This window comes from Hyperoodon ampullatus (assembly GCF_949752795.1).
Source record: "Hyperoodon ampullatus genome assembly, chromosome: 17".
In the NCBI taxonomy this organism is placed as follows: Eukaryota; Metazoa; Chordata; class Mammalia; order Artiodactyla; family Ziphiidae; genus Hyperoodon; species Hyperoodon ampullatus.
In genome coordinates, this window is record NC_136930.1 from 45,504,216 (window position 1) to 45,576,304 (window position 72,089).

General features: G+C 44.4%; 1 protein-coding gene across 2 annotated transcripts; it reads right to left on the reverse strand.

Moving 5' to 3' along the window:
- Nucleotides 1-29,954: 29,954 nt before the first annotated feature.
- On the reverse strand, nt 29,955-40,890 carry AZIN1 (antizyme inhibitor 1; the record flags this gene model as incomplete). Of its 2 annotated transcripts, none has more annotated exons than XM_079722646.1 (10): nt 29,955-30,066; nt 30,669-30,883; nt 31,207-31,319; nt 32,495-32,654; nt 33,258-33,332; nt 33,691-33,772; nt 35,481-35,615; nt 37,266-37,438; nt 38,614-38,787; nt 40,789-40,890. In XM_079722646.1, 10 exons carry the CDS (start codon nt 40,888-40,890, stop codon nt 29,955-29,957), a joined length of 1,341 nt encoding a protein of 446 aa, XP_079578772.1. The 2 variants fall into 2 exon arrangements, with proteins under 2 accessions (XP_079578772.1, XP_079578771.1); XM_079722645.1 differs by having other exon boundaries at nt 31,207-31,322.
- Nucleotides 40,891-72,089: the final 31,199 nt, after the last annotated feature.

A 72,089-nucleotide genomic window follows, 5' to 3' on the forward strand; every position in this document is an offset into this window, starting at 1 on the left:
AAAATTAAATTAAAAAAAAGTAAGTTCATGATCAGAAGAAACAGAGCTCTCTCCCTTCCCTCTCAGCCTCCACTCTCTCCCTACCACACACAGACGTTTCTTTTCATCCTACTGTGAGGTGTTGAGGGGGAGGAATGGTGACCCAAGGTGGCGGGAGTGCCAGAGACTTGAGAAATGCCCAAGATAAGGAAGGCTTGAGCCCTCTGTGGGAGACATCTGAGGAGGGCTAAGGGGGCAGGGACAACTCAGAGTAACCCCTGGGGATGAGGGTGGGAGCATCATGGGGGCCTATATGTTCCAGTTTCACCAGACTCAACCAAGCACACAGGCTGGGTTTAAGAGGCTGGTTTTCAGCCTGTCAGGAATTACCAAATGAGCCCCACGAGAGTGGGGACTGGGGGCAATTCCCAACGTGCTGCCGAGAGCACCACAGCCTCGCCCAGCGCGTTCACTCAGCTCTGTGACAGGAGGGTTACGAGCCCAGGAGATGGGGGTCCTGGCGTGTCACAGAGAAGTACAGCTGTTTCCTTTCAGCATTATTTTCTAGTGGAAATTTCACAGTCATGAGCCAAGCTTGGGGGTAGTGGAGGGGGCTGGAACCTGACATAGTAGAATAACAGAGTTGACAGTAGCTATATTTCCTCCTGAGCTAGATCAGGACTCTCCTGGGTAGCAAAGAGCAATAGAATGGGCCCAGGTTTAAGAATCAGAGTGGTCTCGGGACTTCCCTGGTGGTCCAGTGGTTAAGAATCTGCCTTCCAAAGCAGGGAACGCAGGTTCAATCCCCGGTCAGGGAACTAAGATCCCACATGCCGCGGGGCAACTAAGCCTGCGCGCTCTAGATCCCACACACCACAAGTAGAGAGAAGCCGCACTGCTCAACGAAAGATCCCGCGTGCCACAACTAAGACCCGATACAGCCAAATAAATAAATACATAAATATTAAAAAAAAAAAAAAAGAATCAGAGTGGTCTGGCTGTGAGTTCTGAGTCTAGCATTTTCTGTGTGACCTGAGGAAAGTTCCACAAACTCCCTGGGCCTCAGTTTCATCTTCTGTGAAAATGGAACTAAACGCACCTCACAAGAGATGCTTATCAAAGCCATGCTCTGCTCACAGGATGTCCTTCCTTCTTCCTTCCTCAGCACTCCAGTGAGTGCTCCGGTCCAACATTCCAGCTGAAACTTCCCAGGGCAGGCCTGCCCCTTTTTCTCCTTCCTTCTTCCCTCCCTGTTCTCTGGGAAAGGACAGGAGAACAGCTGCCACACAGCCCTGGGAGGAAAGCCATGAGGAGACCTGCCCCTCAGCAGAGCTAGCATAGCAGGGGGCCTGCGAGGCTGGAGGGTCTGCAGCTCGCCCAGAGCCCTCAGGCAGGCAGGCTCCACTCACCTTCTGGGGAGAGACTGCTGGACTCTCTCACCCAGTGATTTCCCAGGGCTCCTGGGCAGCAGGTGCCCACACTTCCCCTCCCTAGGTTACCTGTGGGCAGCACACAAATAACTAGTCACCCAGCTAATGCCCAGGGATTGGCACTTCAGCCTTGCAGGAAAGGCCCGTGGGTATTCGATGATCTCAACCCCAGAGAATGTGGGGAAATTCAGCCAGCGTGAGCAGGGGTGACAGAGGCAGACCTGAAGGAGAGGTCAGTGCAGGCTGGGGCGTTTACAGGGTCAGCTCAGGTGTGGCTCAGTGTTACTATACCCCAGGGGGGCCAGGGTGACCTCTCAAGACTGCGGGAGGTGGCCCGGCGTGTGGTCTGGGAGCCCTGGTGCACTTGTAGATGTGTTGGCAGCTGCCAGAAGGCTGAATTGTTTCCAGGTTGTTTTCAAGGCTTCCTTCTGCAGCTGTTGGGCCCTGCCTGTTCCCTCCAGGGAGATCTCTGAGAAGAGGCTCAGGGCCTTTTCCCAGGGCCCTACACGGCAGCCCTGGAGCTGTAGGCCTGGTCTCCCTGGAGTCCCCGACACGAGGCGTATGCCTGCCAGACTCTTTTCCAGAAGTCACTTCTCTGCCTTCCCCTACTGGGGTGGATAGAGGCCCACATGAGGTTGCCAGATTGAGCCAAAGAAAATACATGATGGCCGGTTCAATTTAAATCTCAGATAAATGACAAATAATTTTTTAGTACAGGCATGTCCCATGCAATATTCAGAACATGGTTTTATACTAACAAAATATTCGTTGTTTTATCTGGAATTCAAATGTAACAGGCCATCTTGTATTTTATCTGGCAACCCTGGCCTCACCTCATTCTTTAAATTTTAAGAATGTCCCTCTTCTCTGCTTCTTATCTATGGGAAGATAACTGAACATCAGGGCACATGCGAGGCATTGGTATTTTTCATGTTATTGTAGATATTAACCTGGTTTTAAAACTCTGGAACACTACTGATGTTTGCATACATTTCTGAAGCTGATCTATCTTATTAACTCTGTATTTCACAGTGACCTACTGTAATGAAAACCTCCAAAAAAATGAAACTAAAAACCTCTAGTGGAAAATTTCTTTTCCTTCACGTTTCTTTCTTATTTTTGTTACCCTTGTATGTTTTGGAAACATCCTGCCAGTATATAGGAAACCACACTATCCTTACCTTATTATCAAAGCTGTTGAGGAAAATACTCTACCTTTGTCTTCTGTTCGTTTTAAGAAAAGCCCAGCTACCTCCTTGTCCCCTATTTCCCTTTGGAAAGGGAAGCTGCTAGGCTGGTCCCAGCCTTCTCGAGAGGAGGGCTGACTGGTGAATGACAAGACACCCCTGGTGTATGGACACTCTTGAAATTATACTCTGGATTGGAGTGTATGAGGCTCAAGGCCCAATCCTAGGGGCCAGGGCCTCAGAAGGCCTCCAGCTGAACATGCTTGGGGCTGCAGAAATATGTCCCATCACTTTTGTCTCCTACTGCCCCCTTTCCCACATTTCCCCCCCAAAGTATTAGAAACAGCAATGTTCCAACAGCCAGAGCTGCAGGAGTAGGGCGTGGCCAAGGCTTCCCCCAGGGCAGGCACAGAGGTCCCAGGTCTCTGCCTCTGGCTATGTGTCAGGGATCTGAACCACTTTCCAAATGCACCTCAACACGGAGGGTCTGCCCTGGCAGCCACCCGGCCCCTCCAAGGCCCAGCTGTTCCTCCAGGTCACTGGGGAAGAACTTTTGGGAACATCTGGCCCTCTCCAGGCAGTACCTTGGCAAGGGCCCAGTTTGGGCTCTCCTTGCCTCTCAGGAGAGCCAGCCCCTGCCCAGCCCCCTGCATCCTGGACGTAGGCCGTCCTCAGCCACGCCAGGCAGGGCCTCCTGGGCCAGTCCTGCAGCACCCCAGCTGCAGGCTCCCCCCTCCCCCTCCTTCCTGCCTCTCCCCACGCCTCTCTCCCAGGATTCCCGAGGACTTTGTCAGGGTGCCTCAGGCCAACATCACACCCACCTTGGCTCAGACAGTGTGAGACAATGTATATGCCATCCAGGGGTGGCTCCAGTGAGCTCCAGGTTGACATCTGGGCAATGGCTTAATAGCACTCACCCACCTGCCCTAAAGCCTGGCTTCCATCTCTCATCATCTTCTTCCATCACTGTGCTCTTACGGAGCACGGTGGCTAAGCTCTCAGTCTCAGATTGAAATGGCTGGGTTCTAATACTGGCCCTCTCACCTAGTAGCTAAGTTACTTAACTTCTCTGTACCTCAGTTCTCTCATCTGTGAAAGGGGCTAATCATCATTGCTATTTCATAAGGTTGTTGTGAGGATTAAATGAGGCAATGCATGTAAGGAGCTTAGAAAATCTCCTGGCACATAGTAAATGCTTACTAAATGTTAGTTGTTTGCTATTATGTAGACTGGCCAGATGTCCTCTGTGGTCACCCACATTTGGTCTCTGCAGTGGGCAGCACACAATACCAGGCATTAAAGGGCAGACGAGACATTGATGCTGTTGTTCTCATTCCATGCTTTTGGGTCCCCTTGGAGAAAATCTGAAAGCACCTGCATAGTAGATTTCTCTTGTGTTTTGTGGCCACCTTTGCATGAATCCTTTGAATGTGCTTCCTGTGTTTGGGTAAGATCCCACATTAGATGTCCATCCTCCCCAAGGTAAGAAGCCAGAAACTCAATTTCCCAGCCTGCCTTGCAGTGGGGCACAGATTCATGACCCAGGTTCCACCCATCAGATGTATTCACGAGAGACCTTGAGGAAGCAGGAGCCTGCAGGCACCTCAAAGGCAAATGACTCTCCTCCATACTTTCCTGCACTTCTCCATAGAGGCTGTTATGGCTTGAATTATGTCCACCCTCAAAAAAAGAAGACATGTCGGAGTCCTAACCCTTAGTAGCTCAGAATGTGACCTTTGTTGAAGATAAAGTCTTTCCAGAGATGATCAAGTTAATGAGGTCATTAGGGTGGGCTCTAATTTAACACCATTGGTGTCTTTATAAAAAGGGGAAATTTGGGGCTTCCCTGGTGGTGCAGTGGTTGAGAGTCAGCCTGCCGATGCAGGGGATACGGGTTCGTGCCCCGGTCCGGGAGGATCCCACATGCGGCAGAGCGGCTGGGCCCGTGAGCCATGGCCGCTGAGCCTGCGCGTCCGGAGCCTGTGCTCCGCAACGGGAGAGGCCGCAGCAGTGAGAGGTCCGCGTACCGCAAAAAAAAAAAAGGGTGGGGGGAAATTTGGATAAAGAGACACAAAGGGAGAACACCATGTGAAGATGCAGGCAGAAGTTGGGGTGCTGCAGCTGTACATCAAGGAACACCAAAGATTGCCAGCACCCACCAGAAGTGAGGGGAAAGGCCTGGAACAGACTTGCCCTTACAGGCCTCACAGCCTCTCAGAGGGAACCAACCCTGCCCAGACCTTGATCCTGGATTTCTAATCTCTAGAACTGTGAGAAAATACATTTCTGTTGCTTAAGCCACCCAATCTGTGGCACTCTGTTACAGCAGCCCTAGGAAACGAATGCAGAGGAGAAGCGCCTATGCTTCTGTGTCAAGCGTAAGCTCTTAAGAGCAGGAAATTTTGTCTGTTTTATTTGCTGGCACCTAGATGGTGCCCAAGAAATATATGTTCAATAAATGAATGTCCTCGGGACTTCCCTGGTGGTGCAATGGTTAAGAATGCAGGGGACATGGGTTCGAGCCCTGGTCCAGGAAGATCCCACATGCCGTGGAGCCACTAAGCCCGTGCGCCACAACTACTGAGCCTGCTCTCTAGAGCCCGCAAGCCACAACTACTGACGCCTGCGCACCTAGAGCCCGTGCTCCGCAACAAGAGAAGCCACCGCAATGAGAAGCCGGCGCACCGCAACGAAGAGTAGCCCCCGCTCGTCCCAACTAGAGAAAGCCCGTGAGCAGCAATGAAGACCCAACAGCAGCCAAAAATAAATAAATACATTTTAAGGAAAAAAAAATAAATGAATGTCCTCTTCATAGTTCACAGCCTCTTTCCCAGAGGAAGAAAAGGCAGTTGCTCAATGTCCTGTGGAGTTAAGCGGCCCCTCTCCATCCTCATGTGCAGACCAGAGCATAATGAGGACTGAAGTCACCCATCCAGATGGGTCACAGGGGCTCTGCCCAGCAGGGTTCAGCCTATAGGCCACACCCAGGACTGTCTGGGAATGGGCCTCCTTTGTGTTAGGAAACGTGAGCCTCCCAGATTGCACACGGGGCTGGGTGTGTCCCGCACAGAGAGCCCTTTGTGTCTGGGAGAACGTTGGCCCCGTTTGTTCTGGCGGACGTCCAGGCACTGCCCACCTGCAGCCATCCCACCCCGGGGCTCCCTGCCTTTCCTCTCCAGCTGCACTTCCTTTCCTCATGGGGTGCAGCCACCCTACTGAGGGCAGGGCACTAGGGAGGAGGCCTGGGCTTTGCCAGAAGGGCGACCCTGGGAGCCCCTGGCTGGAGACCAGGGTGGCTCCAAGGACAGCTGTCACGGAGAAGAGAGGGCTCTGGGACAGACTCACACGCTGGGCAGGCTGACAGAGCAGGGGCTGCTGACAGACCCACCCTGGGGCACCAGGTGCCTGGAGAGAGCTCCAGGCAGAAAAGCCCTTCCTGCTCATCCTGCCTGGGTAGGGTGGCAGACAGCATAAGCTGGCTTGCTGCTGGGGAGACACTATCACTGAAGGTCCACGATTATAATTGCAACTGTTCGTGTTCCTTTAAAAATTAAATTGAAAAAAAAAACAAAACCCCAAGAAATCTCATGCTTGTCAGAGCCTTCCTCCCCCGCTGTCGGCTCCCATTATGAATCCGTGGCATCTTCTGCTGAGAGTTAATTACATGTTGTATGGAAGTTACAGGGCTTCCTTTTACAGTTTTTCCTCCTTGATGGGTCCTAACCCTTTTGGCTGCCTTCCTCTGCTCCCTCCCTCCCCATGCCGCAGGGAAGAAGGCACAACTGGCCTGACCTCCTGCCCTGTGCTGCCCAGAGCCTGACTCTCAGCCCCACTACTCGGGCCTCCGAGTTGGTGAGCTGACGACAGCCCTGCCCATCCAGGTCTCATTTCCCACCGCGGGGCGATCCGGTACTGCCAGAGCGCTGGGGATTATGACACAGCACAAATGGAAGGTGTTATTAAAAGGGGCCACGCACTTCACCCACCTCCTGTGGCCCTCTTCCCGCCCAAACAGCGTGGATCAGGTGCGGGGTCCTGCAGCCTGAAGCCGTCTATTCTACGAGAGGGCGAGAGGGCGCTGAGGGGGGATATGGTCCCTGCCAGGAGGCTAGATGCCCTTGTTTCTTACAGCTCCCACCTGGAGCTGTCTTCATTCTCAGGATGGCTCATCTTTTCTCCTAGGAGGCTGTGACCAACTCCGGAAGCAACAAGTGTGGACTAATACCCTGAATTATTGCCTCTTTGCGGTGTTGAGTTTCACCTACTGACGAGATGGCTGAAATTGCACAGCTGCTGCCCCTCCCCCAACCCAGCAGTTACAGCTCCCCTGAGTCTGGACAAGTCACAGCCCCAGAGGGCTGGGAGGGCTTTCTCAGCCAGCGCCTGCTCTGAGCCAGCACACACCTCAAAGTGGAGAACTTTCTACTGTCCTCTGATAGCGCTCCCCTAAACCAGTCAATAAAGGACACCTCAGGTTGTGAGTTAAAAGTAATCATGTCTATAATTACGATTCTCAACTAACGGCACGTGGAATACCCACTTGTCAATAGGGTAAAGCTTTCCCTGTGGGCTGATGTCCTCCTGCAGCTACTCAATTCCAACCTAGGGTAGAGTCTGGGAATGTTAACTCGTTTTAATTATTAGCCTAATGTAAATTAGGAAACACAGCCTGCTGTTACTGAGTTCCAAAATATAATACAATTATGAATTTTCTATTCTTTTGAATATGTTTTGCAGCTTCCCGTCTTAGGCACAACCAAGAATGAACTTTATAAAGAGAATAATTTCTCTTCAAAGCAAAAGTGACTGATGTGAGAAACCATGCTGGATTACTGATGAGTGGGTTGTCCACAGCCTCTAAGGCAAGGAGAATTCAAACTCAAGTGTGCAGAGCCTGTAAGAATGCAAATTCCTGGGCCCTGCGCCCAGAGATCCTGATTTAGTAGGCCTAGGGTTGGGCCTAGAATTCTGCATTTTTAAATAAGCATCATGGGTAATTCTGAGGCAAGGAGCCATCCAACTACATGCTGAGAAACTCTAGAGGGTTACGGCTATGGCTTATAAACACAGAACTCAGCTGGACACCCAGCAGCTGCTACTCTCCTCCCAGCCAGAACGTCCCTGGAATGTATATTCCAGGAAACTATTTATATATCTATTTTAAAAATAACATTAGGGTCTTTTCTCCTTGGTTATAAAGCTAATGCAGAGAATATATATGCCATAATAATAATTTTTAAAAATCACTCATAATCTCTCACAAGAAGGGGGGAGACTTCTAACGTTATGTTGATGTTTTTCTTCCTTGTATATTTTTTATAAAGTTGACAAAATATAGAATATATCATTTTATTTCATTTTTTTCCCATGTTACAAATTTTTTTCTGGAAATATCATTTCTAAAGGCTATATAACACCCCCCTCATGTAGATGTGGCTTATTTTAATAACCATCCCTAACTGCTGGACATTGAAGTTGTTTCTAATAATTATTATAAACAACATTGAGATGAATACCTCTGTGCATAAGGTTTTATCAACATTTTTGATGACTTCCTACAGCTGGATTCCTAGTTGTGAATCACTGGATTAAAGGATATGAATGTTTCTGAGGTTCCTGATAGATGGACTGCCAACTTGCTGTCCCAATTTGCCCCCTTGCTGGCACAGGGCAGAATGCCCATGTTGACAACCTTCTCAGCCTGTGCGGCAGCCTGTTTATCAAAGGTATCGCTCTTACCATATGTTATGGGTTGAATTGTTTTCCCTAAAAAAGAGATTGTAAAATCCTAATCCCCCAGTACCTGTGGATGTGACCTTATTTGGAAACAGGGTCTTTGCAGGTGTAACAAGTTAAGAAGAGGCTATTAGGGTGGGCCCTTATCCAGTATGACTGGGGTTCTAATAAAGAGGAGATTGCCATATGAAGACGCACATAGAACACCACAGGCTAACAGAGGCAGAGATTGGAGTGATGTAGCTGCAGGCCAAGGAATGCCAAGGATTGCCAGCTATCTGACGCGAGGAAGCTAGGAAGAGGCAAGGACGGAGTCCACCCAGAGTCTCAGAGGGAGCAGGGCCCTGCTGATACCTTGACTTCAAACCTCCAGCCTCCAGGACTCTGAGCAAATGCATTTCTGTTGTTTCAAGATACCCAGTTTGTGGTGCTTGGTTATGCAGTCCTAGGAGACTAATATACCATATGTTCCCTGGATTGGTGTCAGATGCGCCAGAAAGAGCTGAGGTGAGGTGCAAAGGACAGTTCTTACTCCCTCTCCAAAGGATGTCCAATGCAGCCCAGTAATCTGTCCTTCCTGGGAACATTACCTGCTCCCATTCACAGGAGCAAGAGTCCAGGGCCCGGCATGTGGCTCTGGGACCCATCAAACACTAGAGCAGGGTCTGGTTTATGTTTTCCCTCAGGGTAACATCTAACACGGTCAAGGGGCACACAAAATATAAACTTTGCATTTGTCTTCAAACTCTTGGATTTGACTCAATGAATAAGTATTTATTAGGCTCTTTCAACACCTCCTGCACTAAAGGCTCATTCAGCAGCTCAGACATGCCAGTGTCTGGGCAAAGGTCATCTTTGTCACTGATTAGGCCTCAGAATGATTCATTATCAGGTTTCTCTCGGGCCTGAAACCCACGATTGGTTAGCAGATTGTGCTGTTCTTAAATTCCTTACCTCTCCTAGAGATGTTGGTCTTTGCTTCAGTGGCTTCTGAAAAAGAGCTCAACGCTCTCTCAGTTTGACCTTCTTGACCCTGGACAGAACCTAAACCTAAGGAAGCCCAATGGAGAAGATTACACTTAAGGAAGTTGTTATCCCAACAGTTAGAAAGTCTAAAACATTTTAAGCTACCCTTTACTGAGCAACCACCAAGTGTCAATTACCTCCTCTGGTCCTCACAAGAGCCCTAAGAGGTAGGTATAAGGATCTCTGTTTTACAGGAGAAGAAACCAAGGCACAGACAGATCAGCAGGTGGCCCAAGGTAGCAGAGCTCAGACACGGCAGAGCCAGAGACGGAACCAGATTTTCTGACACACAGTCCCCCGCTCTCTGCTCCATTACGTGGTCAAGGATGGCTGGAGAAGGTCAGCTTTTCAGTGGAGTGATAAACGCTACCAAGGGATGCCAGATGTTTTAAGGAGTTACGCCAAATCTTTTGAGGCAGATATTCCTCGTTCGGCTCAATTTCATCTCCAACTTTTCTGGCATCTGCAGTAATTCAGAACTTTGTTACAGGACCCCTGAAAATAGTCTAATCTCTGCTAATTCATCTAATTTTGTATCTCATTTTCAATATATCTATTCCTCAGAAGTTGCAAGGAAAATGAGCCCTCTAAATACATACCAGGAATCTCATATTTAATGGTATGCTTTGAAAACAGTTTTGTGAAGGGTTGTAGCCCTTATTTTTTGTATGACTGTGGCTTTACCCATGACATGTTAGCTTCAGTTGGGTCCACCTGCATTCCTGGATGTGCAGGCACACGCAACGGGCTGGCTGGCTTTAGTGAAGTACACTTAGGTGCCATCGACCCTTTGCCCTACTTCCAACTGCTAAGGGAAGGTGCAGCTCTTCCTGCTGAACAGCTGCCAGGTGTCAATCAGGGTAACAAGCCAGGGTCCCAAAGGCTGGGCAGAACCGTCAGGCAAAGAGCAGGTTGGGTCAAAACCCAGGATGAAGCTCTCGTGGAAGCAGCAGACACAGCAAACAGGAAGTGCCCTCAGACACAAAGGAGGCTATCAGGCCAAGCGTGGGGCAGAGGAGGGCAGAGTTGACAGCTAATTCACTTCCCCATGAGTTCCACCAAGTGCGAGTTGCAAAGATGAAACTCTGGGCCTCCCAGTAGGCCTCTGGGTAGAGAGGGAAGTTGAAGACGGCAAAACCTCTCAGGCCAAGCAAAGCATGGTAAGGGTTACAGTGCTGGTGTGGAGGGCTACAAGTCCGCAGATTGTGGAATGGCAGAAAAGAGCTTCACCCAGATCGTGATAACTGTCTCTCTGACAGATACATGAGAAATCAGAATTTGAAACAGTGGAGGAAGCAGCCTCTACCAAGAGAGTTCTCAGCATGAAAAAAAAAGTGGAAGTTGGGGGTTGCAGTGTTTGTGGCTTAAGTATCCGGCCACAGACCCCATTCTGCACCTGGCCTTAGCCTCCTAGGATAACCCCCACTGGTCCAGCCCACCAACTTCCCCGAAGGGCAACCACACAGGGCCCAGGACCTCCTGCTACTAACACTTTCCATACCGATCCCCAGCCAGTATTTCTGCCCTTTGACGTCACAGGGCTCTGCATCTTGTCCCACCTCAGCAAATTAGACCCCCTGGCTTCCCAAGAGCTGTTATTTTTAGCTCTTCTACAGAGGCCTGGAATACCGAGCTTCCCAGAAGTCTGGCTCAATGCTATTTCGACCTGGCAGGAATGAGCCACCCATCCACACACTTGGGAGAAGGCTGCCCAAGGAGAAGGGGGCCGGGAGCCCTTGCTCTGCCTGAGTTTGAATGGGGGTCATATGGGGCAAAAGGCAGCTCACGTGGTCCTGTGAGGCCATACTGACAAACAGCTCTGGACAGATCCGGATGGGTTTGGTTCACCCAGCTGTTGTGCTACTTCTGCCTGCAAGATGAGACACAACACCCCCTCCATGGGCTGGCATCACTTGTCGAGCCGTGGCTTTGGAAAGAACAGCAAGTCAAATCCCAGAAACAGACTGAGAATAAATTGCAGCTGGAGGCCCACTAATGGCAGTTGTGTCTTGCTCATCCTGGGGGTCAAGGGAGGGTGGGGTGAGGTGGGATGGAGTGGGAGAGGAGGAAACCCAGGTGCCTGTGGAGCTTTGCTGCCTTTCTGTCTTCCTGGCTCCTCTCCCTTCTGACAAGGGCAGAGAAAACTGTCAGGGTTAAGGAAACTTCTAGGTGCCGCTTAGGCCACTGCAGGTGGGTGCTTTTTAAAGGGTCTTTTGCCCTTCTTGAGCATCCTAGAGCCACAGGAGGCAGCCTCTCAAAGTGGGTGCTCCACACGGCCAGTGGCAGACCAGAGCACCCAGAGGCTCCAGCCTCTTACTCAGAGGAAGAAGCCCAGGCTCCACATTCCTTCCTGCAGCGAATCCATTTTCTTTCCTCTGAGGATTCTGGCCTGATTCCTCAGGTGGTAGGAAACTCACCTTTCCAAGGACTGCAGTTATGTCCTTGGCACGTTCTTAAAATTCTTCCTTCTTTTTACGCCTCCTTCCTTCTTCCTACTACTCCCCCCGCCTTCACTGGGCAGCCACCCACCCTCGACTTACTCAGCCTCTCCAATTCTTTGACCCTTGGACAGACATCCTCTTTGAGGGGTGGGAGGTGGAGGTGCCTCCAGCCCTAACCCCATCCCACCGCGGTCAGCGGAGGCCACTGGGTTAGGCCAGTGCATTTCTTCAGGTCCAACCCTAAGCAGGCAGGGCCAGCCCTCCAGGCTTGGCCAGAGCTGCTCCCATCAAACGGATCTGGGCCGCGTTCTCCAGACACGAACGTTCCCTGGTGGCCTGGGGCCGAGCGTGTCCACCCGCGGTTCTTCTCCTCCCCCAGAAACGTGGCCTGGGGCCTTTCCCAGCAAGGGCCTCTCCCACCCCCACGCCTCCCCAAGCCACCCACCCAGCGCCGGCTCCAGCACGTGGCTCCGGGCGCAGGTTCCCTCCCCGCCCCGGCAGCTCCGCAGGGCGGTTTTCACCCTCTCGGTTCCCCTACCCCCCGTGACTTCTTGTAAAAAGCTCCTCTGGTCCCCACCCACCTCCACCCTCCCGCGGATGCCAGCCCCGGCCAGCCCCGCACCGCCTCCCCCGGAGGCAGCGCTCTCTCCCAGCCCCTGGCAGCGGGCTCAGCTTCGGAAACTGTTGACTCAGAGGGTGGCCGGGCGGCCAGCGTCTGATGTCAGCTTGGATTGGGGCCAGGGGAGCCGAGGGGCCGGGGGAGGAGGGTGCCGGAGGCGGGCGGGAGCGGGAGGCGCGGGAGGCGGGAGGCGGGAGGCGGGAGAGGCGGGAGGCAGGAGGCGCTGGGCGCGCGGGAGGAGCCAGACGCGGGGCGCGGGGCGCGGAGCCGGGCCCTCCTGGGGGCCGCTCGGCCGCGGCGGGGGCTTGCGCTCGGCGTCCCGGCTCCGCGCTGCGCGCTCGGCGGCTGCGGCTGCCCAGGCGCCCGTGAGTCACGGTGCGTCACCGGAGCAGATGCCCGGGGAGGCTGGAGGCTCCCCGGCTCCCGCTGACTCATCAGAAAGCCCTGCCCCGCGACCAGGGAGGCGGGGGGCGGGGCGGGGGAGCGGCCCGGGCCGGCGGCTGCCGAGGTCGTTTGAGGCGCTCCGAGCCGGAAAACCCCAAGAAGGCGGCTGCGGCGGGGGCGCTGGGGGTGCTCGGCGGGGAGCGGGGACGACTGGCAGCGACCGGGGTCACCTGCGGCGCGGGCCGGCGGACGCCCCGCTGTCGGGAGGAGGCGGTTCCGTGGCACCAGCACTGGCCTCGGCGGCGCCCGAGGTCGCGGGGTCCTACCCCTCCCTTTAAGACTTTGGGTCTGTCAGTGGGAAGAGACTGCGCCAGCATCCAGGGCCTCGACGCTCTCATCCCCCGCCTCAGTCTTTCTACCCGTCCCTCCCCAGGGGAAGCTACTCTGGTGCTGCGGACACCACGTGCTGGGTCAAGGCCTGGCCTCAGCTCTTTCCTGTCGCTGCCGGCTAACCACAAGGCCCCCTGACACTCCGGAAATGGAGCGGACGGGCCAGAGAACTATCAGGAAGGGGCATGAGCAGAGAGGATTTATCTTTGTGGCTGTCCACCCTGTCCTGGAACAGGGACAAATTCTGTAGCATTCAGGAAAAGCGTGGGGCTCCTCCACGCAAGGCGCCTCCACCCCACCCCCAGAGAGAGGCGGGGGAGGAAGAGGCACAGAGGGGTGTGATCGTCCCTGCCCTTCCTGCATCCACAGCCTGGCCAGGGAGACAACCCTGCGCACAACCGGGCAGTGACAGTCTGGGAAGGGGGTACAGGCGCTTCCAGAAGGCGCTTCCAGAAGGTGGAGGCTTCCTGGTGGAGCTGGCATTAGGGCAGGGACCTTGAAGAGGAAGGATTTGAACAGATGGGGAAAGGACATTCCAGATGGAATCAAATGCCGGGAACCAAAACCTAGAAGGGGAAAGATCAGGGGGAGTTCTGGGAACGGCAAGCAATCCAGTTGGACTGGAAGACCTGAGGCGCACAGGAGCATCAGGGGCCTCTCCCAGCAGCACGAACGTGGACCTCAGAAGCAGGCACAGTGGCCCAGAGGGACCTGGAGTCACTCTGGGTTCCTCCCTCTGTCCCTGGGCACCGAGTCATGCCAGTTCCCAGACGGGTGGACTCTTTCCAAGTATTCCACAGCCCTGCTCAGCCACAGCTGAAGGAGCCTTCCTGCCTCGGACAGCTTTTATTAGTTGGTCTCTAACGCAAATCCTCCTTTGTTCAGATATCAAATGCTTTCCTGTTCTGTCCTTTGACCACTGTCTGTTTGTATTGATCTCCCTCAGTGTTTCTCAACCGCGACAGCACACTGGAATTACCTGGGGGTGCTTTAGAAATCACAAATGTTGACACATGGGCCCCCTCCCAGAAAGGTGATTTCACTGGTCTGGGGTGGAGCCCAGGCATCAGCATTCTTTCACTGGGCAGCCAGGGATGAGAACCACTGATGCAGATGGTCACCGTCAAGACTGTCCAGATGAGGCCCACACTCCCAGAGCGGGGGGGCCCCCTGGCCTTCAGACTTCTCCACTCCCAACAACCCCCTGACTCCCAACAACCCCCCACCTCCCCCGAGAGCTGCCTTGGCAGAGCTCCAGGAGCAGTTGGGCTCCCCAAGGCTGGAGTTGAAACGTGTTTCCCAGGCATCCACTCTGCAGCTGAGGCCAAAGTTTCCAACAGGAAGGGAGGGTGAGGCTTCTGTTTGTTTCCCAAGAGCCAACTGCCCTTTCAAGCCAGTGATAACGACCATGAACCTCACTGGCAGGAGAAGCAGGCATCAGTAGGAACTGCAGCCATTTCCTGTCGACAAGGCATACCTGGAAGGGGCCCTAGGTAGAGGTGGCACCACCTGTAACACTCTGTCCTCAGAGGTTGAGGAGGACCCAGCTAAGGACAGACTGGGGACCTGGGCAACAGGTCCTCTGCTTTCTTACGGGCAAAAAGGAGGTGATGCTTCCTGCCTCAAAGCTTCTTGTGAGGGCCCTGAGATTAACCACCCAGCATGGAGGTAATTTTCAGTAAGCATTCTTTTCTTCCTGTTTTGCTAGTAACTCACAAATTTAGGGAAAATGTCTATGTCTGGGCCTCTCAGCTCTCTCAGCATTGGTCCACCCGCACCTCCCCAATCTACAGGATTTGGGGAGGACCCCGAAACCATATCTGAAGCCAGGGGTAAAGGAAGGTCAGGCTGAGGAACTTGGCAGTGGCCTGTCTGCTGCAAGGGAAATGACCTTAACAAGGGGGGGGAACCAACGGTCCTCTCCCAGGACTGAGAAGCAGACATATGGCCTTGAGCCTGGGGAGGATCTACAACTAGGAAGAATTTCCTGACAAATGGCAATGCTGCCCAAAGGACTCATGAGAGTTTGTGAAAGTCAGAGATCCATCCTGGATACCTGAGCCTGTCACCACCAAGCAGTGTTGTGTTCCCATTTGACAGCTGAGAAAACTGAGACTGACCGACATTCAGTACCTTGGTGAAGCAGCCACAGCCAGCAAGTGGCAGTGCAGTAACTGAAATGTGAAAGACGAGCAGTTAAGCATAGTGGGGCAAGACCTCCCCCCCACCTCGCCTTTTGACTCTAAGATCTTGGGATTTTGAGCTTTTCATCTCAAGCCTTGTTTGCAATCAGAGCCAAACTTAAGCCAAGCCTAGAAAGGCCAAACTTAATCCTAGGGCTGACGCATGTAACCCAAAGAGAAAGTGTGTCATGGAAATGCTTGTGCACTCCTCTCCCTTTGAATCCCCATCACGGAGGAGGAAACTCTATGAAGGGTAACTAGGGTGTATTGGAAGGTCTTTCCTGGGCAAAATGAGGGCGAACAAGAGACTGTCGAAGGCCTTGGGAAATGCAGTAGAGACGCCACGAGATGGCCCCTTCTTGGATTTAGTAACGGATAATTCTTCCCTCCCTCAGAATTCTCCCCCGCACATCTCATGGCGTCACAAGGTTCCTGGTGTGAAAACCTGCGGGCCTACTGGGAGGTTAGGTATTCCTTTTCCCATTTCACAGATTAGGAAACTAAGCTGGACCGAGGCTGGGATTCAATGTTGGTTGGATCTGACTGCATAAATCCTTCCCTCGTTCCTGAGGGAGGACTGACCACCTACAGCGGACACGACTGGTAACCTGGCCGCCCTCCCAGGCCAGACTCTCCCCGCTGCAGGGCGGCCCGGGGCGCGGCGGAGCAGAGGAGCAGAAGGAACGGAACCGGCGCGACGCGCACACGCCGAGGCCCAGGGCGGGGGCCCCGAGCGCCAGGGAGGAGCGCATTTCCCTTCCCGCTCCCCTGGGAACCCGGAGCAGGGGGGGGGGGCAGCCTCTGCCCTCCCCATCCGCTCCGGCCGCCAGGTGCCCAGAAACTCGGCCTCCCCCCTCTCCCCCCGTGCCTGTTCCCGGCGCAGCCCGTATCTCGGCGGTCACGTCTCCCCATCCGGCTCCAAAGTACGAGTCAGCCACGGCCCGGCCAACCCCGCGGAAGGGCGGAGGCAGGGAGGGGGAGGGCGGCGCCGGGGGCGGAGGGGGGGGCAGACGGCCCGGGCGGGCGGGGCCGCGCGCTGCACCCTCTCCTCCCTCCCGCGCGGCGCGGGCGGGTCTGCGAGGAGCCGGGTACCGCCCGCCGCGCCAGGGTCGGCCCGGACCTAGGGGCGAGGCGCTGGCTAGGTCGGAGCAGCGCGGCCGCCGCCCCTGCTGGGTGCTCTGCGGGCGGGGGGCGGGGCGGGTGGGGAGGCCCGGCGGGGAAAGCCGGGAGGCCGCGCCTCCGGAGCGGCGCGCGGGCGGGTGTTGCTGGGGAGAAAAGCGCGGCCGCGGCCCCGCCCCGAGCCCCGAGCCCCGTGGGCGCGGCGCCCTCTGCTGGTGCAGCCTCAGAAGTGCGCGGAGACTCCCCCCGCATCTACAGCGACTACCCGACTGCGGGCGGAGGAGGGCTCCGGTCCTGCTGTAGGTTCGTAGAAATTCCTGGTTAATTAAAGATCTCCATTCTCTTTAAATAATAATAATAATAATTCCAAAACGAGTACTGAGCATTGGAGGAAAATTTGGAAATGTGGAGAAGAAAAAAAGAAAACAAATTACGCATAATGCCTGTTTTCGAATTTTACTGTCTGCCCTTCAGTACTTCATATCTGCAAATCTGTGTGTGCATCTTTTATAGAATTTTAAAAGTACAATTTTGTCAGCTTTGTGAACTCATAGCCCTTGTTTTGTTCACTGCACCATCCTCAGTGTCTAGAACACTGTGCAGCAGTGTTCTGGGTGCTCAAAAACCAATTGTTTCTACCAACATGGGATCATGCTTTTCACACGTTCAAGATCATCATTTTTAGCATGCTTAAATTTTCTTGTATGTTCCCCTGAGTAGTAAAAGATTGATGGTAAAATGGTCCACTAGCCCCCTTCTAGAATTTGAAGGAATGTGTTTGGAATTTAGAATTATTCACAGTATATGTATAAGGTGACCACCCCACACACGCCACCACCACCAGCTGCGGGCTCTGGAACAGCACAACACCCTGTAATCAAACACACCACATTCCTGCAGCAAAATGTGTGACTATTCGTACCAACTAGGATAAATAAACACTATAAACAGCTTCATGTCCCTTCAGTAAGGTTTTGAGGCCAAATGAGTTTTTTGAGGCCAAACTCAAAAAGCTTTTGAGTTTCCAGAACATTCTGAATTTGAAGAGACTGCACTAACCTCAGGTACAAGGGTCTGAAGACGTGAGTGAGTCTCTGCTGTGCGCGCTTGTTTTCCCATTTGCCTCAGTCTGTGCTCGGTAATCGCAGGTAATTGAGGTGCCAGCTGATGAGATGTGAGTGAATGTGGGGTGCCATGTGAAAGGGTAGGATATGGTTGGATTAGACTTTTGGATGTGGTCACACCTCCTTCTCTACTCCAGGCTGCCACCTTCAAACCAATGGACGTCACCACTTGTGTGGTTGCCTTTGTTCCTTCCTGGATTCACTTCTAGGGCTACGCTTGTCCCAGTGGACCCCACCTGGGGATTTTGGAAGAGAGCCGAAGTCCCCCAAAACACCCACCTATGACCAAAGGGGCACGACAGTAACTTCTCCAAAAGGGCATGTCATTCGGCTGACATTCTTTGGTTGTGCTGTTACCACATGCACAGAACCATACGCAGCCTCTGGGCTGGGCCTCTCTCTGAACTCCAGACTGAGTACCCAGCCTCCCACTGACATCCCCACCCCAAAGTCACCTCAAATGCAACATGTCCAAGACCACACTCACAAGCCTCCCCTCAAAACCTGGTCCTCTTCTCTTGTGACCAACGTGTCAGTGACCGAGCCCATTATCTAGTTACACAAGCTAGAAACTCAGAGGCATCCTCCCCCTCCGTCTCCTCCATCCTTATCCAACTCATCACGTCTTGCCCATTTACCTCTGAAGCAGCCCTTCACTGCACCACCACCATCTGGTCCCAATGCCAGAGCCTAACCAGGCTGCCACGCCCAATTCTTGCCCTCCTCAGGTCCTTTCTCCACAATGAAGCCAGACAAATCCCTTTGAACACAAGCTCAATTACTTCACATACACTGCAGGACCACCAGGAGAGGCTCCAAGGTTCATGGCTTCACCTAGGATTTCTGCAGAATCGTTCGACAGCTCTGAAACACAGACCACCTCGAGCTATAAAAAGAGTAACGGCCACCCCCATCTTTCTTAGGATAAAAATAGAAATCCATCAAAAGGCCGGTAGAGCCCTGCCTGGGCTGGCGCATCCTACACGATGCTTGTGCTGTGAGTCTCCATCCTCCAGGTGCACTGACCTTCTTCCTCAGGCCCTTGAATTTCCATCTCCTGGCCTTTGCACTTGCCGTACTCCTTGCCTGGAACATTCTCCCTCCATCTCTTCACCTACCTAACTCCACTCTTCATTCACATCTCAGTGCAACTATCATTTCACCAGGAAATCTTCCTGACCAAGCCAAGTGCCCCATCATCTGCTCTTTAGCACCAGTGCTGTTCCTTCAAAGCTGAGACTCTGTTGTAGTCTTGCATGTATTTGTTGATTCCCTCAGGACATGGTCCTGTCTGGTTTGCCCATCATGGTGTTCCCAGCACCTGGCCCAGTGCCTGGCATAAAGTCAGTACTTCTTGAATATGTATTCCATGAATCCGCTACCTTGTCTGCACACCCACGCATCTTGGGACAACCCCGGAAAGGAGGCTGTGTTTGTGAGTTCATTCACCCACCCAACAAAGAGCATCTGTTATGTGCTGGGCTTCGGGGATATGAAAAAGATACAGCCATGACCTCAAGAGCTACTGGAAGATGGCAGACTGAGAAACCAGTTGACTGACTGCCTTCAAGATCTTAACTTCTAAATCACAAAAACTCATTCATGGATCTAGCAAAGCCATAGTCACACAGAGAACATTCCCCACAGATAAAAAGATCCCTTCTTCGAACCTGAACCAATCAGCAGAAGTCCCTTTTCTCCCAACCCACCAGCCCTAATCATTCCCTGCTTTTCGAGCTGGCCTCAACCACTTGATGCTACAAAAAGCCCAACCTGACCTTCAAAGACTGAGAGGGTCCAAAGGCTTGCCTGGTGTGTGGGTTCCTTGGATGCATCAAGCTATGTAAACTTGGTTTTGTGTGGCCATAGGTATGTCATTGGTGGACCTGACATCCCAACTTGGAGTTCAAAATGCACCTGGAAAAAGCCACAAAGTTTTACCACCACATTCCTTGAGTGTCCAGGTCTTCTAGCCTTTGGTTATATTGTCTCACACCCAGGAACAAGGGTCCCCCTTGGGCTCAGAATTGTCACGGTAACTTGTCAGTGGGCTCAGCTCCAGCAGTTGTCATGGTCACTGCAAACCTGTACTGTTTGGGATTTGCAGTGGCAAAAGCTGTTGCTGATGGGGGTGGGTGAATGCAGGAGGGGAAGGAAGGTGAGGCAGAATCCCCTCTTCCTCCTGGCTCCGCCCCACCTCGAAACCCACTGTAACAGTGGATTGGGACGGAGAGGCGGAGGCTTGTGTGACGTTCAGAAACATGCTAGAACATAAGAATTTAATACTACGTGAAATCAACTAAGAAAACTTAAAAACAATTGCTTGCTGCAACTTGGAGGAGGCACTATGAGCAAAGGTAATCCACGAGCGCCATCTAGTGGGCAGATCAGCCATTGCCGCCCAACCCCTGAGCCCTTCTTGAGTGGCAGCGATGTCTTCTCTGTTTCCACCAACAGGGAAGGCCACCCATCTGCATCTGGGCCCTTGCTAGAAAGAGCATTTTGAGCTTAATTGCCCCTGGCACTGTGCTCTGCACTGTAGCAAGAAAGCTTCACTCATATCCTATGGATGCTTTGAATTTTGTTAACATTTTTAAAATTTGAATTTAAAGTGTTTCCCTTTTAACTCTGGCTGCTAGGAACCTCAGAGACAAAGCATGGTCAGACTTTAGCAGCACCTTGTGATGATCACTTTTGGACTAACCTTGCCTCAGTTTTATCTAATATTTAAAGTTGTTTTCCACTTTACTGCCATATTCTTATCTAGTGGGCAGATCAGCCATTGCCGCCCAATAGAAAAGCCATCTGCCGCCCAGATAGAAAAGATAGTTTCATCTTTTTTGGGGGGGGGGGCTGCATTGGGTCTTAGTTGCAGCACATGGGATCTTTCCTTGTGGTTCACGGGCTTCTCTCTGGTTGTGGTGCACGGGCTCTAGAACACACAGGCTCAGTAGTTGTGGGCTTAGTTGCTCGGTGGCATGTGGGATCTTAGCTCCCCCACCAGGGATCGAATCTGTGTCCCCTGCATTACAAGGCAGATTCTTAACCACTGGACTACCAGGGAAGTCCCCTCTAGTTTCTATCTTATATGAAGGATATTTCAAAGAATTTTTGGAAGAAGGTGGAGTCACCAGGAATTCCACACAGTCTCCATTACCAAAGCATCTTATTCAGGAGTCATCAGGAGCAAGAGGGTTCCAAGCCCCAGGGAGATTCAATGAGCAGGAACCCAGGAGATATAATGGCAAACACATACTGAAATTTTACTACACGCTGAGCAGTTTTCTAAGCACTTTAAATGTAAAAACTCATTGAATTCTTACAATCCTATTTTTTATAGATGAAGAAATGAAGCTCAAAGTTTGGAGGCAATTTGTTATACCTCAATACATGGAAGAGGTAACCGAGGATCAGAGAAGTTAAATAACTTGTCTAAGGTCACACAGCTAGTAAGTGGTAGAAATGGAGTTATGATGCCCCAAGTCCACGTTCTTAACCACTAGGCTCTACTGCTGCTTCATGAACTCTGAGTCAGGCAACAGCCAAGGCCAGAATGGGGAAAAGAGGCTTTGTTTCAGGGTCGCAGACTGAAAGAGGAACTCACAAGCTGAGCTGTGTGGCACAGAACCACCTGCAGTTGTTGGTGTGTAATTGAGGTTGTGTGGACATTACACAGTTGCTGACTCTTGTCCAGCCCAGCATCCTGGATGAGGGATGCGGGGGACCCTGAAGGGTCAGACCACTTACTGTAGCAGGCCTAAAGATAAAGTGGGGGCTGGTCCATCCTCAGAAGTGAGCTGCAAGCCTCTAGGAGGTCTCCTGAGATGGAAGTGCCACGTGGGCTGGGATTTAGGGGTATTTTGTTTACTGCTGTCCCAGTGCTAGAATAGTCCCTGGCCTGGAAATATCAAAAGATATTTGTTGGTGAATAAATGAACGACCAAAGGAATGAATGAATGAATGAATGATAAGGTTGAACTCACCTCGGGCATTGCTGTGAAGGAGCCACGCTGTCTGAGAGGTGCTGCGGGATCTCACGGGATGAGTAGCAAGATGGCACCTTTGGGGGTTTTAAAAATATTTATTTATTATTTATTTGGGTTGCGCTAGGTCTTAGTTGCAGCATGCGGGCTCCTTAGTTGTGGTATGCGGGCTCTTAATTGCGGCATGCATGCGGGATCTAGTTCCCTGACCAGGGATCAAACCCCAGCCCCCTGCATTGGGAGCACACAGTCTTAACCACTGCGCCACCAAGGAAGTCCCTGCACCTTCAGCTTGAAGGCTGACCAGGACCTAGAAAGCACAGATCGCAGACGGGACTGCAGAGGGAGACTTCAAAGCAGATTAGTGATTTCATCAGACCCGTTTCAGGAGCTCACTCTGCAGCCATAAGGATGGTGGCTCGAGGGGAGACCCTAGTAGCAGAGAGACTAGTTAGAAACCATTGAAATAGTCCAGGTCAGAGAGAGGAGGCAAGGCTCTAGAACCAGGTCTCTAGCCTGACTCTGGCCCCGCTGTGGCGTTGGGGTAGTTTGGGGCTGCAGATCTTCGGGGTCATGTGGTGTGGGTGGTCTGTCAGCAGGCAGAAGCCGGGAGAGGTAAGTGAGCTACAGCAAAGTGGGTGATGGCCTTCTGAGCCGCTGGTCTGGGGGCTGAATGGTGGGAAGAGAGAGGTTAAAGTGTTGACAATAAAAAGGGGCCACTCAGGTTGAGGAAATTAGTTCTTGGACATGCTGTCACACCTCCAGCTGCCCTCTGAGCTGGGCCGAGGCCTGAACTCAGGCTCACCTTCCCCTAGAGAACCATCTGGAGGGTGGCAGAGTCGCCACATCCCTTTGAATTTACCCTTCCCAGGCACTGCAGGCGTACCTGAGGGCTCGCCTGAGGGGTGAACTGACTTCAGATGGTCTCCCGAGACGTTCCTCTCCTGCAGGTTCCTGCACTATTCAAGATAAAAGGTTGAAAATGATTGGACGTGGCAGAAGTAAAATGCTGGGTAGTGTCCTTTATGGTCAGACTTTTTCCAGAAGGAGAAAGAGGGTTGGAATATTGGAATAAAAACAGTTATCTAGAAGGTAGTGCCACAACCTATGAAAAGCCGTTGTCTCTGTTGGAGAGTTTCATGATTTTTTTGGTCAGAGTTTTTCTAATTTATAAGAATTTTATAATAATAGGAAAAAACAAAGATCCTTTAACCTTGTAGGAAAAAGGGAAGATAAAGAAAAGATAAAAAGCAGGAAGCTTGAAAATGTGCTGAGGAAAGGAAGGCAGCAGAAGAAAGGAGCAGCTACTCAGGGAAGGGAGTGGGCAGGCAGGGGCCACCAGGGCAGCTACAAACATATCTGTGTTTATAGGTTGTGTCCCCCTAAATTCACATGTTGAAGTCCTAACCCCCCAGTACCAAGGACTGTGAACTTATTTGGAAATAGGGTCATTGAAGACATGATTAAAGTTAATATGAAGTCATCAGGGAGTGACCTAATCCAGTATGACTGGTGTCCCTGTAAAAAGGGGAAGTTTGGAGACAGACATATATACAGGGAGAATGCCATGTCAACATGAAGACAGCTGTCTACATGCCAAGGAGAGAGCTTAGAAGAGATCTTTTCCTCACAGCCGGCTTAGTTAACCCTTAACCACACCTTGATCTGGGACTTCTGGCCTCCAGAACTATGAGACAATAAATTTCTGTTGTTTAAGCCCCCCAGTTTGTGGTACTTTATTACAGCAGCCGTAGCAAACTGACACACATCCTAGCAGAAATTGCGGTTCTGACCTTCTTAAATAGACATTGAACATGATATAGTCTTTTTCTTTTAATGACTGAGTACAGAGCGCTCTGACAAGCTGCTCTGTAGGGCTGATGGATGCATCCCCCAGCTACTAGCCAGCAGCCGCTGAACGCTCACAGCTGCATTCTTCACTGGGAATTGGCTCACAACTTTGTTCATCTCTGACAATTGCCCTCTGCCACAGGGAACTGCTTGCCCAAGGTTATGTCTCTTCACAAGGTGCAGCTTGTAGCCAACGGCTGGCTACTACTGCGATACAAAGTCCCAGACCCCCCTTCTCAGTTTGGTCCAACTCTGCAGGGCCGGCCCAGCTCCAGAACCCCCCACTGGCTCAGCTAAGGACTCGGCTGGAAATACATTATGGCTCAGCTTCTCCCGCTGCCCCCTCCTGCCTCCCAGCTCCTACGAGCACTCAACCCTCTGCGTGCAGCTGTCTTCACCTGTGTTCAGGAAACCCAGTCTAAAACAATGACACAGGTTTATCAAGGCTTAGGTTCAAATCCCTGCTCTGATACATCTTAGCTGTAAAAGTTGGGGGCAAATTCCTTTACCGATCTGAGTCTCCATTTCTTCAAGTGTAAAACAAAGAAATTAGATAATATCCCTAGGATACTTTGAGCTCCATATTTGTGTGTCACACAGAGGTATCATGAGGCTGTGGAGATGCTTGTCCTTGACGAAATGGCTTAGGCTAGGCTTTTAGTTCCACTGTGTCCTGTTTTTGCTCTTCTTTTCTCAATTGCCATCAAACTGCTGTCATTTGAGGGTGGGGTTGAAGACTTGAGTGTAATCATTTATTACTGATACACTCTTCAAATCTACTCCCAACAGGGTGAAGAGTAAGTCAGTTTTGAAACCGTTTGTTCCAGGGTCGTTGGTTCACTAGGGGTCAACGTTAAGATAACCTGAAATTCGTGGTTCTTAACATATGAATATGCAAAATACACACTCCTCAAATAGCTACCAGCTACCTCAGTTCATCAAGAGTGTAACAAGCCACACCCACCCATAAACTGATGTTACCTTCCACTTTCAGATAACCCCCTTCCACCACTTCACAACTTACAAGCTGCAACACTTCCACAAACCGTGGGTCTTTTTCAAGGTGAAGTGCTACAGTGGCTGTAGTATCTATGTATTTGTTTAACATGTGTACAACTGTACAGCCATTTTAAATTGGTTACCATCAATATTGTAATGTCGTACTGACAGCATGAGTGCTCGCAACCTCATAGTCCCCATCAGCACATGGTGCGGTTTCACATAGTGTAATGATTTTTAGGAAAGCGTATGCCAAGTTCTAGCAAAACTGACTGTACATAAAAGGGAGGGGGCAGTAGCACTGTGCCACTTGGGTAGTTATTTTCCTCAACGTGAACTTCTTGTATGTTCACATAGGTTCTCATATGAAGCTTTACACGCCCTCCCCTGACATCAATCTAAAATACTCTAGGGCTTCCCTGGTGGCGCAGTGGTTAAGAGTCCGCCTGCCGATGCAGGGGACATGGGTTCGTGCCCCGGTCTGGGAGGATCCCACATGCCGCGGAGCGGCTGAGCCTGTGCGTCCGGAGCCTGTGCGCCGCAAGGGGAGAGGCCACAACAGTGAGAGGACCGCGTAACGCAAAAAAAATAAATAAAATAAAATAAAATAAAATACTCTAAACCCAGTTCCTGCTGGGGCAACATGAAGGTAACATTAACTAAACCCATTTAAAAAAATACTTTTGGCTGCGTTGGGTCTTCGTTGCTGCGCACGGGTTTTACCTAGTTGTGGTGAGCGGGGGCTACCCTTCGGTGCAGTGCACGGGCTTCTCATTGCGGTGGCTTCTCTTGTTACGGAGCACGGGCTCTAGGTGAGTGGGCTTCAGTAGTTGTAGCACGTGGGCTCAGCAGTTGTGGCTCACGAGGTCTAGAGCACAGGCTCAGTAGTTGTGGCGCACGGGCTTAGTTGCTCCGCGGCATGTGGGATCTTCCTGGACCAGGGATCGAACCTGTGTTCCCTGCATTGGCAGGCGGATTCTTAACCACTGCGCCACTGGGGAAGTCCCTAAACCTCTTTTTTTTTTTTTTTTTTTGCGGTACGCGGGCCTCTCACTGTTGTGGCCTCTCCCGTTGCGGAGCACAGGCTCCGGACGCGCAGGCTCAGCAGCCATGGCTCACGGGCCCAGCCGCTCCACGGCATGTGGGATCTTCCCGGACTGGGGCACGAACCCGTGTCCCCTGCATCGGCAGGCGGACTCTCAACCACTGCGCCACCGGGGAAGCCCCCTGAACCCATTTTTAAAACACATTTTAAGATGATGCCTTTCTTTTGGGAAACACTAAAGTTCTCCTCCCTCTCCCAGCAAGCTCTTTACGTGTCTCTCGTAGAATCAGAAAAGGAGGAAACCAAACTTCAAAAATGCCCTCGCTTCCTTTATTTCTGTTGCGAATTTAACAGTAAGAGAGACTATTAAGAGGGTAGGTTTAAGTCACAGAAGTAACTAAAGCTGAGGGGCATTACTGAACAGTAAAACAAAATTGCCTAAGTGCATTAAGACTGGTTTGAAGCAACAAAAGCTCAGAGTATGTGACTGTGTTGCATAAACTACAACTTAAGAGCACCCCACTAAGCTTAAAAAAGAACAGTTGTAGATAAATGCAGAAATTAAAATTCTATTTCCGTATATCCTTATGGTATAGGGATTGTTGGTATACCCAAAATTATAAAACTTTAAAAACCCCCCCAAATTAAGCTCAGCGAGCAGATGGAGATAGTCTGAGTGGTCTCCCCAAATTTAAAAGTTCTCTTAATTTGACTGTTCATGCACGTAGTATATATTGAGAGGCATGCTTACAATTGGTGGACTGGAAACACGTTTCTTCCTGAACTACGGCGAAAACTCACAAGGATGGAGACATCAGATGAAAAAATGAAGCTGGAAAGTGGACTAGTAAATTATTTAGAAACTGCAGGAAACAGAATCCCAAGTTGGCAGGGGGTACCAAAAACCCCTCAAATTCTAAAACGTTGCAGAGAAATTGGCAGCAGTCCCATCTGGAGGTGGGGCAAAGTAAGGATTGTCTGGAAGTCTAAGCATTCAGTTCCCAAATCCTTTCTCCTACCCCGCATAGCTGGGCAAGAGCCCAGTCTCATTCGTTATGACTGGAGATTCCTTCTCTCAAGTGGGTAAACGGGCCTCTGGAATAATGGACATGGAGCACTGCTGTGGGCAGGGGTACCCTACTTACTGCACACTGAATACAGAAGCTCAACCCCTCTGACCCCACTTGTCTTCTAGAATGCTAGCAGATGGCCCATTACCCTTCAGGAAGGAGACACGAAGTGTTCACTGAGAATGAGCAAAGACTTCAAAATTATGACACGGGTTTCCCCCACCGACCCACTAGGACAGAGCACATTCAGTTGACAAATTGCACCCACAGCTCCCTATTCGCTCTTTAGCCCCCCACTCAGACAGAAGGGTTACCACACATCCGAAGAATGCCTCTAGCATAAGCGGTATTATAGTAGAATCAGGATTTCAAAGATTAAAATGGAACTGCTTTTGAAACTGAAGCCAATATAAATATAGATCATGGAATTCAGGAGTAAGAAAGATGGTGCTTACCTGCTCCAAGACAACACACAAAAGCTGGTAGCTTATCCCTTTAAGTAGGTAGAGATCAGCCTCCAGCAAAAGCTAGACTAGAACTAGTTTTTGTTTCTTACCCCTAGGCCAGGTTTATTCCCCTGAAAGCCTGCATCTGCAAACACTTTATACCATACTTCTATCCCTACTTCAGGATGGATGAGGCAGGAATTAAAGTATTTGTAAGATTTATTCACAACTTGAATATGCAAGAATATTAAGATTTTTTTTCTGATTTCATACTTTCAAGCCAATTAAGCAAGCATCCTTTACTACATTACTGCTCAAGTTGCTAATAACTACTGCGAGGAAATCAAGAGTAACTCCCCAAAGAGACCAAAAAAAAAAAAAACTGGTGTGGCTTTTTCAACCCAAATTTGCATTCAATATCAGTGTCCACATTTACTTGGAAGGAATATCTAGCTTAATTTATACAGAACTATTTAAGTCTAAGTTTAAAACTGTTAGGAAGCTGGTGAATATGTGACCCAAAGAAAAATCTTTGGGCTCACATATATATAGGACTTTATCAAAGCCTTCAGTATTCCATATGTAATATCCAGAATCATTTTACCAGATTCAATTTGTTACTATGTGATAAAGCAAGTTAAGAGTCTGAAAGAATGCTTACAAGTTAACACACAAAACTGATACGTAAAATTACAACTCTTTCACAACAGAAGCCAAAGCAAAGCAAAACTAAAATGTAAGGAGGAATAAAAACATTTTATCTGTGTATTCAGAATCACACACAAGTTACCTTTACAGTTCAATTTACTATATAGAAATCATTTGGGTTTTATAGTTTCAGTTAAATTCTGAACTGAGATTACAATATTGTTTAAAAAAATTGTTACATTAATTCATTATTTTAAGCAAACCAAATTGAAATACATAAGTTCAAACTTCTGATTTATGGCAAACAGTCTTCAAATACAACACAGATATTTCTTAAAGTTACCGTATCATTCATGTCTTACTTGCAACTCTGAGCTGTTATACACAGAATAGCTCTCCTATAAATACGGCAAAATCGACACATCACGAAGCTGAAAGTTGTATAGTCAGGCCAATGACTCAAAGTTGTACCACCTCTCAAAAGATTTGGCATTTCTGGACCAAAAAGCACAAGTAAAGAAGGTTAGGAACAATTCCTCCTCCTTATTACAGTTAAAAAAAAGTTGCATGGTAGCTTGGAATTTTGCATAAAACCCCACATTACATCTTGGAAAAGCCCAAGGGTAGTTAGATGACAACAGATTGGGGTCTTTTTTTTAATTAATAGAACCACAAAATTCAAATGGGAATTAATCAAATCAAAAATATTAAGCACCTACTGGTTTAAGAAATTGAAATTTATTGGAGATTCATGATCAATTTCCTTCCACCTTGAAATCAAGGTGTAAAAACCAGCTATTAAGTGCATTCCAAACTTCTCCTATGTAGCACAGGTAGAATTTTCTGTCCATTGGCACCAAAGTGAAGTCGTATTTCCTCTTGGTAGACAGAAATTCCACATCTGAACATAGAGTAAGTTAGGAAAAAATGACCCCTGTTGCTTATTACTATTGTGATTCTGAGATCTAGGATTACTAATATACTAGCAGTGAACAACACAAATTCCTGGCAACAACTGTCATGTTAGTGACTCTAACTCACTTCCCCCAATCACCATAAAATTTTAGTATGAAAAGAATTAAAACTACACTAAGCTGAACAAATGGGAAATAACAAGAAGCTAAGTGAATAGCTAAAACAAAACAAACCCTAAGTCTGAAATCACTGCAATTGAGGAACTGAAAATAGGTGTGCTTCTCCCCACCCCACCTCACAAGTTTCAATTTAAATAATATTCCGTGCAAAGGAGCATCAGGTTTCTGGATATAGATGTAGCCCTTCTTTAAGATTTAGTGCGCTGCAGAGTTTTCTGCAATTTTACTTCCCTCCCCCAAAGTTTTTTCAAGGTACTTAAGAGAATCTCCCATTTCAGCCAAAAGATTTGTGATTCAAAGATTTACTAAGGTACTCTATGCATTCTATCTGTACAGAAACACCTATTATTACAATTGGTTTATGCAGGATTAACATTTTTGGTGTTAAAATTGTTAAACATCATGCTTACTGCACATCAACTCTCCATAATGAATCTCAACTTCACAATGATTTACCAAACATTTTACTTAAATTACTAATTAAATAACTGAAAAATATACTGAGCCAAACTAAACTTAAATGGGCTATAAAGGAAAATAACCTTCTAAACAGTCCATATACACATCTATTTCGAAACTACCTTTGCTAGCTAGCCCCTTTCCCAAAGTTTTAGCCTGAAAAAACAGTAAAATCTACACAAGATTTTATTGCAATCATACAATGGTTACATTAGGTCAAATACAACAAATACTATGATGCAATTGTACATTTATTAAACTACAGTTCAAAGCACAAATTTACACATTCTAAATACACTAAACGTATCTAATGAAATCACACTGGTCTTCCACTGACATTTGATATATCTGGGTGAAAGACATTAACTTTACAAGACTTTTTAAACACGAATCCTTAGTATAAAAACTGTGTACTTGTATGTAAACGGTTTAATGGGGAACCCAATTAATGGGCTTCCATCTCCACTAAGTCATCCATTTTGTTGCATATTTTATTTTAAACGCTTAAGGGGTAGGGCAAACTGGTAAGTTTAAATGTGGATACGTTATCTTAATCTCCCAATTACCCCCAGTGAATTATAGATGAGAGCTAATTTTGTCTGGTCCCAAATAGCTATTACTAATAGTTTTTGTTTCCAAGAGAATTAACAGAATAAGATTGTTCAAATTTTTTCCACACTGGAATGTAGACCAGACAAGCTTAACCTGCAACTTCATATCTAAAAAAGCGTTAATGCCTGCTTAAGCTTCAGTGGAAAAGTTGTCTTCCTGGCTCAACTGAATGCAAGAAGGCACAAAGAAGAAGTTCTTCATCATTGTGTCTGAAGTAATTCCAGCATCTTGCATCTCATACCTACATAAGAAAAAAGTAGAAAATTTGAATTTAAGGATAAAGACCACATAACAAATGGACAATGAAATAGGACTGTAAAATAAATGATCTTCCAATTACTCTTTTTTTTTAAAATTTTTCATTTATTTATTTGGTTGTGTTGGGTCTTCATTGCCGCACGGGGGCTTTCTCTAATTACATCGAGCAGGGGCTACTCTTCGTTGTGGTGCGCGGGCTTCTCATTGCAGTGGTTTCTCTTGTTGCGGAGCTCAGGCTTTAGGCGTGCGGGCTTCAGTAGTTGTGGCACATGGGCTCAGTAGTTGTGGCTCACAGGCTCAGTAGTTGTGGCTCGCGGGCTCTAGAGCACAGGCTCAGTAGTTGTGGCGCACGGGCTTAGTTGCTCCACAGCATGTGGGATCTTCCTGGACCAGGGCTTGAACCCGTGTCCCCTGCATTGGCAGGCGGATTCTTAACCACTGCGTCACCAGGCAAGTCCCCCAATTACTCTTAAAAGATCATTTTGCTATTATTTTTAAGTTGTGCGTTCATTACAGAATTAAAATTAGCAAACGTTCTGTCACCTCAAATACCCAGTCTGCTTTAAAACAAAAACACCATCTTACCAATCACTGTATGACATCATATAATAAATAGCTGGCCTCTGAAAATCATTAAAAGCAGATGGTTCATGGAAAGAATCTGCTCCCATGTTATCAAAGATAAGCCAATCTCCCACATTCAGCTCAGGAAGAAGACAATTTTCCACAATTTGATCAAGCTCATCACAGGATGGACCCCAAAGGCTGCTTGTAAACAGAGGCTCATCTTCCTTGTATTTCTGCAGGAAAACAAAGGTTGTTGTTTTGTTGGGTTTTTACTCAGGCAGGCACTGAATTTGAAGGTGGATAAGAGCATTTTTACTATCTCAGATCAAATGTGCCCCTGGAAGAAAGGCCTAGAAGCAGCGGCAGTGATGCTCCTTAATTCCATCTAAGGAAGCAACTAAAGGAACTCAGCCAGAGATATGCAAATCCTCATAAAAGGGGCAACCTTCCCGCATCCTAAAATATTTCTCCAAAAATTGGGATGTAACTTAAAAATAACAGCTCGTTCATAAACTGCCACATAAGCAGTTTTTATATTATTTGTAATAAAACTTGCCTTGTGAACCTCTGGAATGGTATTTAAGTCCTCAGACAGTTTACTTGCGAAAGAACCATAAACACCATCGTTCATATAATACATGAAGGTTGGTTCATCACTTCCGGTTTTTCCTACTGAAATGAAACAGGAAAAGGAAAGATGAGTTTATAGTAGAACATCTGAAAGGTGTATTAAAGTCTGAATTAGTATTTACAGAACTGACTCGTAGGTTTCACATTCCTCAAAACATAAACACCGATACATATATACTGACATACCTTAAAACTGTTGGCCTAAACTACTGAACACACTTCACAGAGGAGGATAACCAATGAAGACGTGAAAACAGTGCTCTACATCACTGGTCACCAGGTAAATGCAAATGAAAAACTACAGTGAGACACCACCACCACAGGCCTACTGAATGGATGAAATTTAGAACACTGACACCCCCACCCCAAAAAGTCAGTAAAGGTTGGGAGCAACCAGCACTTGCATATATACATTGTCATTGGAGGGGCAAAATAGTAACGCCATTCTGAAATCTTTGCAGACACCTACTCTGTGACCCAGCAATTCTATTCTTAATCATTTACCTAAGAGAAATGAAAAATGTCCACAATACCAGTAGTACAAGAATGTAGTAATAGTTTCATTCTTAATAGCCAAAAACTGGGAACAATCAAATAATCATCAGCAAGAGAATGGATACAATGAATATACAATGTATATTCATTCAGAAAATGGAATACTAATTGGCAATAAATGTAAAACAAAATGGTTCAGACATTATACTGAGCTGTCTTAAACAGAAGAATATATGTTATATGACCTCATTTATATGAAGTTCAAGAGCAGCCCAAACTAATCTATGGTGGAAAAATAATCAGAGTGATTATCTGGCAAAGGAACAAAGCTGAGAAAAAACTTTATGAAAATTATTTGTAGCTTGATAGAGATGACAGTGTAAGCCTTCATTAACTTGTCAAATCATACATTTAAGACTGTACTGGTTCTTAAGGGGAATCAATCACCTGGGTAAGTTTATCTAAAATAAGCCTATCTCAACATCAGTATCAAGAAGAGCTGGATTCAGAAAGTCTTATTATGGAATGGGGCCTTGGCTAGGGCATTTTGAAAAGCTCCCTAGCTGCTGCCTACTGATGGATGAAGACCACCCACAACTTTATAATCCATGAAATGTCCTACAGTAAATTTATACCTGATTAGTATCTGATAAACTCACCTTCGAACTAATTGGAATTACCTACTTAACAGAAACAAAACTATAAACTTTGTAACTTACCTCCAGAGGAAAACTTGTTTTCAACAACTTTCTTTGCAATGATATTAACTGCAAGTGTAAATGCAGAAGACACATAATAGCTTCCGGGTTCAGAAATTATCTTAATGCCGGATCCTTCAGGAAAGTAGACATCCAACAAAGGGCTGATAACATGATTAACCTATGGATTTAAAACCCCACATTATGGTTTTAATATTGGATTAGATCATTCACAATATTAAGAGACTGATAGCTATTAAATTTTCTAGGAGAATTAAGTAGTTGAATTATAGACCATGAAGCTTTGCAATAAAGCAGGCTTTCAAGTCATCAAAGTTTATTTTCTAACTATCAGAATGGCATAAAAAAAAAAAGATATATCGTAATTCCAATGGCAAATGGCTACTGGTGATTGTTTAAAGTCATGTCTCTATATTCAATCACTATCAATGAAGGAGGAAAATTTCAAATCAGTTTCTATATATTAGGAAGGTGAGGAGTGGTGTGTATCTGGATAAAACAGCTCAAGCTCTCCAAGTTATGAATTCATCTGTGCCATCAAGTACTGAAAATAGAAACTTTCTGTGATAAAATTATGCTACAGAGTTTAAACTTTTCAAATTTAAGCTATCTTCTCATTGCCTATTCATTTTCTTAGAATAAAATTTTAAACAATGTTACGCCTTTAGGTGCTGCTGTAAAAACTCACGTCTACAAATCTACCAGGTAAGTAGTAAAGAATGAGAGATTATTCCAGTATGTCCACCCACTGAACAAGGTTTACCTCTTCCAATTGAAATTCGGTTCCTGTGAAGCCTCCACCAATGTCTAACATGCTCATTGTGAAGCCAAATTCTCCCTAGAGATGTGGAGGGGGGAAAATCTTTAAATGCTTTTCCAAATTGTAATGCATATAGGGACATTTCAAAAAAAAAAGGAGGTAAATAATCTCTGTTCTGACCTTTAGTACAGTAAATTTCTTGCTTTCTACTAACAGAAGCAGATTCATTCAATGTTATATATATTGTCTTCCTGGTGTTTCTGTATTATCTTTAGACATATGCAAGTAAATTACTATTTCATCCCTTCACACCCATTTTTAAAAATGTGCATGTCATAAGAAAGAATGAATGAGAGTACTTCAGAGGTAGAAAACCACTGAATCTTAGATAACATCCTGGCTTAAAATATCGAAATAATTTAAGGGAAAAACTTACAGCCATGTCAAATACACATCGAGCATCAGATAAAGCATGTACATATACTTGAGATTCTTTGCAAGCACTTGAAACATGAAATCTGAAAGAAATAAGAGTAATAAATTTGAAGCTGATGCAAGCTTTAGAGGCCTTTCCTGTAAGTCCTTTCTCATTCACCATGCTGACACAAAAAATATTCAAATTAACCTTACCAAATATTTAAAGCATTAGAAGCACGAGCCTCTAATCATCCAAGTTACAATACCAGCCTTTTAGAAAAGTATTATCCAATATTAGGATAATACTATAATTTTATAAACATTTTTAAATAAGTTAGCAGTTATGCTTCATGACTATCAGATAGGGACATGCTTTTTATACATATATGGTAAAGTAACAAGCATCACCCTACAAAACCTTTAATTTGAATGCACAATTTTATCTAAAAATATAAAAATGTATCTATTGTGAAATAAATACAAGTGAACATTAATTCAGCTGAGTAGTACTGATACTTGTTAGTATTCATTAACAGTGATACTTATCAATGATTCAGGCTATTTAAATTTAAATAGGGAATTCCCTAGCGGTCCAGTGGTTAGGACCCCATGCTTCCACTGCAGGCGGCCCGGGTTCAATCCCTGGTTGAGGAACTAAGATCCCACAAACTGCATGGTGCAACCAAATAATAAAATAAAATAAAATGAATTGAAATATGGTTCTTTCTATACCCTGACTGTGGCAGTGGTTACAAAAATATGCTAAAATTCATAGAAGAATATACCCCAAATCAATTTTCCTGTGTGTTAACAATAAAATTTAGCTGAACTATTAAAACTCTCCAATACTGTTAATATTATCAAGTAAGGCAGATTTAAGCTTAACAGTGGTGATTCTTTATCCATCTTTATGAGCAATTTTAAAATTTGGAGCATTAAGCTGCTCCCAATTTGATTCAGATCATGGTTCTGAAACTATGATCAAAATCATTAACTCTCTGGGTCTTAGTTTCCTCACATAAAATTGAGAGGGTAGGGCTTCCTTGGTGGCGCAGTGGTTGAGAATCTGCCTGCCAATGCAGGGGACACGGGTTCGAGCCCTGGTCTGGGAGGATCCCACATGCCGCGGAGCAACTGGGCCCGTGAGCCACAATTACTGAGCCTGCGCATCTGGAGCCTGCGAGCCACAACTACTGAGCACGCCTGCCACGAAGACCGTGCTCCGCAACGAGAGGCCGCGATAGTGAGAGGCCTGCGCGCCGCGATGAAGAGTGGCCCCCGCTTGCCACACCTAGAGAAAGACCTCGCACAGAAACCAAGACCCAACACAGCCATAAATAAATAAATAAAATAAAAAACTCATGACATATGTCAATATTTAAAAAAAATGAGAGGGTAAAATAAAGTTACTGATTTTTTGAAGTGCTCCTGAGGAATTAAAAAGAAGAGAAAAAGTCTTAGGATAGGAAAAAGAAAAAATGAAATGACATCTCCAACAACTTAGAAGCTGAATGCCATTTTGGTATTCATTAGAATCCTAGTAAATCCCTCCATTCAATTTAAAAAGAGGTGATTTACATTACTAACTGAATTGTTATTTACTATTTTCTCTCTTTACTGGGTGAGGGGAAGGTACAGGTACAAAGTAGTATGAGGGATAAGCATATTTAGCTGCTTTCCTGAACTAAGGGAAATGTGCATATTAAACCCAAAGTTGAATCTATTAGAGTTCATGCAAATGAAATTCTAAATCAGTAACAGAAAGACAAAGATTATCACCACAAAATGAAGTTTAGAACAAATACTCACTTAACCCCAATAATTTGGACATCAAGTTCCTTAGCACATTCCAAAAGATGCCTACAGTTCTTCAGGGTAGTGCCAAACTTCATGTTACCCTCTTCACCTCCAATATTATCTTCTGTTGCAATATGTAGTAAGACCCTAAGAGAAGGGGAAGATGATTGGGGCAGAGTTGGTTTACATCATCATCAGCACATGTGAAGCCTGAAGATTGTAGGAAGTGTGTTGATTATGTTGTCAGCGCTCCAAAATCCAGCGTCGGATGAATCAAGTGAACCTAATGAAAAAAATCCTGTATAGAGAAAAAACTAGCAATTAGGGCCTAAAGCATGAAGCTTACAAGGATGGGAATTTGGAAAATGCAGGAAGTTAAGACTCTGTTGTAGCATCAAGAGTCGGTTGGGCTCTGTAATGAAAGACATTACTTTCAAATCAAGTCCATCAGTCCATAAAACCACCTAGAAAGACTAAATTGAATAGCAATGCCATCATTGTCTTTCAGTAAAAACGATCAGGGCTTTAAATGTTCCAAATTTCCTAAATTGTTCTAGTTAGCTAACCTTCTACCACTTATTCTGAACATTCCTCCCATTAATTTTGTACATCTAACAAAAAAATTAGGAAGTCCTAAGTTATTTTACGTATCTCAACAGCAGCCTTTTAGACTGCTGATTCAAATCTATTTGGTATTTCCTTCCAAACCACGACAACCAAGACAAAATGATCACGACTGTCAGGCAATCTCCAAGTAATTACAAACCACTAAAAAATGCAATTATACAAAAATGCTGTTTGTAAAAGCAAAATTATTCTACCTACAAGCAGAACCAGCTCTATCAAGAATATACCATTCCATTTATAATCTAATACAGTAAACACCCCAAATCAGGTCACAGAAAAGGAAGACTCCCCCCAACCGCCCCCAGAAGACTTTTAAGAGAGACAAGCGGTTCCCTAGAACCACTTTATCAAAAAACTGGCCTTTATCAAAACAAAGGTTTTCAGAGTAATAAATCCTGTCAGGATACCTTTCTAAGAATACCATTAAAGTCAGTAAGAAAATTATGAATACAAGGAAAATATGGATATGATACACATTTTCAGCAACATATAACATACACAATAACTTATTAAAAAGGAAACAATTTTGTACTAATATACTTTCAGTATATTGTAAAATCCTCTTGATATACCAATTCATGGCAATATTAATTTTGCCTTAAATTTTTTTGCTTTTAAAAAGTGAAGTTTTTAGTTAAAAAAATAACTCTTGGGATGCATGTAGGTACAAGTAAAAACATTACACTTCCTGTTTGAGAAGGGCCTTAAAGAAATCCCAGGAATCTATGGACTAGGTTCCTAAGACACTGACACAAAGGACAACCATTCAAGAAACCACATCTAAGGGCAGATTAAACCCTCAGCTAACCAGGAAAAAAAAGCCGACCAAAACACACCCTGTTCCCAATATGACAAATAACTAGCATGGTTAATGTAATTGTGAAAATATAGCTGTGGCTCTAATTTGATTATCCTACCAACCAGATTCTCTTCCTTGAATTAAAGATTATAAATTCATATCCCAAAATGCCCTTATCTCATCCCAGCTCCACAGGAAGGATCAGAAGTAGCCAATAAAATGCTAGTAGCATCTTCCATAAAGGAACTTGAAATAAGTCACAGTAATCACAACATATACCACTGCTCTATATAAATGCCCCCTTTTCCCAGGCTAAAGACAACCCCAAACCCTAGGTAATAATATTCCCATGTACTTAGTTTTACACTTACTTGGCATTTGGGTGATTACGTGCAATTTTCTTCAATTCGACTTCATTGTCACATGTCATGATATTCACTCCAACTTTTGCTGCATACTTTATTTGAGACACTTGCTTGCAAGGACTTATGTAAATGATGTTTTCTGGAGATACACCCAATTCTTGCACTAAAGCCATTTCAGTCTAAAAACAGATTTTAAACAGTGTCATCTAAAAGGCAAGCTTTCTATTACTTTTCAATCACTAACACATACCTTTATTTTTTGGTTAAATTCAAATTATATAAGGTTATATTAGGAATATGTATGTCATAATTCCGATTCCGGTAATGCTTACTATACTGTGCTCTGTTAAAAACCTTTTAAAAAGGTATACAGGGACTTCCCTGGTGGTGCAGCAGTTAAGAATCCACCTGCCAATGCAGGGGACACAGGTTTGAACCCTGGTCCGGGAAGATCCCACAAGCTGCGGAGCAACGAAGCCTGTGAGCCACAACTACTGAGCCTGCACTCTAGAGCCCACGAGCCACAACTACAACTACTGAAGCCTGTGCGCCTAGGCCCATGCTCTGCAATGAAGAGAAGCCACCACAATGAGAAGCCTGCACACCACAACAAAGAGCAGCCCCTGCTTGCACTAGAGAAAGCCCACACGCAGCAACAAAGACCCAAAGCAACCAAAAAATAAAATTAAAATTAAAAATAAATACTGATCCTATTTTTTTAAAAAAAGCTCTACAGGTATATCTCATTTTATTGCACTTCGCAGACACTGCATTTTTACAATTGAAGATCTGTGGCAACCCTGTGTTGAGCAAGTCTACTGGCACCATTTTTTCAACAGCATTATTTTATTTGAAGTATGTACATTATATTTTAGACATAATGCTATTGCACACTTAATAGACCACAATATAGTATAAACGTAACTTTTATATGGACTGAGAAACCAAAAAATTCATGTGACTCGCTTTATTGCAGTGGTCTAGAACACAATCTGCAGTACCTCTGAGGTACGCCTGTAATTACCATCAGAGAAATCTCATAGTTTAGGATATTATCTTGCTGTCATAAGAAGTAATTTGGTCAATCTAGCTCTAGGCTAAAAGTGAGGAATAACAGTTTTTGATTAAAGAAAAATAAAGCTTATAAAATCTCATCTCACTAAAACGTTCCTTGCAAGGTACACTTGAAAGTTTGTAAATTTCCAATATTAAACTGCAAATTTAAACCAGAGTTAGGAAACACATTCAAAAGTCAAAACTTCCTTGCAATTGTTCTCCTACTGCTGTGGGTCACCAAAAATTAGTCAATTTTAACACGTTGCAGTTTAGTAATAAAGTAATGAAAATGACTTACTTTACTGGAACAAGCAAATCCAGTTCCAAGAGCTGCCAAAATCTCAAGTACAGCTGGAGTGGAGTTGCACTTTACCGTGTAGAATGGCTTTATCTGAGCCACTATGTTCTGCCACTGACTGTGTTTCTTCACAATCTTTCCAAGATCTCCCACAAAAAATGCATTTTTCCCTGTCTATTATGGTTATGAAAAAGAGAAACATAAAAAAGTATAGAAAACAGAGTATCATAAGTAGGAAAGAACTCCCTTTTCCTCCACAAATGAGCCAAGAATAAACATTTACATAGTACCACACTTAAGGCTTGTTTCTTTTTAAATTTGACTCTATGCTATGCTGGTATAGAAAATATTCTCTTCGATTAAAAAAAAATATCAATTATAGTGACTTTCTACTTCAGAATTGCCTCAATTTTACTTTTGGGGAGTGGAGGGGAAGGAGACTACCTATTTCCTTCCATGCTTTCCTTAACTGTTTAAAATAAACCTACTTTAGCAGTATAGGATCTAATTTCCTAATACGGTGAGTAGAATGAGGAATCCTGAACAAAAAGCTGTATCTCCATTATGAACTTCACTTAAAGACAGTAAAACAAGGAAACAAAAGAAACCCATTTTTAAGGAGATAAAGTTGGTAGTTTGTGTGCATATAGGTGGGAAACTTGAATTTAAAAATACAGAAGTACACTAAATGTCAGATAAGTCTGAGTAAGGATATTCTTCCCTCAAAAGAAAGAAAACTGGGGGATTTCCCTGGAGGTCCAGTGGTTAGGACTTGTGCTTTCACTGTTGTGGCCTGGGTTCAATCCCTGGTTGGAGAACTAAGATCCCACAAGCCTCATAGCATGACACAAACAAACAGAGATGTGTAATGATTTCGAAGTTGGGGCTACTCTAGGAGTAGAGAGATGACTATGCATGTCATCCAGAGCATAAATTACCCAATGTTAGATGGCAGACAAAATAATCTTATTAAAAACATACAACATCCAAATATTGTTTGAAAAGCCATGAAGATATTACTATTTTCTATAACCCACATTATTTGAAGATATACATTACTGGAACATACTAACCAAGAAACAGACACGACTAGAAATTATGGGTTACAGGTGGCACATATAGGACAGTTGTACTGAAGTTACCCCATCCTTAAAAAACATGCTTCCATCCCCAGGAAGTGTGTTGTAAAAGTGACTAAGACTAGTGACATCAGAGAATTAACTGTAGAATGACTTAGCTATAGAACAGACTGAACGGTAAGACAAGCGTCACTCTTCCTCACCCCCCCAAAAAAATTCTGACGGCAGAAGAGAGAAATAACAGGATTTGGCTGGTGTGTGAAAAGACTTAAGCACATTTGTAAAGGTCAAGAGAAGAAGAAAGTTTTTTGGATATCCTATTATTGAACACCAGTAACACAAAAACAATTCTTCAAATTTGGGGAATATGGGAAATTAGCTTCAACAAAAATTCTATCAGTAAGGCAATAAACAAAATTTTTCTATCAGTAAGCATGAAACAAAAATGATCTTAAGTAGCAATAAATATGATTCTATAGAAATTGACACTTGGGCAGTGGAGAGTAAGCATTCAGTATAAATTCTCATTCAACATACACAACCAAGATTATCTGAAATATAAATTAAAATTTATGGAAGTACACAGTTCAGAAAAATGGGTAAGAAGCCATGTACTGATTAAGTGGATAGCTGGCAACATATCAAGAAAATAAAAGAACATACAGGGCTTCCCTGGTGGCGCAGTGGTTGAGAGTCCGCCTGCCGATGCAGGGGACACGGGTTCGTGCCCTGGTCCGGGAAGATCCCACATGCCACGGAGCGGCTGGGCCCGTGAGCCATGGCCACTGAGCCTGCGCGTCCGGAGCCTGTGCTCCGCAACAGGAGAGGCCACAACAGTGAGAGGCCCGTGTACCGCAAAAAAAACACAAAAAAACACCCAAAAAACATACAAAAACAGGTGCTATAAAGCACAGAAGAGAAAGGGCTGTCTAGAAAGAGAATCTCATCACTTCTCAAGGGGAACTGGGGTTGTCATGTCAAGACAACCTGGAACGAAGTACTTTTATCAGATTAAGACCTTGGAAACAAAGCACTGATGCTTCAGATTTCAGAAATTTATAACACTGTTTTCAGAGATGTGAGATGACACACTTACCAGGGTATGTTCATAAACATAGTTATCAATAACATTTCCAAGGTTTGTTCCTTCATCCAACAGGCCAACGGAGTAGTTTGCATCGTCAATAAATCCTTTCATCTCAGCCGTATTCCACAAAGCCGAAAGTCATAAACCAGGAAAAACAAGAGACGGGCCACCAAGCCTTACGTCTGGGTCCTTAGAATATGCAACAAACTGTCAAAATAGAAGTTATTTCCAAGTCTGTATTATTTCTTTAGTCAAACCTAATGTATAAGTTGTCAATGAGAGTGTGTTAATAATAAGAAGTACCCAATTTAGTGAAGAATCTGTGATCACTTAACACTTTCAGAAACACTAGATCACTAATATCCTTTTCTTTAGTGCCCATTTTAAAGCAAATAAATGTGAATTTATACATTAAAAAATAAGCTTAATATGACAATTTCTTGAGAAGGTAATTGACACATATGCACAAAAGATTACAAGTAAACATGGTCACCTTACATACAGAGTTGCAGAGCCAGTCTGTTTTATTCATCTTGTTTCATGATTTCTCCATCACACACACAATTTTACTCATTTTAAGTAAAGAAAGCTAGCAGAATAAATGTCTGCAGCTAAGAAATCAAAATAGTCTAAACTTCAATACACTGCCAGCCACATAACAGTGTGCTACCAGGTAACTGCAGATAAACGTCTTCTAAGTAAAATTCTAGAGTAGGTGATGTGTAAATAACAACAATAGGAATGAGTGAAAGTGGAGGCCAACTTTAGGGGACAATCCGTAGCTTTGATACACACTATCTAGATCCCACCACAAGCTAAAATGGACTAGTTAAATCAAGTTAACAATGTTAAGTCTCTTATGAGGTGAGCTGATTGGTGAAAATGTTACTGGACTAGGAAGTCAGAAGACCTAGTCCTGGCTGTGTCATTTAATAGCTGCGCAATCTGAGGTCAACTTCAGTTAACCACCTTAACTACTTCCTCAAAAGACTATTGTAAAAAACAAAATTAAAATCACTTGTTTAAGTGTTGACTCGGAAGAGCTAAAATTAAGTCGCCAACTGCCAGAAATACAAAAATGCCATCATAATTTGAAACTAGGAATAAGCTAGGGACCTATACATCCTAAACCATTTATTTACTAAGAACTCTGATTTTTAAAAGGGCATCAGACTAAATCCAACCCCTCCCCAATCAAATAAAGTTTTCCCTCTTTCTCCAAATCACCCACTGTCCTCTGGAGCGGCACACACAATAAGTTTATGTTCTTTGCTGAATTCACTGGTCCCTACATTACTTTAGGCAAAGATTTATTTTAATATAAAGTCCATAAACAAAACAAGTCCTCTAGACAGGATGCTACTCATTGCCTGGGACTGATTTCTGGTTGCCACATTAATTATAACGGACATAGACCAGCTCTTGGCAACCTATTTTAAAACCTGCACAGCTTTTCCTACATCCTTGATTGCCCCCTTTCCTTTCCCCTCTCCCCGCTCTATGCAAGAGTTCACCATGGGTGACGGCCCTTGTCCTAAAAATATACTCCATTTCAATGGTTCTCAAAAGTGTCGGCTTTCACGGAGCAACTAAGCCCGTGCGCCATAACTACTGAGCCTGCGCTCACGAACTACAGCTACCGAAGCCCATGCGCCCAGAGCCCGTGCTCCACAAGAGAAGCCACCGCAATGAGAAGCCCACGCACCACAACAGAGTAGCTCCCGCTCGCCGCAACTAGAGAAAAGCCCACATGCAGCAACAAAGACCCAATGCAGCCCAAATTAAATAAAATAAATAAATTTTTTAAAAAAGTGGTTGTACCAAAACAAACTCATCAATAAGCCAGAGCATTAGTCAAATTTCATAAAATACAAGCAGTATTTTAAAAATGACAATTTTATTTCCAATAACTCGACTATATCCAGTTTAGCTGAGCAAATCTCTTAGATTATGATACCAGAAATGATTTAAATCTGTGCCCAGAAAGTACACATTTTAGGCTTGAGGATACATGTTTATTTTAAGCAATATAAGACCAGCTGGAACATCAATTTTAGAGGGGTATTCAACTATGCACTAAAGCAACAGAACAGATAAAACCTACTCATTCAAAAAGATCAATTATTCTATTAATGATGAAAAATACTTAATCAAGATCTTTAGCCTAGTATTTCCACTCATGAGACTCCTAAGGAGACTCTACTCTCTATGCAGTATTTACCTGGGAACCTTGAGTTATCAATTACTGACCGTCACAGGCAACTGCTACCAAATGTAAAGTCTAGCTTTTAAAGCCAGGACAAGATGAACCTCAATTTCCTACAGCTAGTGTTTACAAGAAGGCTAATTTTCCTCTAACATCAGGGTCCTAAACAGCTGCAAAAACATCAGGCCCATTCAATTCAGTCTTACCTGCTGAATGCCCACATTCTTCAGAAATTTTTCTAGATTAAGTAAGGTTATGGTCATAGGGATAGGGAATTCTTTCCAACTATTTTCAAACTATATAATCTACAGTCAACTCTCACTGCCTGCTAAACTAGCTTAAATCTAAAAGCAAACATTTTTTATAGCAGTGTGCCAAGTACTTTATACAATATTCTCTTAACCTTTAAAACCACTATGACAGGGACTTCCCTGGTGGCGCAGTGGTTAAGAATCCGCCTGCCCATGCATGGGACACGGATTCGATGCGTGGTCCGGGAAGATCCCACATGCCGCGGAGCAACTAAGCCCGAGCACCTAGAACTCGTGCCCAGCAGTGGGGAGAAGCCACCCCCCACTGAGAAGCCCGCGCAACACAATGAAGAGTAGCCCCCGCTCGCCGCAACTTGAGAAAGCCTGCGCACAACAAAGACCCAATGCAGCCAAAAATAAATAAATGAATAAATAAATATTAAAAAAACCCCACTATGACAGTATTATTCTGTTTTACAGATGAAGACACTGAAGCACAGAACAACTAATTAGGCTAGCTCTAGAAATGCTGATGATCAAATTAACAGGCATACCTTGGAGGTTCAGTTCCAAACCACTGTAATAAAGTGAGTATTGCAGTAAAGCGAGTCACACAAACTTTTCGGTTTCCCAGTTCCCATAAAAGTTATGCTTACACTATCCTCTAGTCTATTAAGTGTGGAAAAAAAAACCCCAAAATCCCACACACACCAAAAAATCACGAACAATGTATATACCTTAACTAAAAAATAATGCTGTTGGAAAAATGGCACCAATAGACTTGCTCAAATCAAGGTCACTACAAACCTTTAGTCTGTGAAAAATGCAGTATTTGCCAAGCGCAATAAAACGAGGTATGCCTGTCTGTTAAAAGGAAAACTCTGTCTCCCCAGCAGTCCCGTTCCTAGAAAACACAGGATTCCTCTTTTGGAAATCAAACACAACTCTCAGTCTCTCTGATAGACTAAATGACACCCCCATAATCAATTAACCATTTCTCAGACATATAAATTCCCATAGTTCTTAAACCTCTGTATAATAAAGTTTATTCACATGTGGTACCAAAACATCCTATCATGCCTTCTCATAGCCTTTCTAACCTTTCTTTATGACTGGTTTCTACATTTCAACCTTGCTCCTTCTATATCTTTTGTCTAAAACTCTCCAGTAACCTCTAAATTTGAATTTTTCTTTCTTTTCCATCCATCTTATCAACAGTTTACATGCAATAACGTACACCCCCACTTTGACTAACGTATACACCATTGTAACCAGCACTACCATAAAGATAAATTTCTTCATGTCCCTTTTGTCCACCTCAGACAACCATTTATCTGCTTTCTGTCACTACAGACTTTTGTGAAGTGGAATAATTTTAAACAGTAAAGGCCAAACTAAAACAGCTGACAAATAAATGTACTACGAACATGAATAAAGATACGTTAAAGCATGCCCTGCTCTAAAGGAAAGATTGAGAGTACATTAGAGTGGCTACAGTACCATCACTGAAATGGAACTCTGACTTCTGAAGTAACCATAGGGTTAGTTTACCAATCCTTAGCTTATTCACAAAAGGACTGTGACAGAAAAATAAAATAAGATTTGCTATATCGGCAGGACCTGACAAAAAGGATTTTGGGACCAACACACCTGAAACAACTAAGACAGATGTAAACGTAGTATTTTTTTACTTCCGTAATTATACCAAGAACTGCAATAATAGTTGATTAAAACCAATACTAATAACGTCTATACATAAAAGATGGTAAATATTGAGATAAGTGAGCTCTATCTCGGTTTATCTTCTCAGATGCTCCCTAGGAAGGTCTTAGGATTTCCGTAATTTCCTAGCCCAGAGTAGGTGCTGAGAAAAGATGAAAAAAGGACGATTCTAAGAATGGGGAGTTCTGAAACTTAAGGGTTGTGGTGATGACAGGAAAGAACTCCCTGAAGTGTGTTGAAAAAGAGGTCCATCTTTCACTTCCTTAAAAGGAGCCCAAAACCTTGATACACAAGTGACCCACATGTAAATGCAAAGCTCAACTGTCAGTTAAAAACTAAATGCTATGCCCAGGAAAAACTAATTCCTCAAAAGAATCCACAAAACACAAAGACCTTCAGGAAAGAGGGTTTCTAACACATTTTGAGCCACAATCCCTGTGCTCAAATGAAATGTTCACTTGGAAGCCCAGTATTTCCAACAGTTGAAAAGGCTTAAGTTGATGGCTAAGCATAGACTGTTCTTGAGCCTTTCCTACGCCCGATCTCACTGAAAGAGTCCTGAAAGCAGTTCATAACCATACCCTCAGAAGCCTATGCTTGCAATTTTCTTAACACGTGAGCAAAAATACTTTAAAGTTTCACTGCTGCAAAAAGGTTCATGTTCTACATTTCTGCTTTATAAGGCACTAAAGTAAAGAAATATTTGAGTAAAATGTTTTCAAGAGGCATTTAAAGTTACTTGGTGGTAATGTTAAACCAAAAATCTGACACACAGCATGCCCTAGGGAGTCAGAATGAAAATAAGTGTGCATGTGCTGGGGGTGAGCAGAGTTTGTACTGTATGCCAGATCCACCAAGTTAATCCACATCACAGGGAATTTCCAAGGATCTCTCCATTAAGAATGCAGACTCAGGGAATTCCCCTGGTGGTCCAGTGGTTAGGACTCTGCACTTCCACTGTAGGGGGCCCATGTTCAATCCCTGGCTGGGGAACTAAGATCCTGAAAAGCGCTCCAGCCAAAAAAAAGAATGCAGCAGACTCAAACCCAGATGATGCCAAACTTCCCCCATGTTCCAATCTAATCCTGGTTATAATTCCCAACAGACACTGCACCATTTTTTTTAATGGTGTATAAATCAGAAACAGGACTGATTTATTGGTTCCAACATGTTATAGACCACTACTACATACTACAGTCTACTGTTGCTGGACACTGACTTATTTAAATTAAACTTAAAAGAGCAAATCCATTTTTAATAAAAGCTCCCAAGTTTATTTTTATCAATAGACACTAAAATGTGCTCTCTACTCACAAGAGCCTTTGAGCTATTTTCACAACCAAACACCTTAATATATGGTGAAAGAAAGCTCAGCTTATTTTACACTAATACAACTGCTGCAATCACAATACTATGTTTATAAATGAAACAATTTCCTCTTGGACATCATAGCTGGGAAGAAAAGAACATGTTTAACATTCCTTATTTACACCTTCATATTGGTGTTTTTTGATAATACATTTTTCAGGAAGGGCTGCCAAGGAAAGAAAAGGCTCCCAAGAACCACACACTGCTCCCTGGAGTCTTTCATGAGGTCGTGAGTCCTCATGTCATCGAGAGGGTAGCTCCAAGAGGAGTGGTTGCAGCAGCTGGGCACTTGCCTTGTTACACACCTGCTACAAAGGCTTCTACAGTTGATTGTACTTCAGAAGAAACTGATACATCTCTCAAATAATCACAAGATAATTCTGGCAGCAACAGCCCACTTGACACCAAGCTGGATGAATATGAGTCTTGGATTTCTGAAGTGAAGACCTCCCTGGAAGTAGAACAGGGAGAGCTGAAAGTTTGAGAGTACTGTTTCAGAGACATCTAAGCAGGAAACCCAACCTTAACACATGACCAGTTTTCTAAAAGGACTTTTACTCATTAAAAATGAGAACTTAAGATATTTTGAAATTTATACTACTACTATTATTCTGAAGAAGCCTAAGGGTATTTCTACCTTTATTATTACTTTTACACAGGCATTTGATGACTTAGCACTCAGCTCACAGCTTTAAAAATAGACACAATGGGGCTTCCCTGGTGGCGCAGTGGTTGAGAGTCCGCCTGCCGATGCAGGGGATACGGGTTCGTGCCCCGGTCTGGGAAGATCCCACATGCCGCGGAGCGGCTGGGCCCGTGAGCCATGGCCGCTGGGCCTGCGCGTCCGGAGCCTGTGCTCTGCAGCGGGAGTGGCCACAACAGTGAGAGGCCCGCGTACTGCAAAAAAAAAAAAAAAAAAAAAAAAAAAATAGACACAATGGGGAAAAAAAAAAAGATAGACACAGTGCTGTCAAAGTCACCTCTGCATTCTACATCCCACAGAAAAATGTTACTTACCACAGAGAATACCTTTAGAAATAATCGGCCACAAGGGATGATACCAGTACTACAAACATGAGGTCTGGAGCAGGCCTCCAGGAAGGTAGTTCCAGGAAGCTACGTATCAGAACTGGTAGGTAGAAGTTCCAATAAATTGTGTGACCATAAGACTGTATGAACTTTTGCCATGTTGGACCAAAAGTGATGGATAATAACAACAGCCTACACTGAGTACTGAGGATCATCAGGACAGGGGTTGCTTTAATTGACAGCAAGAGGAAAGCCAATAATGGCAATAAACACCCTTACGTTTATTTTTCAGCTGATAAGGTTGAAAAAAACTAACTCTAGAGGAAGAACACTAAAGGTGACTGCTGAAGAATTATTTTTTAAAAAACAGACAAGAACAAGAATGAATAGGAAGTACAGAAAGGTGGGGGGAATCCTAAAGGAAATGAGCCCAACAGGCTAAGTTTGAAATGCTTGGGTAAAGGCTGCGCAATGAAATGCCTCACATTAAACTCTAAAAATACATCTAAATGAGGAAATGGAAATACAGGATTTTCATAGCAATATACTTTTGCAAGTGAAATTGACAAGATTAGGCTCTCTTAAAAAACGTGTCTTGACTATCTGATGTGAAGACTAAATTTCTTCTGGAGCAAGTATGTACCTGTACAGAAGTGAAATATGTAAATTCCTATGGTAATTAAAATGTAGTAACATTACAGATAACTATTATAATGCAACATGAACAGCAGCAAATACATAACCATATTATTTCAAGCTCTCTAGTTTTCCTGGTGCAGCACAGGAAATAACCTTTTAAACAAATGCACTAAACTACTATTTTGATTACCCTAGGGCAGATCTCATTGCCACCTCACCAAGAGGAAAATTTATTTTTATTATATAAAGCATGTGTCCATTACAATGACTGCAGTAAACACCAGGTTAAGGAAGACTGAATACCTCAGAAGCCCCTAAACATCTTTACCAGGTAGCAGTGGTTGCATCTCCTCTAGAATAAGCATGTTCGGACTTTTCCAATCATTCCCTTGTTATTTAATCTTTTTATTCCTCTCTCTGCCCTCTAAAACATCGGCTTTACTGGTTTTGAAGCATGAACGGAGTCACTGTTGTTTTCCTACTATGACGTCTTTTGCTCAACTTTATAATTTCAATTCCTTCACACAGATAGATAGGACTGGAGTCCCATCTATTAATTTTCATTGCTGTGTACTATTCTTTGTAGATGTACAACATTTATTTACCCTAAGAGGACCTATAGGTTGTCCCATTTTTTTTGCTATATTGTTTATAAACACCATAATATAATTTCTTGCTGTTATTTATGTACCCAAGGGGAACACTGCTCAAGTTGTGGTCTGCAAACTAGCTGCTGATCCACAAATGAAGAACCAAGCAGTGTGCCACAGTCTAGGGCCACATACCTGGGAGTGAAACTGCTATGTTATTAGTGAAAAATTGTTTTTAAGCCTTTTGCTCATTTTCCTACGTTTTTTGCTTTTTCTTATTGACCTATAAGAGCTCTTCATTAATTCGGGATAGCAAATCTCTCTCATTTTGAGTTTTATTTATTTTGCTATAGTATACATGTTCAACATACTAGGATATCCCATCCTACTCTTGGTCATGCCAAATATAACATGCCAACCATGCTGAACCTAGATGATGAACTAAGGAGAGACTATACTTATTTAGGAGCTCTTTATAAACTGGGCATCACAGTATCTTTGCAGTAAAAAACAAAAAATAGGGAATTCCCTGGCGGTCCAGTGGTCAGGACTCCATGCCTCCACTGCAGGGGGCCAGGGTTTGATTCCTGGTTGGGGAACAAATATCCCACAAGCCACCCCCCGCCAAGAGAAAGAAACAGATCAGAAATAATCTGAAGTCATATATTCAACATAAACCTAATATTAAGTTCAGTCTGTATGAGCACATGAAGTATAGCAGGGAGCTGGCCTTAAGAACATGCTGGGCAACTAAAGAATTCAACTAGAATATAAAACTGAAAAGCCCCTACAGTCAAGAACAGTTTATCAGACAAACCTAAGGAGAAAGAAGAGAATGTGTAATTCTTATGATTCTTATTAATAGATATTTTAAGATTAATATGGCTAATACCACTCACATTCACAGTAACAATTATCCTAGAGTGATGCTGTCCAACAGAACTTTCTATGATGATTGAAACGTTCTTTGTCACTGTCCAAAACAATAGCCATTAGCCACATATAATTCCCAAGCACTCAAAATGTGCCCAAGCAATTGAACAGCTGAATTTTTAATTTTATTTGATTGGAATTCTTTAAATTTATATAGCTACCTGGCTAGTGGCTACTGTACTGAACAGAGCAGTTCTAGAGAATGCTGTTTTCATAAAAAATTTTTAAACTTCTAAGGATCAAGTCCACACACATCACAGATAAAAAAAAACAAGAACAAAAACCATGGTACCCCCAAATAATTTTGCTCAAGGTAACAAAGATCAATTCACAAGTTTACAAAACTAGACAGTAAAGGAAAGAAAGGTCAAAACTCCACACCAAGTAAATCCTAGAGAAATGAAATGTGTGCTTACATAAGATAATGAAGAAAGGTGGGAAAGTTTAGAGCAGAGCATTCCAAAAGGGTTTTATCATCTTGGCTCCTGCTGCAACTCACTCACTTACAGGCATTTAAGACCTCATGGTGGCTGGGTATGGTTTGGGCAGGCTGAACTTCATCAGCCTAATCCTTGCAACTCAGTACACTGCACAAATATTTTCTACTTATGCCATAATGTTCTTCACATTATTCCCTGGATTAGAAAAAAGATGGCCAAATCTTTGTTTCGGTTAGGTTGTGACAAACTGCTTCAGTGTGCATGGATGGCCCTGGAATGGAGGTGAAAGACAAAAGCATCTGTGTCTTCTAGGCCTTACCAGCACGACAGCATTGCACTTGCAATGGCCTCCTTAGGCTGGTCTGAACAATGGCCAGCCTAAAACTGCAGCCTACCATTTACCTAGATTTTATAGCTTATGACGTACAGTTTGCACAATATCTTATTTACTCCTAATCAGAAGAATTAAGTGTCTCTAAATGCTTTTTTGAGGGCAGAGGAGAAAAACCCCAAACTCAAAAACTCTAAAATTAAGACCAAAGGGAGTGTAATGGAATACACAGATTGGTAGTGACTATTAACTTTCTTAGCTATCTTCTGTAATAAATGCAAGAACAATTTTATTCCCTTTAAAAATGGTCTACACTGCTTTCTAATCTATTTGGCCCCCCCAGAAAAGTCTAAATTTGCCTGAAGAAAGAATACCATGTCCCCCAAACCGTTTTATCCATTAACATCCTATTATTCCCATTGGGATTATATAGAATGCTTTTTTGCTACTTTACACAAGCAATGAGGCACCACTGAATACTACTTTTTGCATGCCAAGGGGATACACATACTTTAAAAACTCGTCCCTAAATCAGTGTTTTCAATGATAGTTTTATTCGTCTTCGTGGTCAAAGAGCACCAACAACCATTAATAAAAGTTCTGTGAATTTGCTTACATCACAGAATCTTTAAAATTTTAGGCAAAACTTGTCCGTTTAGACAAATCAGTTAATTGAATCCCTTTTCTATTCTTAGAAACAAAACATTAAAAGGTATATGTTAATAATTAACTCAATCTGACTTCATCACTAGATCTGCTAATAAAAGCAGCTGGTTAGAAGAGAATTTAGTTTTCTGAAACAGCCTTTAAAATTTTTCCATTAGGCTGATCTATTAATTATAATTGGAGCTGTAGCTAAAATAACTTGATAATATAGCCCACTGAAAAAACTACTGCAGCATAGAGCCTAAGAAATTTGAAACGTACACAAAAACTTTTCCACAATTAGAGCCCTTCAGTAATCTGAGATATTATTAAGCTTAAGCATTTATGATATCTTTACAGTGCTCACACATTACACCACACACATATACAAAAGAAAAAATTTTACTATGCAAGCAGCTTATAAAGTTTCCATATACTTAATGAAATGAACTATCTAAAAATTCAGATGGTTACCTGATTTGAAAACCTAACTCAGAAGCCAAATCCTAGAGCTTAGACCACCTAAACAGAAATCCTACTGGAGTGCTGGAAGCATAACATGGGTCATGGAATTATACGTTTGGCAGTGCTATGTGCTAAGTGTTTTCCATGAAGGCCAGTGTGTTAAATCCTTTGACTTCTAATTTTCCAAACAGTATTGTTCCTCCACAGGAAATATCAGGATTTCAATGTCTAGTACTGCAAACAGCTATTGATATCTAAGGAAATTTCTGGAATGTACAATTTCTCTTGCCACCTTTACTAATTCTAGTCAAGAAACCTTTGGGGCAAGATATCTTTCTGGATTCAAAATTTCTCAGATTTTAGAATGGCAATTTAGTACATATACGTTTAATATATTATTTAACGCTCTCCAGGAGGCAGCAGAATTAGGAATATTAGCACTAAATGGGATAAGTCAAAATAAAAATAGCCTCAAATTAGCTCAGATTCAGGTCAACTTTTTGTTCCCAAATCAGGTTAGGTCACATCAAGGAAGCTATATAATTTTTTTTAACTTTAGGATTTTGGAATTACATGAATAAGGGATTGTGGCTGTAGCTTTATAGCAAAGCACCAAGAACTAAAGTTTCACTTAACATAATATACACTGTACCTGGGCATAATAAATAAGTCAGTCACTTTGGCTGCCGGAACCTTCAGAATGAAGTGTTAGCATTTTCTATCTGTGCCTATATACACTACACCTCCACAAACAAAAAAAGAGGGGGAAATTATAGACTTTCTGAGTTCTACAATATTAATTATCTTAAAGACTTTTCTCTGAGTTGGCAGAATCATTTATAAATGTATGAGCTCACTAATATGTTTCTCAAGTCTAAGAGGAAACACCAGTAGAAATATAAAATATAATGCAAAGTTAGGTTTCCATTAAAGGGACTTGGGGCTTCCCTGGTGGTGCAGCGGTTGAGAGTCCGCCTGCCAATGCAGGGGACACGGGTTCGTGCCCCAGTGGTCCGGGAAGATCCCAAATGCCGTGGAGCGGCTGGGCCCATGAGCCATGGCCGCTGAGCCTGCGCGTCCGGAGCCTGTGCTCCGCAACAGGAGAGGCCACAACAGTGAGAGGCCCGCGTGCCGGAAAAAAAAAAAAAAGAGACTTGAAATAAAAATCTTACCCTTTAATATGGTCTTGCTTAAAACATGAAGCTTGTTATGAAACTTCCAACTTTGAATCTATTCCCCTCTCAACTATGGAGTCAACTACACCCCACCCAGAAAAGGTTTCTATCTCTAAGCCAACTTGGGAGAAAACATCAGATATGCTGGAAGGAGAATAGATGACTAACAAAAATTGAAGAGATAACTGGCTTGGCACTGAACTGGTGGCAACTGTACTTCTCTTTAATATGCATACAAGCCACTTGGTTAAAATGCAGATTTCTGATTCAGGTTTGGGTGGAGCTGAGAGTCTGCAGTTCTATTCTAGGTTATGCTAATGCTACTGTTCCAAAGACCACACACATTGCATTAACAAAGGGTGATTAAAACCCTCAAAAAAAGAGAAATCACTGTATCAATTTACAATTAAAGGAACTGTTCTAGTTCAACTTTATTTTACAGCTGTGATTTAAAAAATAAGCAATTTGCTCAAATTCACACAGCTAGGAGAAAGCCAGTACGGGAAACCCTCCAGTCTGGGTTCCAAGTCAGTAGAACTTTCAAGAATTTGTATTATTTAAACTGTTTCCCCCATTTCTCTTTAGACTTAAAAAAAGAAGTCTAAAATTGTAATTTGAGGTTAACGGTAAAATGTGTTGAAAAGGTCTGCTTTAACATCCGCTATCCAATTAGACCTCTTTCCTGAAATTTTCTAATGTTACTCCCTCCAAGTCTCTAGCCCACTTAAAGACATTCAAACCTCAACACCAAAACCCAAATTTCAATTGCAAGAAATCTACAAATAATAAAAAAATTTAAATGAACCACACAAATCTAGCAGCACAAGTTCGAACAACAGTTTACTGTGGAACTGCATATTGCACACAGGTTTAAATTCAAAGTTAAATTCATACACAGAAAATCAAGTATAGTCAAAAACTATCCCTGAAAATCTCTTGGGAAGGTAGCTGGTTGAGAGATAAATGTGTATCATCTCTCAGTAATACCTCTAAAAACAACCAGTTTTTCTACCAGGTGAGTATTATACAAAGTCATTTTGTGAAAAAGAACATAAACTCTTAGAAATTACACTGTATTTGGCAAGATGTTCATAGCTAGAAAAACAAGAACTAAGATTCACCTCTTATATCCCATGCTCTGTGGCAGAGGTTTGAGTGGAATGGAGAGCAGAATTTTTTGCCTGAATACTTGAATTCAAGTATTGAATACTTGAATTTTTTACTTGAATACTCCAAAAACTTGAATCTAACAAGTTAAATGGTTGAATGGCGTGCTAAACTACTACCCACACCTCATTAAAACACAAGCAAAAAACCACCTCTCCAACTTATATTAAAATCTGGAATAGTAAGATTTCCTAAAACTTACCCTGCAGTATGTACTTAGATATAGTAACAAATAAGGATCCAGCCACTAGTAAACAATGCATACAACTGAATCAACTTTAAGGGTAAGTGGGAGAGTTCCCTGGTGGCCTAATGGTTATGATTTCAGGCTCTCTCACTGCCATGGCCTGGGTTCAAGCCCTGGTGGGGGAGCTGAGATCCCTCAAGCCACGCAGTTCGGCCAAAATAAAAGGTGGGGGGCGGGGTGGGGCGTAAGTGGTAAATACAATTTCAAGTTTTGAAAAAGACTGAGCAACAAGAACTCTCCTTTACTTCTATTTTGCAAGACCCTCCCTCACCCTCTGCAGATGTGAAAATACTTACATGGACAAGTTAGGAGATGGAACCCCCCTATCATCAGCTAGGTTCCCAAGGTGGCTCAGCGTTGAAGTCGAACTGCTCTCTATACAGCACTTCTCCTAGGCCCTCTGGGTAGTTGTATACTTGGTCAGAAAGTTCGCCCTAAAGAAGAAAATAAAAGTATGTAAGTCCAGTGGTAAAAAATGTTAGGTGGCGCTTCAAGAAGGTTAAATTGATGTAAAGATTAAGTGCGGGAAGAAGTTTTAGTTTGAAGTGTTTCATTAAAGCACATTACACAAAACGATGTTTTCAAAGGGTTTATCACAGTACCAAGTACTTTTTTATGTAGTGAGCATTTCCAAGCTGCTAGAGTACAGAACTGACAGAATTTGAGGTCATGGTCATCTTACCAAGTTACTCTACCTACTCAGTTTCCAGCCTTCACCGAATTTCATTTTTGCTTTTATTTGTCCTCCAAAACTCAAACTTCTAAGTGGCCTATAATTTTAAGATGTCCAAGTGCCCTCACTAACCTGGTGTGTGTGCCAGATTTTATATGTATATCTAATAGTCTGAAACTACCCACAAGCCTTCTTCTACTCTCCAAATTCTAAGTTCTTCTTTGCTTAAGTGTAAAATCCTACTACATATCAAAAAGAAAACATTTTGTGACTTAGCTAATACACTAAGTACACACATGAAATAACTTTTGAGACCTGCCTTACATATCCGACAAGTAACCTCTTACGGTTTACCTCCTCCTCATTCCCAACCTAAGTCACTCTACTATCACTAGGAACAACATATGAATGTGAATGTGCCTGGCACGCTACAAAATGCTAAATAAGTTTTAGAAATGGTTTTTACCTATTATGATTTGACAGGACAGACTTATCACCTCTAACCTAAACAGCTACATCTATACTTCTATTTGTAATTCAGTGATTGCTACCTTAAAGTAATACAACCTGACAGTATCTGCTAGAAGATGGGTGGTAAGAAGGGAACCAGAAAAATAATGAAATTTAGGAATTAGAAGAATCTGAGATTTCAGAAGCACTCTAGACACATCTTAAGCATATCTCATCTCAACCAGGATAGAGGCACCCTTAGGGGACATAAAATGTTCTTTCAATCTACTAGGGGTATCCTGCTCACATGCTCAATGACACTTATGGACAATGAGGCAAAAACCCATACTAATATGCAGCAGTGACTATATCATCATGTTAGATTCCAACTAAGTACTCCAAAACAAAGGTTCCAATTCTTCCCAAACCAAGGTAATTTTAAAAGTAAATTAAAAGCCGACTCACACTAGAGACAGAGTTTATTCTTAACTGTTCTAAGGAATAGGATAATTATCCTGGCTGAAACATTTTCATCCACCCCCCCCACCCCGACCCGCTATAGATCAATAGCTATTTTGCTGCTTAATGCAACCCAGGAGCAGTACTGTGAAATGTTGAGAACATTACACTTCAGACATTCAAGAATGTTCTTCAGAAGGATCTCTAAAATATTTCCACCTAATGAAAAAGATACTAGTAGGAAATGGAGACTCTAAACTTTGAAAGGCACCCTTTAATATAAATAAAAGGGGTACAGGGTCATTTACATACAGGATAAACTGAATGTTCATCTGTACAGTCAAGATAAACCATAAGAGGAGGTTAAATAAAAATATGGAGCATTTCCCTGGTGGCTCAGTGGTTGGGAGTCCGCCTGCCAGCACAGGGGACGTCAGTTTGGCCCGGGAAGATCCCACCTGCCGCAGAGCAACTAGGCCCGTGCGCCGTAACTACTGAGCCTGTGCTCTAGAGCCCGCGAGCCACAACTACTGAGCCCGCCTGCCACAACTACTGAAGCCTGCACGCCTAGAGCCCGTGCTCCACAAGAAGAGAAGCCACCGCAATGAGAAGCCCGCGCAGAGCGACGATGACTCAACACAGCCAAAAACAAATAAATAAATAAATAAATAAATAAATAAGAAAATAAAAATATGGAAAAATAGAAGGTATAGGGAAAGATAAATTTTTCTCATTTAGAATCGTGTTTCTATCAGTTGGATCATGTACAACACTGCAATCAAATTCCTTAACTGTTTGAAGAGAATGTCCCTTGCTACACTATCTTGGCAGACAGCACAGGGAAAACTAGAGTTAACCGAGTCAGCAGCTGGCCAATAAATCACCAAAAACCTCCCATCACTTTGACAGTAACTACCCAGAAACTTAGTATCCCCCAAACTATCAGTATTTCTCTGAACAACTTACCTTGCTTTTACCAATGACTTTTCAAGTTGTTCTGGGTATTCTTTCCAAAAACCCCAAACCCTAGTCCAATCATGAGAAAAATATCAAACAAACCCAAATTGGGGACACTTTACTGGATATCTGGCCAGTTCTTCTCTAGACTGTCAAAGACATGAGAAACTGTCACAAATCAGAGATGACTGGGGAAGACATGACAACTAAATGTAGTGTGGTATCTTGGATTGGCCCCTGGACAGAAAGCACATTAAAAACTGGTGAAATCCAAAGAAAGTGTGGAGTTTAGGTGGTAGTAATGTATCAAAGTCAGTTTCTTAATTTTGACAAATGTACTATGGATACCTCTCACTAATAAGGTAAACTAGGTGAGAAGTACAAAGCAACTCCATGTTATCTTTGTAACTTTTCCATAGATCCAAAATTATTCCAAAATGAAGTTGTTTAAAAAAAAAATCAAGCAAGGTATTCATATAATGGACTACTACTCGGCAGTTAAAAGTAACAATTTACTGATGAATGGATGAATATCAAAAACATTCTGAGTTAAAGAAGCCTTTTACAAAATACAATGCATACAGTATATATGCCTATGAAAGTTCTAGAATAGGCTTCCATAATAACTAATCTATATGGATAGTAAAAAGTCAGAACAGTGGTTGCCTCTGTGGGTAGTGAGGGATGGAGTTTGAAGGGGCAAAAGAGAATTTTCTGGGTTTGATGGCAATGTTCTCATCTTTGTTAAAGGTTTGGATTACACAGCTGTATTTCTGTCAAAACTCGTCGTCAGGGCCTCCCTGGTGGCGCAGTGGTTGAGAGTCCGCCTGCCGATGCAGGGGATACGGGTTCGTGCCCCGGTCTGGGAGGATCCCATATGCCGCGGAGCGGCTGGGCCCGTGAGCCATGGCTGCTGAGCCTGCGCATCCGGAGCCTGTGCTCCGCAACGGGAGAGGCCACAACAGTGAGAGGCCCGCGTACCACAAAAAAAAAAAAAAAAAAAAAAAAAAAAAAAAAAAAAAAAAAAAAAAAACTCGTCGTCAAATGGTATACTTAAGATTTGTGCATTCTGCTGTTTTGTGAATTTTACCCTATTAACTCTACTTAATGATATGTGCATACTGAAGTTGGAGGGGTGAAGTGTTCTGATGTCTCCAACTTACTTTGAAATACATAGAAAAATAAAACTGATGAATGCACAGTGGAATGGCAAATAAAGGAAAACGGTAAGGTAAGGGTACAATTCTTTCACTCCCTCTGTATGTTTGACAATTTATAAGTTAAACCTGGGTGGCAGGAGGGACGGCACTGATTATTACTTGATTCCAGGACCTACCATATCACCTATAATCATCAAGAGCCTATCTTTCCTTCTAACTCTTCTGGGCTTATTTGCCTTCATAACCAGCATCTGTACTCTCCTATGGTTGCAAAATAAATCAAAGGATTGTTAGAGCCTTGCCCTATAATCATTAGCTGTATTTCTGCCAGGCTCGTCCACATCAACCTTTCCTTGATCACACATCAATTCTCTCCCTTAAGTGTCCTCCGGTTCCCACCCAAGCAGGGGGTTCAACGGTGGAAACGCGACGGGACACAAAACATCTTAATGTATCCACGAGGCAACCACAAAAGTCAGTTAAATCTGCTGAAACATCATGGGGCCGTAAACTGTGTTCCCGACCGTTTCAGGTCGCCGAACCAGCAGCTTAGCCTAAGAAACACACGTTCAGGATATACACTGGGGAAGGGTTAAAACAGCACCATTAACTGCCAAAACAGTGCTTGATAAGCCACCCAAGCCTACCGCTCTCTCTGCCCTGGAATCGTGGCGCGGCCGGGAAAACGAAGCCGTGGTGACTAATCCTCGGGCTCCAGGAGGTGGCTGGGGTGAGTGAAGGCGACTCGGCCCAATCAGGAGCGCCGCAGGGGGCGGAGCAGCAGCCCCGAGGCTTCCAGAAGGGGCCAAAGGCCTCTCGCTCGCTACCTGACACCGGGGCTTCCCCGCCGCCTGGCCCCTTGCGGCGTCAACTTTCCTCCAGCAGAGGGGGGCCGCACTCCCCGCACCCTCGAGCACCCGTCCTCCTCCGGCAGCTGTCACAGGAGGCCGGCGCCGGGACCGCCCCGCTCCATTCATAACCTAAGGCCGCGGCGGTTGCAACCGGTCGCGCTCCCGCCAGGCTCCCGGAGGCGAAGGCGCGGCGCCGCTCAGGGTCTGGCGGCGGGACCAAGGCCCCTCAGGGTTGCAGCCAGTCCCCCTCCCCGGAAACAGCAATGCACCACGGGAGCGGGGTGGGGGCCGCACGCCGCCCGGAGGCGCCGCCGACCCCCGGGGGCGAGACCCCCGCGCGCGCCCCCCACACACACGCCCCCTCGCCCCAACAGCAGCTGCTCGGGCTCGGCCCGGCGGCCAGCGGCCTCCCGCCGCCCCAGCCCGCCGCGCCGCCGCCACCGCGGAAGCACCGGCAGCCGCCACACACGCCGCCATCCGCCATGTTCGAGGCGGCCGGCCGCGGGGCGCTGCGGGGACGCCGGCCGGGCGGCGGGGCCCAGCCCCAGGCACCCGGCAGCACCCCGAGGCCGGCCCCGCGCCCCGGCCCTGGCCGCGCCCCTCGGGTCGGTACTCACGTGAGATAACGGCCCAAAGAGTCGGGTAAAGCGTCTTCTCTTTTTAGGCGGAATTTTTAAAGAGGGATGTGGTTACCTTGAGCAGAAATACCCAAGGCGGCCTGGGCCATAGGCTGCGGGGACGACGTGGGGGGAAAAGCGCGGCACCGACACCAGCTGTGCAGCAGTGGCGGCGGCGGCCGAAGGAGAGAAATAGAACAACAGCGCGGGCAGAAGAAGAAAGGCGAGGGCTGGGTGCGGAGAGGATTCAGCCTCGTCACACCGCAGAGCAGAGAGCGAGAAAGGATGAGAAGAGGCAGAGAAGGCGAAGAAACGAAACACTGCAACCGAGCGAAGAGCCAGAGAGTGTGAGAAGGCGGCGCCAGAGACGCCATTATTTATACAAAGGGGGCGGGGTCTAGTGATGTCACGGCGGCCGGGTCGCCGCGGGAGCCGGGCGGAGCGGGGTTGCGGCCCGGAGAGAAGGGAGGGGGCGGAAGAGAAACGGGTACGGCGCGGAGGGAGAGAAAGGGGGTGGGGCCGGGCAACCCCGCGATGCAGGTGCCGGTCGTCCGGTAGCTTCCCGCCCTCGGCAGCTTCCGCGCCCGTGGAAGACCGCCGCGCGGACGTGGGCGGGCGGGGGATAAGGGAGGTGGCTCCGGCAGAACGCTGCATCGCCCGCGCCCCCGCCGCCTGGGCGCCTGCGCTCACGCCCGAGGCGGGCCCGGGCGCTTTAGGAACTGCGCCGAGCGCAGTCCGGGGCCATGGGCTGCGCGACGCGAGCACTGCCTGGAGAGGGTGAAAGGGAGGTCCGTGCCAGCCACCCCGGAGACTCCCCCCCTCGAGAGCCTCCGCTTTGGAGGGCTCTGTAGGCTGCGCCTGGGGACTGCCCTCCCAGGGTGAAGCTCCAGTCCCCGCGGGATGCAGCGCTCCTTTTTGGAAGCGAGTTCCTAATGGCCAGGACGGCTCGGCCTAGTGTTCGGGTGGTTGCAGAGGCTCGTGACCGCGTGGAAATGTCCCCGTGCTCGCACGTTGCAGTGTGGTGCAGTAGGATTTTTTTTTTTTAATTAGTGGCATTTATGTCTTCCTTTTTAAAAGAGTTGGTGCAGTCAGACCCAGTCCTTATTAACGAAGGACCAGTGTCGGACAGAGCATTACCGACGTTACAAGGGCACATTACTTTAACCCCCTACGTCTCGTTGCGCGGTCATTTGAATTTTACTACTCCATAACAAACTTATTTTTACTGGCGAACCTAGGACGACCTGCATGGCTTTTAATTCTCATCTTTTAAAAATGTCTTCGCGCTACTCATCAGAAACCCTGAGTCCTCCCGTGCTATTGCCTTGCAACTCAGACTCAATGAAATATATACTGACACACCCCTCCAAAATCTTTGAGATAAAGACCCAGACTTTTTTCCTCTGGTACTTCCCGACGGTCTGTTTACTTTGTGAGCTGCACTGTGGTTGATTACTAAATCATGAGATAAGAAAGTAAGAGAGAGAACATTCCTGAGTAGAACGGTAGCAACGCTGAAATGTAGGCTCTGGGATGAAAGTATTAGGTAGAAATCAGGAGCTGTGGACTCTTTTCCTGATTTCATATCTCCATATTTCACTGTGCTGTCTCTTGATTTTCTCTTTCATTCCATAAAAATTCTTTTCGCTTCAGAACATTTATAAGCACAGCACTTTACTAGACCCCCTCCCGGGTGGAGGGAGGAGGGCTAGAAATGAATACCCCACTTGAAATCTTGCTTACAATCTAGCAGGGGAAATAAAACAACTACACAAAATAACTAAATTGTTGCCAGATAGATAAAATGTTGCATGGAACCTAGTGGAGGTGGGAAATGATCGCAGCTAAGTGAGAGAAAGGCTGGTGGGGAAAGGTAGAGATAGATTTTGAGAGTAGACATTCCAGACATGGGAAATAAGTGATTTTGAGAGCAGGTATTCCAGGCAAGGGAACTATGTGAGAGAAGGCACAGAAATGGGCCAGTTCAGAGAACTGTGAGTGACCTTTGTGATTCCAACTTAGGGCATCGTGTTGCAAATGAGATGGAAAAGGTGGGTTAGGGTGAGATCAAGAAGGGATCAAAGCTTGGACTTCATTCTGGAACCATTTAATCACGGACGTGATATACTCAAAGATTTTTAAAAGATTACTCTGGCATCAGTGGAATTGAAAACAAAATGTGGAAGAGGGAAACAGTGAAGGATACTCTTATAGCAGTTAAGAAGAGTACCAGGAGGTTCAGAATAGATGGGAGGGGAAAGTCAAAGAAAGAGTAGAGGTAATCTTGAACGTCAAGGGAAAGGAGAAGTTGTCAAATGATTTGGAGATATGAAACTAATCAACAGGGAGAATTCTGGAATCATGAACAGAGATAGAAATAGAATGACCTAGTTCGGAGGGAAGACTATGAGCCTTCCTTGAGCATAGTTTGAGCTGTTGATGAGATATCCATGTAAAAATGGTCCAGGGTTTCCCTGGTGGCGCAGTGGTTGAGAGTCCGCCTGCCGATGCAGGGGACACGGGTTCGTGCCCCGGTCCGGGAAGATCCCACATGCCGCGGAGCGGCTGGGCCCGTGAGCCATGGCGGCTGAGCCTGCACGTCCGGAGCCTGTGTTCCGCAACGGGAGAGGCCACAACAGTGAGAGGCCTGCGTACCGCAAAAAAAAAAAAAAGGTCCAAAAGCCCCTGGAAATAGGGAGATCTGGAGCCCTTTTGGCTGTGAATTGAGGAGCCTCTCCTACAGACATGATAATTAAGGAAATGTTAAGGTCTACAGGAAAAGGGATATAAGCACACGACCTAGAGAAATGCCAGAGAGAAGACAGGCCAGTAAAGAGGACCAGCCAGAGGAGTTGGAGGAGAATCACAGTAGTACGATGTCAAGCCATTCAAGGAAGGTGTTTCAAGATGGAATGAATGATCAGGATGTCATATCCCTGAAACGGCTGAAAGGGGGTTCTGATTTAGGAAAATGGCAAGTCATCGGTAAACTCCAAACTCAGGTTAAGAAGTCTGGATTTTTAACACAAAAACGTTTCAATCATGGGAGTGATTTGAATTTTAGAAAAGGGGAGAGTGTAGGGGTGGGAAGAAAAAGGACTATACGTGTGTGGCAGGGAGAACACTTGGAAAGCTATTATAAGGATCCAGTAAGGAGAATGATAAGGGCCTGAAAACAAGTTATGTGTGACCTTTAACTGAACTTCAGTGGAGTGGGAGGCACAGACACATGGCAGAGGTTCCAGTGGGGAGCAGCTGAAGTGAAGTCAGTGAATGTCCACTCTTTCAACTGGATTGGACCCTAATCCAACATCATTTATACAATGAAGCAACCCAACAATTTATCATTCAAACTATGTGCCCTCACAATTAGTATTTGTGTATTCAAATCTAAATAATGCTAGCTTTTAATGAATACAATAGAGCCTTAAAAACTATTTCAATGAACTAGACAACATAGTATGTAACTTTAACAGAATAATAGCTGCCTAATGAGAACAGCATATTTAATTGTGTTTCGGGTTTGAGGTTTGGGGTTTTTTTGCCAAGTCAGGTTACACATACACAAAAACACAGGTAGCGCCAGAGAAATTATTATCATTAAATAGAGAGCCTTAAGATAAAATGATATAACACCACTCACACTTAGATCATACTGGTCTGTTGATGCAAAGTTGTGTGCCTTTGTGCCAGTAGATGTAAAAGACTGAATGAATTAGATTGTTGATAAAGACAAGTCACTCAAAAAACAATAGGTAACCCTAAAATTACTAGCCTGTAATAGAAATATCTTGTAGTCACATATATAAATGTGACAGAATAAAGAGTCCAGTGGTAACTGAGAGTGAAAATCCTAATTTAATGGGAATGTTTAAAGAGAGCTTAATAAGAGTTTCTATTGCTAAGGTACATTCTTAGAGTACGCCTTATTATGTAGAAAAGCAAAATATATAGATTTCGAATAGTTAAAACATTCACACTTTAATATGTTATGATATCTCAGTTGTCTACATCTTTTTGTGCACTGATAATATTCGAAAAAGCTAACTTGCTTATCAAGAATCTGGTGCTATGTCTTTTACGGACAGGTAAAAATGAGTAATTACTCACTTGCTCTGTAAATTACTTTGCTGAGCACAGAGTTCAGATTATACACCATTCTCTCTTTGAACAGAATTGATATAAGGTGCTATCCTTTATTTGCTAAGAGTCTGTTGTTATAATCTTTTAGAGTCGTAATTCCTTTACCTAGGTTGATTTTCACCTCAGATGAGGAATCACTTAATTTGGAAGGAGACTTTTTATTGTCATATTTAATTTTTATTTTCTCACGAAATGTAGGGATCAGGTCAGCAGGGGTTATGTGGCATTCCAGTCCAGGTGCCCTGCATCCCAGCACTGATTTGAAATCACTCATGTCCATCACCCATATCTTTGTCCACAGGACAATTTGAACTATAGAATGGTATGCCTGGCAAGCAAAGGGTGAGAGAGCCCAGATACAAACCCAGTTTGAGGGAAAATAATTTTTTTCTATTTTCATTGCAGTGGTTGTGTATGTCATTAGATATGGGTCAGCATATCTCTCAAGTGATTTGGGTGGTTTTTAAGATAAGCACATCATAAGCAATACACTGACGTCTTTTATTACTTCAAGAAATAACAAATTACTCACTGTTAATTTAAGAGGACTGTTTTTGAAACCTATGTAAAAGGGCAAAGCAATAATCCAGTTTTACAAATTAAATGTAACATGCAAATATTCCCTGGTGCTCCAGTGATTAGGACTTCAAGCTTCCACTGCAGGGGTCACGAGTTCGATCCCTGGTCAGGGAAGTAAGATCCCACATGCCACACAGCTTGGCCAATAAATAAATAAATAAATAAATAAATAAAAATTAAAAAAAGAAATGTAACATACATGACTAGAATAATCAATGGACGTGACCCATGAGTTTACTCCCTCATATCTTTCTCTAATCCTTGGAAGTTAGGAAATCCTTGGAAAATTAATCTCATTTTCACTTTGCTGTCAGGCATTATCTGATAAGTGTTTTGTTTGTTGGGTAATACATAGCAAGATAAGCTTGTATCTCTCTGTCTCAAAACAACTTCCTGGCAGACATCCTAAACTTTTTGGTTAAGGGCATATAGAAGACAGGAGCTCTTGGGCTTCCCTGGTGGCGCAGTGGTTGAGTGTCCCCCTGCCGATGCAGGGGACAAGGGTTCGTGCCCCAGTCCGGGAAGATCCCACATGCCGCGGAGTGGCTGGGCCCGTGAGCCATGAGCCATGGCTGCTGAGCCTGAGCCTGCGCGTCCGGAGCCTGTGCTCCGCAATGGGAGAGGCCACAGCAGTGAGAGGCCCGTGTACCACAAAAAAAAAAAAAAGATAGGAGCTCTGAAATCTATTCTTGTCCAGTTTGAATTATGATTTACTCTATTTTTTAAAATAAATAACCTAGCCTAGGTGCTGTCACCTGAGCACCTAAATGATTATTAATAAGTAACTGCGGGCTACATTTTATTTAATGAGAATTTTTTGTTACTTTGTCATTTAACTTGAAGTTTTGCAAGTTCTCAGATAAACATTTATATCAATCTAAATTTGCTTTACCTAATACTAACTAAAAGGAGAAAAGGCCATGCAGTAAAGACAATAAAAGATTAGTTCCTTCTTTTTTTAAAAAAATAAATTTATTTATTTATTTATTTATTTATGGCTGTGTTGGGTCTTCATTGCTGGGTGTGGGCCTTCTCTAGTTGTGGCGAGTGGAGGCTTCTCATTGTCGTGGCTTCTCCTGTTGCAGAGCATGGGCTCTAGGCATGCAGGCTTCAGCAGTTGTGGCACGTGGGCTCAGTAGTTGTGGCTTGCGGGCTCTAGAGCTCAGGCTCAGTAGTCGTGGCGCACGGGCCCACCTGCTCCGCGGCATGTGGGATCCTCCCAGGCCAGGGATCGAACCCGTGTCCCCTGCATTGGCAGGCAGATTCCCAACCACTGCGCCACCAGGGAAGCCCTAGTTCCTTCTTTACTTAAATAGGGAGAAGAAACATAAATGACTTGATTTCACAAAAGTAATATTTTTGTGTCATTCAACCGTCTGTAACAACAGTAGTTTGAGAATCTTCATTTCATCTAGGTCCTACTTGTCTAAATCACTGAATTCTAAGCCACCTCCATTGCTTTTATTTATTTGTTTGTTTGTTTGTTTATTTAATTTTTTTGGCCGTGCAGTATGCAGGATACTAGTTCCCTGACCAGGGATCGAACCCGTGACCCCCGCAGTGGAAGCTCAGAGTCCTAACCAGTAGATAGCCAGGGAATTCCCCTCCATTGCTTTTAGAAAATGTATTCCTCATTCCTTTGGGAGAACATCTCCCCTCCCATACCCTGAGTTCTGCTGGGAACTGCTACCTTCTCAACCTTCTGCCTCGCTGGGACAAAGTAACCAGTTTAAGGGTTGACAACTTCTCACCCTCTCTTGGAGGCAGAGGCAGCTCAATAACGATTGGCACATATTTGATTCAGACCTTGGTTGGAGGGAGGAGGAATGGACGAGGGAATCATTTTTTCTATGGCTCAAGTCATGACAGTATGAGCCAGGAGCTGCTGCCATAAGAGTCCCAGTAGAAAGCTGTGTGAGAAAATGAAGCCACTGCTCATCATGAAGAAGGGATAGTCAGCATTCTAGTTGTCCCATTTTTCTTGCTCTTCAGTTATGCCAACAGAAAAATTCGTTTTTCTTACTTAAGTTTTTAGTTCCAACTAGCTTTCTGTTACTTGCTACTAAGAATCAAAGCCTACACAAGAGAGTGAAAGGAAAAGACCTTCATTTAGGTTAAAAAAATCAATTGCACGGGAATTCCCGGGCGGTCTAGTGGTTACTGCTTTCACTGCCGTGGCCCTGGTTCAATCCCTGGTAGGGGAACTAAGATCCCACAAACCGTCTGACCAGCCAAAAAAAAAAAAAAAAAAATCAATAGCACAAAACAGGAGAGACCTATTGTTCATTAATTGTCTAAATAGTACCTAGAGAAGGTAGTTGGCCACAGGCTTGCCATGAACTGATAAGGCATGTGTGGAATTGCTAAAAAACAAAACCAAAACAAAAAAAAAACTTGAATGCAATAATTTTGAACATTCAATAAATTAATGCATTAACAGAAGTACAGGTTAGAAGGGAAGTAGTGGTTTGGTTTACTGTTTTGGTCAGAAACCAACCAACAGAAAAAGTAACATTTTGGGGGGAAATTTTTATTGTTGTAAAGTTCTAGGTAGTACATCGTACAGGAGAATTAAAACGAGATAGTTTGGAGGACGATAGCCATAAAGGTGAGGAGGTCTAGAAACAACATATTATTAGGAGTGATAAAAATATTAGAGATAAATTGGGGAGAAAAAAACACAGGGAAAATGAAAAAAAGGTAAAAGCAAAAGCTACGATTTTTTATATACCAAGTGCCAGGCACTAATGCTAAAGCCCCTTATATTATTATTTAATTCTTCAGTAAGCTTGTCAGGTAGGTCTTACTATGTCCATTTTACAAATGAAAAAACAGAAGTACAGTGAGGTTATGTAACTTGCTCAAGGTCACCCAGCTAAAAAAGAAAAGGTCCAGATTCATGTCCAAAGATGTCTAATGCCCAAGACCCAGCTTCAAGCCCCTCAACTATATTGCCTCTTTGGACTCACCTATAGACTATGTCAAGCTCTACAACTGGACAAGAGAAACTACAGTGTCAGTCCAGACAGCAGAGCTAGGACCAGTGGGTTTCCTTGGCTAGACGTGCTATCTCATTCCTCCCCTTGAGTTTCCACAAGGTTTGGTTTGTGCCTTTCTATAGCCCCTTTAATTTCTTGTCTTATGTTATTGTAATTATTGTCTGAACTTTGTGAAAAGTTCACAAAGCTTCTTTATGGCAAGGATTTTATTCTTATTTTTTTAATCTGATGGAACACTCAGCACAGTGCCTTGCACATAGACCTCTGATTACTTCCTAACAGCATAGTAACTGGCAGTGCCCTAGGATGTCTTGTGGAGCAGAAAGCTATCAATATCTTGTCACTGGACTCATTCAGAGATACAGAGGGGATTTCTGCCCTGGGAGGATGTTGGAGAAGAGGGACCTCTTAGACACTTTCCTTACTTAATCACAAAGTGAAGGTGAAACATATGCATTACTATTCATTAAATATTATTTTTTTAAACCAGGAAAATTTAGCATTATTTTAACTTTAAATGTGATGATTACATATTAACATGTGAAGTTCTATTTCTTTATAATGCATTATTTACTCATACTAAAATTAGGATGCATTTTATCTGTGATTAGCCATTATTGATTCCTCCTCCTCCCCAAGGAAATCAATAGCCTACAGTAGGAAAAAGAAAAAAGAAAAAGAAAAAGAAAGAAAAGAAAATGCCTCTAATTTGAGAGAACTGAATAGTGCTTGTTTGTTTGTTTGTTTTAATTTTAAATGGTAGTCATAAAAATGGAGATAAGCTATCCAAGAAAAACTGGGGTGTTTTATGTTTACTTGTGTGCCTAATTACCAAGAAAAGAGTGTGTGCTTTTCAAAGAAAGTGAAGAAATAGAAAATGAGGGACGCTATAATAGGATAACATTAAGAATGCTTTAAAAGAAAGAAGTCTCAGTCATTGTTCTTTGTACACAAAAACAATGGTGCTTAACAACATATTTGATTCCTAAGTCAAAGTTCCAGCTGCCAGCAGCAGCCCTTGAGTGGGAGATGATTTAACACAGAGGGTCTGTGTTGTGGCCTGCCTCTTACTTCCCAGGCACCGTACCCACTGGCAGCAGTTACATGACTATCAAGCCCTGGGATCCAACTTTTGGTTGCTAATACCACAGTAAAATGAAGAACCAAACCTTTTACTTGTTAGAGAACAATGGTCAGAAAATCAAAATCAATATTCTTCCAAATATGATGCGCTGGCATTACTCAGGGCCTCCTGTCACTTCTTGTTCTGCCTTGTGGTTGCTTAGATCTGGGGGAGTTAGATTAGACTGGGCCAAAGCCTGAGTGATCAGACAGCCCCAAAGAGTAATTCAGACTTACAGGGAAGAAATGGGACGACCCATTCTACAGTGAGAGCCCTAGTCATGAGGAGAGAAGCCCTTAGAGAAGCTCCTTAATATTCTGTCACTTTTGACACTTTGGGAAACTGCCAAACCAGCTTACTTGAAGTTCAGCCATACTCATAATCCTACACATCCAGAATACTGAATGTATGGGTGAGGAAAGCAAGAAGGTACTAGAATGTGTGTCAGCTATGGGGGCCTACCAAACTCACAGAATTAGTAAAATCAACAATGAAAAATAAAACTAGAATTTCAGCTTTATCGTACTAGAGTAATAGCACTGAAAATGGGAGAATAGCCTTTGTGTTTTTCCTAAGTACATTCTAAATTGTAATCTTAAATTTCTGAATTACTTCATGCAAGTTTTTAGTTGATCAGTGTGCTCATAAAATATTTTTAGAAAACAGATGAAACTTAGGAGTGCTAATTTAGTAAAATGGGTTTCAAGATCTTGTAGACTGTGTTAAACTATTAGGATTTCTAAAGATATATTTGAAATCAAATGATAAAATCCCGTGAATCGCTCAATGTTTCACATTTTGATAAGATTGGAGACTTTTCAAATTAGGAAATATTTTCTTCATGCCTTCCATATTTCCACTCAACTTTAAAATCAGTACCTAAGAACTCCACAGTCCAAATTGTAATCGTTGGATAAACTTTTAACTTGGCCATCTTGTCTCCTGATAAACTCCTGTTTATCTGTTAAGAATCAGTGCAAGCGGGACTTCCCTGGTGGTCCAGTGGTTAAGAATCTGCCTTCCAGTCTGCCTTCCAGGGGACTTGGGTTCCATCCCTGGTCAGGGAACTAAGATCCCATGTGCCACAGGGCTACTGAGCCCACGCACCGCAACTACAGAGCCCACCCGCTCTGGAGCCCACGCACCGAAAGGAAAGATCCCATGTGAGGCAACTAAGACCAACACAGTGCAAGCATAATTTCCTCTCTTGAAATTTCTATGACTTTTCCCTCTAGGTAAAATTGCCTTCTTTGTGCCCCACCTGTGCCTGCGCCCACCTCAGTGGATTCAATATTTATTAAGTTGCCAATTTAAGTGAACTAGCTACAAAAGTAATGAGTATGAGTGTCTAAGAATATAACTGTTAGATATTATGGCAGGCGGTTGCTAAAATGGCCTCCAATAATCCTGCCCCCTAGTATTCACACCCTTATGTAACCCTTTCCCCTTGACTTGCTTCTAATGAATAGAATTTGGCAAAAGTGATGAGATGTTACCTCTGAGATTCGGTTGTATGAGACCGGGGCCCTCTCTCATTCACTCACTTTGAGAGAGAAGACAGCTGCCATGTTCTAAGTGCCCTTACGGAGAAGCTTACATGGTAAGATACCAATGTCTCCAGCCAACAGCCAGGGAGCGGAGGCTGCTTCCAAGCTCACTCAAAGCTTGGAAGCAGATTCCCCAACCACACCGCACCCCGACCCTGGCACGCCTTGATATGACTGCAGTCTGAGACCCAGAGAAGGTCAATAAGTTGTCAAGTTCCTATAGCTAACAAATAGCAAAGCTAAAATTCCTGTCTCTTTTCTGCCTCTTGATTCAATTCTCTGCTGTCTCCTCCTATGGTTTTTTCCTCTTCTCACTGTTTCCTCTCCCTTGGATAATTCATCCATTCCTACAGTTATTTGACAAGATGATTCCTATGACTCCAAAATGGATATCACTAGTTTTGATCTGTCGTTAAAGTGGAGCTCTGAATGGCCAACTGCCTCTAGGACATCTCTTCTAGGATGTCATTTGTTATCTCAAATTCAAGATTTCTTTATCTATATAACATGATACTTAGTTGTTCCACGTGGTTAGATGCAAAGTCTCACTTAACTGTCAGATTCAAATGAATCTAGGTCCCAAACTAAATTCATCACTGTCCACTCCTTCCCCCTAAACTGATCCTCCTCTTTCAGGTCTCCCCTGCCCATGCTTGATATAACTCTCAGCCAGGTTCAAATTTTGAAAAATTTTAATCCCTTCTTTTCTTTATCTCTCCCACATATAAACCAAGTTCCGTTTGTTTTTATTTTGAAATTATCATTTTTTCTCCTCCCTAGTCCAATCCTATACCACATCATGTTTGGATAGTTGCAAAATCTGTGGCAAGCCCAATTTTTCCTGCCCCGATCCACTTAGCATGGATATTTCTCATACTAATCTTCCTTAAATGCTGTTTTCATGTCCTTCCACTGGTAAAAACCTATAATGAAGCTTTGTTTCTTACAAATCATATCTTTTTTTTTAACATCTTTATTGGAGTATAATTGCTTTACAATGGTGTGTTAGTTTCTGCTTTATAACAAAGTGAATCAGCTATACGTATACATATATCCCCATATCCCCTCCCTCTTGTGTCTCCCTCCCACCCTCCCTATCCCACCCCTCTAGGTGGTCAAAAGTAGACTGCCTATTTTCTCTTCATTTGTTTGGTCTGGTGGGTTTTTACCTTCCTCCTTCATCTGCTGTGTTTCTATGTCTTCTCATTTTCCTTAACTTACTGTGTTTGGGGTCTCCTTTTCGCAGGCTGCAGGTTCGTAGTTCCCGTTGTTTTTGGTGTCTGCCCCCAGTAGCTAAAGCTGATTCAGTGGGTTGTGTAGGCTTCCTGGTGGAGGGGACTGGTGCCTGTGTTCTGGTGGATGAGGCTGGATCTTGTCTTTCTGGTGGGCAGTACTGCGTCCGGTGGTGTGTTTTGGGGTGTCTGAGGCCTTATTATGATTTTAGGCAGCCTCTCTGCTAATGGGTGGGGTTGTGTTCCTGTCTTGCTAGTTGTTTGGCATAGTGTGTCCAGCACTGTAGCTTGCTGGTCGTTGAGTGGAGCTGGGACTTAGCGCTGAGATGGAGATCTATGGGAGAGTTTTCGCCATTTGATATTATGTGGAGCTGGGAGCTCTCTGGTGGACAATGTCCTGCACTCGGCTCTCCCACCTCAGAGGCTCAGGCGTGACACCCAGTCAGAGCACCAAGACCCTGTCAGCCACACGGCTGCTAGTGTTGGAGGGTCTCCTGCAGAGGCGGGAGGTGGCTCTGGCTCACCGTGGGGACAAGGACACTGGCAGCAGAAGTTCTGGGATGTACTCCTTGGCGTGAAGCCTCCCAGAGTCCGTCCACAAATCATGTCTTGACTCCTCTGCTGGCTTATAAGGCTCTTCAGACCCCAGCCCCACCCTTGGGAGCCAGCCTTCTAAACCCCCATACAAACCTTCAGCTTCGGTTTGTCTGGTTTGCTCGTGGGCCCTCGAGTTATCTGGTGATCGTGTCTGCCTCAGGGACTTAGTACTATTGTTTTATTGTCTACCCAAATTCTACTGTCCGAAGTCCCAGCTGAAGTCCAATATCCTGTTTGAATCCCAGGAGGCCTGTCCCACTGTTACTAAACTTGACATCACAGGTCTTTCTGGGCCTTTAAGGCCACGATGACTCACTGAACTACCCTATTCCCATTCCATATAAGTGCCAAAATGTGAGTGCCTCTGGTCATCCATCTTATCCTGTACACTGGTCCCCAAACTGCCTTGTGCCTTCCCACACGCATTCCCCAGCTGCTCCTTTCCTTCTCACACTTTTCTGTTTTCTCTGGAACCCCCATTCCGTGGTGAACAAATCCACATCCCCAGTCTGTCTCCCATTCCTTGCCGTAACTGAAACCTGGCTATCGTCTTTAATTGAGGGGTGTTTACTCTAACAAGCCTCACATGCTTCAGGGTTGGAAGGCAGGATTGGCCATTTCCCAGCTCCACAATATTACTGCCAGACCATTACTCTGAAAATAAATAGGAGATTAAGTCAGCTGGCCTGCCCACGCCCTATCCATGCCTGTATCA